Source organism: Cavia porcellus, unplaced genomic scaffold (assembly GCF_034190915.1).
Source record: "Cavia porcellus strain 051 isolate PalLab524CR breed Dunkin Hartley unplaced genomic scaffold, mCavPor4.1 scaffold_9, whole genome shotgun sequence".
In the NCBI taxonomy this organism is placed as follows: Eukaryota; Metazoa; Chordata; class Mammalia; order Rodentia; family Caviidae; genus Cavia; species Cavia porcellus.
The window spans coordinates 69554534-69623975 of NW_026947492.1; the positions used below are offsets into that span (position 1 = coordinate 69554534).

Below are 69442 nucleotides of genomic sequence, written 5' to 3' on the forward strand. Positions count from 1 at the left end.
TTCAGTAGAATTGGCTATATCATCAGATTTTTTATAATTGAATATAGCAGTATATAACAGTATTAATAAAAACACAACTTTGTAGATAGTGTAAAACTTCACAAACAGGTGATAATCAAACCAGAATGGGATCATAGTGAATCTTGTTATCTTCAGTGCAGTTGTCTATACTCTCAGACTTGATACTATCAGTCATAATAGTTTTGAATAAAATCTGTTGATACGAAACAGCAATCAAAAAAAAAAAACAGATTTAACTAAGATCAGTCATGATAAAGCAGTATAAGTTATACAGGGCCCCAGATTAAGTTAATAGGAAATTAAAGATGACTACTGTACTATATCCTGTTATTTTTGGGAAAGTTGTCTGTGCCCTCAGACCTAGTGTAAGTAGACAAACTGGGACAGAATAAAATCTATCTAAGCAGAGTAATGTGGATTTTAAATTCTGATACACTATTAACAATATCCTCTTCTGTCTTTTTTTAAAAACTATTCATCCCCTTTCACTCCCCCAGGGTGCACTATGCATTTTTTTGTCTCAACCAACACCTTCAGGTTTTTTGGGAGGGTAACCTACTATTTACCTAAGTGATTCTGAACCATCTCCCTCCAGGATTTGATCTCATTTTTTGTTCCTTTACCTATTAAAGCCTGTATTTCCAACCTATCTACAAATACTGATAGAGTTGCCCCTATTACTCTCTGGTTTCCTTTTCTCATACTTGATTTTCGGTCCATAAACCCTTTTTCAGGTTAATTGTATTTCCTAGAAAGAGCATCTTGGTGGACCCTACCTTCTGATCTACTCTGCCTGTGTTTCTCTTTATTTCTTTTTTTAAGGTGTATCAAGAACATCTATATTAAAGATTATAGCCAACCTTCTCTGACTCATTTCTGTTGTGTTCTTTTTCTGCCGTTAGTTGTCATTTTCCTTCTTCATTCTACTTTCTCTCTATTCACTGAGGGTTCTCTGTCACTGTTCCTGGAATCCTGGTTCTTTTCTCTCTCTCTCTAGAATGTCCTTCAGTATTCTCTGTAGAGTTGGAATTCCCACAGTTCCTCTTTGTCTCGGAAGCATCTTGTTTCTCCATTAATTTCTAGAGACAGCTTTTCAGGGTACATCAATCTGGGCTGGAAGTTATTTTCTTTCAGGGCTTGGGATGTTTCACTCCAAGCTCTTCTTGATTTGATGGTCTGTGTGGAGAAGTCTGTCAAGATTTTGATAGGTTTTCTTTATAGATGATGTGTTTCTTATCTCTGATGGCTTTTAATATTCTGTTCACATATTGATTATTATATGTATATCTCTGGGATCTTGATTATTATATGTATAGCTCTGTTTCGGTTGTAAGTAACTGGAGTTCTGCATGCCTCATACATCTGAATCTCATTTCCTTTTCCTATCTTGGGAAGTTTTCCTTAATTATTACTGCAAATAACCTTTGTAGTTCCTTGTTTGAACTCCTGGTTCTTCATTCACATTCTTTATTCTCAAATTATAGATCCCATTTTTCTCTTCTAGCTTTTATATTGTTACTGACTATTTCCGGGTTTCTTCTAAGAAATTTTTCCTTTCATAATCACACATTGCAAATCTGTCTTCCATTTGGATAATCTATCCTTAGTTTCTTTAAAGCCATTTTGCCAGCTTCAAAGGAGATTTTAATTTCCTGGTAATCTCTTTGAACATGTTTCATGTATTCTATGCTTTCTTTGAATTCTTAAAGAAACACTTGTCTCCTTCTTTTTGTGTTACTCCATTCTTCTTTCAGTGTCATCTTGAGCGGTGCTTAGCATTGCTTTTATTAATCTAGTTATATCTTCCTTCACTTGGTTGTTAAATATATCACTTTTGAACTCATATATGAGGTCCCAAAGATATCTCTTTACGTACACTGATGCCATTTCTGATATTTCATGCTTGCTGTGCTCAGTCTTTGTTGTATTTACCTCTCCTAGATCATCCTTCTCAGCATTAGGGGCTGGGGATTTTTTCTTGTTGCTTTGTCTTCTTATGCTTTTGGTTTCTTCCATACATGCATATATAGGAGGTCCCAGGCCCTTTCCCTGTTGGTCATGGGTCTTCTGAAGGGTGCTAGCTAGGTAACCTGGCACACTTCAGTATGCTATTGAGGTGCAAACAGGGGTGGTGTAGGCGGGCTCCTCCCCTCATCTTCAGTCAACCTGCTGAGGCCTGCACTGCATTAGTGTGCACAGCGTATAAGGAATTGGTTTGGGACAACTTATTGAGTCTCAGCTAGGGGTGTGATCCAGGTCAAGCATACCCCATCAATCTCATATGGGAAAGAAAACAACTGACTGAAGTCGCTGCTGTTCCTTGTTCTTGCCAGTCCTGCCTGATTCCAAAATGTCATCCCATTGGTGCCCCTTTCCCTGGGAAGTGTTTGGTTCCCAGCACTCACCACAGGTCAATGCAGTTCCCTTGCTGACTCCATTCTCTGTTGGGCTTGCCACCCCTGACTTCAGTGCCACTGCACTTCCATTGCAACTGTGGTTCCAGTGAGTCAAAGTGGCAAGAATTTGGGCTGCAAGAACACAGAATCTTGGCTGCCCATGACTGGGTGTTTGACTGGTTCTTCTTTTAGTTTCTTCCTGGTTAAATGTATCCATCTCCTTGTTTTGGGACTCCCCACAATGTGTAATTCTACATCTGAGTTGTCTGTCTCAGGGAAGCTCTGTATTCTGCTCTTATCTATCTGCCATCTTTACCAGAAGCCAGAAATCTTCCATTGTCTCAACAATTTCTTCTTATGAAGCTAGAAAGTATAACTGCCAGTTCATTATCACAAGAAGTCATAAGCAAATTCATATTCCAATATAGAGGTTGAGATATTTTATGTATAGAATATTCACATAGAAGTGGTGTTGTGGTGTTTTAATCTATACACATAACTGTTAGTAGAGTATTCTTTAAACTGGTGGTCAACTTTGCAATTTAAACAGTGGAATCAGAAAACAGTAAAACCATAGTTTTGAAGAGCTGAGAAAAAAATTCAGCTTAGATTTTTATACATAACTAAAAAAATCCTTCAAAAAAGAAGATGAAATAAACCTTTACGCATAAAACAGAGAAAATACTAAAGTATGGTATTCAGAATATAAATGAGTAATGTAAGCAAAGAACTGCAGAAATAATGAAATCACTTCCAAGAAAAAAAGTATAATTATGAGCAAAGATTTACTCTTAGAAATGGAAAATAAGATCATGTAATATTAAAATATGGGTAGAAGTAAAATATATGACAATAATCACAAAATATCAGGAGAGGATTTAATGGAGTTAAAACCTTCTAGGTTTCTTCAAGAAATAAATGAAGTGTTTTAAGTGGACTTCAATAGATAAAAAATGTATATTGCATTGTTCATGTTCACGATTGTAACAAAACGAAATACTAAATAACAATTGAGTTGGAGAAAAATACCATAATAATAACACCTATTTTATATTTATGAAAAGTAGAAAAAAGACAGGATGAGTTTTCAGAAAGTGTAGAAAAATTTTGGATCTGTCAATAGTTATAGTAATACAATGTGACTAAGCAACAAATGGAAGGAAAATTATCCTGTTAAAATTTTTAAAATATATATTTTGTTTTTATGAACACAAAAAAGCTTGTGTTATTGCAGACAAAACAGGTTTTAATGCTGGAAATATTAAGGCAGATAAGTGGAAAATTTCAGAATGATTGCACGCTGAGCAACTATTACAATCAATACCCTTAGCAAGGTAACAGAATAAAAGATATGCATTTAATAATCAACTTTTGGAGATTTTGTCTTTCTGAAATGGTTTCTAGTTCAGGGTGGCCTTGAACTCACACTGTAGCCCACACTGGCCTCAAACTCACAACAATCCTCCAGTCTCAGCCTTCCCAGTGCTGGGGTTACAAGCATGTACCACCATGCCCAGGTCAGTTGTGTTTCCAATCAACAAGCAAACCATATAGTCTTCATTATAGCAGAAGAAAATATAAAATGCTTGGTTATAAATTAATATTGTTAATATTACAATATTTCAAAATAATGCTGAGGGAAAGTATGGTAATTTAAAAAAATAGAAAATCTTGTTTATGAATTAGAAGCTCTAGATTTAAAGTTTTAATATGCTCAATTATTCAAAGGTTTATCTATAGGTATAAGGAAACCCAAAAAAAATCTCAGTAAGCATCATCAGAAGGTTAAGAGCCAGTAGTGTAATATAATCAAAAATACAAAGTATTGAAACAGCACCAATATCTGGAAAAAAGTTATTCAAGCTGGAACACTTGGAACATCATAAATAAAAACTTAATGAAGATATGATAATTCAAATAATGTATATTAGAATGCAAATAGATATATGGATCATGTAACTTATATATTTCCCATACTAGAGGCATGTACATATAGGAAATTATTTGTGGCACTTGTGTGAAAACAACTCAATATAGAAAAGCAGTCTTTTTTATAAATATGATGAAAATTACTTGATATTCATACAGAAAACATGGACTTTACTACTTAACACAGTGCAAAAGTTAAAGTGAATGTGTCAAAGAACAAAATGAAATCCAGTGAAACATACACATGCAGTTTACTACCACATGAAGACATAGGTCCTAATGGCAAAAACTGTAACTTAAGTGGCAAGAAGCTCACATTGCACCAGTTACAGCATGGTTCAAAAAGGAAAATGGAGACAATATTCTGACCATTTTCCTGGTTGGTTTTTTTCTTCTTAAGTAAATTTCCAGATGACATGAATAGGATACAGCTGAGAGTTAATTGCTTTGCTATGCTTCTGGGATTTGCTGTCCTAAGGATTCAGTATTCTCGGTGGGTCTTTCTTTCCTCACACAGCTCAGGGAAGCCTACTTTTCTTAGCTCACTGAAATGCTTGAAACTCTCTAAAAATTCCTGAAGTTCATAATCTGTTTGTTGTATCTCCTCTGAGAACACATCATGTTCTAAAGCTAAAGCTACTTTCTCAAAATGTTCTGGGTGTGCCTCGGAGGAAACTCCTACTGCAAACGTTTCAGACTGAAAGTGTCTGTTCATAACAAGCACAGTAAGTTGTAAAATTTTGTCAAAGGTTGTATTGGCTAAATCTCACAGTCAGAATGCTACCTCATTCTCAAGTTAGTATTACATTGGCAAATCCTACTGAAGACAATGACTCTTTCTCTGCTTAAGCAATATACAGATAAGTTAAAGCCTTTGCCAAAAATGTTAAGGGTAAAGTAAAAAAAAAAAAAAAAAAAAAAAAAACTAGTCTCATGTGGTAATTGAGAAGATATTTTTCTTTAAATAAAACTTCTGTGTTAGCCATCGTATTATCATGCTAACTGCTTTTTAGAAATAGACAGACACATTTTTATTTCACGTTAGAATCTAATAATTAAAATAGCAAAAACAGTTCTTTTTCTGTAAGCTGAAACTTACTTTCTCCTAACTGTCCATATGCTATAAATTGAAATATCAATGGAGGAAAAATATTTAAAAAATAGAAAAAACTATGTATAAAATTGTCATATGATTCAGTAAACTCACTTCTGGGTATTTACAAAAAGTTTTGAAATTAGCATACCAGAGAGATATCTGAGCACTAGTGTTTATTACTGTTCATTGTAAAATTGTTTTTAATAGTCAGCTTCTGAAATCAATGTAATGATCCATTACCAGATGAATGGACAAAGAAACTGTGAAGCCTACACACACATACAAACATGCACACACACACACACACACACACACACACACACACAGAGAGAGAGAGAGAGAGAGAGATGCACACTGAGATTTTATTTAGCCTAAAAAGGCAAAAAAAATCTACATTTTATGATAATATGAACGAAATTAGAAAATATTTTAAGTGAAATAGACTAAACACAGAAAAATAAATATTATATGATGTTACATATAACATCTAAGATAATTGGAATCTAAGATAATTGAAGCATAGACACAGAGTAGAATGATGGTTATAAGAGTGTGGAAAATTGGAAAAATGAAGAGGTTATAATCTAAAGAAATAAAGCCTAAGAAGAGTAACAGCAATGACTCAAAGATTGTTATGGCTATGTTTAGATAAATTTATGCTTTCCAAATTTATCCTTCATAAATAAAAGATGATTTATTCCATCAAGGATTTATCTGTTTATTCAAACATGGGTATTGTAGGCAGTATTGGAAATGAATGCATTTAGTTGTAAAGTATCGTTGGTGAGCCACAGGAAGATTTTATTTTATTTCTGCTGTTCCTATGTAACTATAAAAAGAATAAATTGTAAGTGTTTTAATCCAATTGCTTATATAATCATTTAAGAACTGGAATATGATTTTTCATTCTGTATTCACTTCTGAATTCAAATGGCTATTCTGTCATGATGCTAAAATTTTCAGTTAAAAGTCTTGCAAAGTCAATAATTTCCATAAAAAACAAATATTCAGAATATAATGAGATATTCTGTGCATTTTTAGTACAGGATACAATTGAATTAAAGCCAAAAGAACATACTTAGTTGGGCTAGAATCATAACCATGAATCAAAAATTCTGAGACTGGGACTTCATTCAAATCAAAGCAATTAGATGAAACATTCTAAAAGGGCAAACTAATTTTAGAAAGATCACACCATGAAAAAAAGAAAAAGTATGAAGAAATTAAAAACAAAAACAAGCACAGAGAACCAGGTTTTGAAAACAGTAATACTGAACAGAAGGTACACAGATGAGTGAAATTACTAAGATAAGGAAAAGAGTTGTCTGTGAACAGGGAAGACTGACTTGATATTCCAGGTTTAGCTGGTAGGACTACTATAGTGATTAAAAAAATACATGAAAGCAGATGAATATCAGACAAGATATTGAATCTAATTTTGAACATGATAATGGGCATTTGATGAAAGTTCTTTCAATATTATGGGTAGTAAATTCTTATGTACTAAATAGAACAAAATTGGTGTTCAGTGGCCATAGAGTTTCAGTTATACAGGATAAACTCTACAGATATGCTATATAATATTGTACATGCTATTGAAAATATTATCCTGTACAGGTACAAATTTTGTGGAGAGTAGATCTCATGTTAAGTATTTCTTTCCACACTAATTTTAAAAAGCATCTTATTAATTACTCCTAAATCTATCTTCGTAGGTCCTCTAGGATTCAACTAGGAAAAAAATCAAAAGATGTGTCTTCATGGCATGATCCCTTAGGCTGAAAAATTCAACCATATTGCTTAAATTCTTAAGATACTCTTTCACATACTTCTTCCATGTATACATTTACTAGACCATCAAAGAAAATATGTTTATCTTTCAATTTGCAGTATAGTTTATTTCTGGAACTCTTTCAAACTTCATGATAAAACAAACTGACACTATATCTAAAACCTTAATGAACATGGATTTCAACTTAGAAAAAAAGGTTTATGTATACATTTATAATTCTGTAGTCAAAGCATCTAATCATTTCTAGTTACAAACTGTCTGGATCAACCCTTTGAGTAACATACGAAGAAACCTTGTATATCCACTTGATTGCAGAAAATTTCTGAAAAGATGAACAAAGGATTGTAAGCAGGCTAACCAAATTCATGTCATAGTTCAAACCCTGTATAAATGCAGATCCTAAAAATAATGAGTTGATATTTATGCTAAATTCTCCTGGTTTGTCAACAATGTTGAGTATGATCCATTCTCTCCCTTCTCTCTCTCCATCCCTGTCCCTGTCCCATCTTTCTGCTCTCCTTGTCCCTCTCCTGTACTCTTCTCCCTCACCTTCTCTCCTTTTCTCCCTCTGTTTTATTGACTACAGTGTTGGAGATCAACTCTAGGTACCAGGTACAACCCAGGTAAAGCTGTACCACTAAGCTTCATCCCAAAAGAGATAATTGTGACTTTACTTTTACTTTCTGCTTATTACTAATGCAGAACTGTCTGACCCATCTTTAAATACTATAGGGGGTGGAATACAGAATCTATTTTATTTTACCTTCAAAATGTACTATATAAAGGCACTTTTAAATAATGTTTCATGAAGATTATACTCAGATAAACATTTTTGAAAACATTTTTTCTCATGTGAAAATATGCCTGCATCTCTGAAAGTTTCCAATAGCTCCAAATCCCAGGTGTCTGAGTTCATTCTGCTGGGCTTCCTAGGCATCCACAGCTGGTAGCACTGGCTTTCTGTTCCACTGGCTCTGCTCTGTCTCTCAGCAATTGGTGAGAACATCCTCATCCTCATCACCATCTTCCAGGGCCCTTCTCTGAAGCAGCCCATGTACCTTTTCCTGGGTATCCTTTCTGTAGTGGACATGGGGCTGGCCACTACCATCATGCCAAAGATCCTGGCCATTTTCTGGTTCAATGCCAAGGTCATTAGCCTCCTTGAGTGTTTTGCTCAGATTTAGGCCATTAACTGTTTTGTTGGAATGGAATCTGGTATCTTCCTCTGCATGGCTTTTGACAGATATGTAGCTATTTGTCACCCTCTTCGCTATGTAGCAATTATATCCAACTCCTTCATCTTTAAAGCCACCTTGTTTACGGTGCTTAGAAATGGTTTCTTTGTCATTCCAGTACCTGTGCTTGTAGCCCAGAGTAATTGTTCCAGGAATGAAACTGAACATTGCTTGTGTTCTAACCTTGGGGTCACCAGCCTGGCCTGTGATGATAGGAGAGCAAATAGCATTTGCCAATTGGTTTTGGCATGGGTTGGAATGGGGAGTGATCTGGGTCTTTATTATGTTGTCATATGCCTTGATTCTGCACTCTGTACTTAGATTGAACTCAGTTGAAGCTGCATCCAAGTCTCTGAGTACTTGTAGCTCCCATCTTATCCTCATTTTCTTCTTCAACACGGTTGTCGTACTTTCAATAACCCATGTCTCAGAGACAAAGGCTTCACTGATTCCAATTCTGTTCAACATGCTGCACACCATCATCCCTCCATCCCTCAACCCTATGGTTTATGCACTTAGGACCAAAGAGCTTCAGGAAGCTTTATGGAGGCTGTTTTGCTTGGGTTTGCAAAAGAAATAAAATATAACACAAACCTTAATCATGAGGCAAATGAAATTCAGCCACTTTCATTCTATGTAGAATTCCACAAAGAAGAGGGAAAAGTGAACACCTATGATTTTGCCTTTTTATATATGTATATAGATAGCAGCTAAAGTATTAAAAATGAAGAAAATAGTACTAAAACCTTCACTGATATTACAAAATTGAGAAGAGTTAAATATAAAAATAGTTGCAAGCATATGGAAGGATAATGTAGCAACTCAAGCAAATTGGATAGAAAATAGCAGTGGTTATCCACTTACACTTCCATCTTTCTGTTACCCGAGGGAAAAGGAGTTAAGGTTTTCTAACATTAGTCTCTGGGTACCTAAAATCCATTTTGGTTTTATTAATCTTACTTACTACTCAAGAGCAACTTAATAGTAAATTGATTAAATTCTGTTCAAAATTCTACTTGCGTGTTTCTTGAGCCCCTGACAGACTAGTTTGCTTCTGCTGTAAATCTCCATCACCTCTGCTGTAACTCTGCCTCTGTTACTGCTAGCACAGCCTGTAGTGGTGCAAGCAGCTTGAGCAGTTCAGACTCTATTTAGAGGAACAGAGACCGAGATGCTTATATGTAAAGGTAGTGCAAACAGTACAAAGCATAGCTTATTTTTTTCAGTTAAAGCTATTGGTCTGTCTTTTTTAAAGACATCAAAAAAAAAAAAAAAAAAAAAAAAAAAAAAAAAGAAGAGAACAAATGCAAGGCACACAGGACCTCAAAACAAAACAGGAAATCAGCCATAATGTCTATTGCTTTCTTCAAAATAGTTGTCCATACCGTCACACACAATAAATTGTTCTGTTTTTGAACATGCTTTGAGCAAGCCTTAAAATATTTGAGACATTAATAGGATGTTGTTACTAGTTCTCACTGGTAAAGTTTGCTTGTAATTAGGACAACCTGAAGAAGAGACACAGAATCATGGAAATGTTTGAATGTGTCTTTATTTTCCATTGCTTGGCTCAGTCAGATGCACTCGTGTGGCAGTCCCCAGGCTTCTGGCCTGCTCATTTTGCAGCAGGCCTGGACTGTAAGTCTTCCTCCAGACCTCATGGCACTCTACATTCATATCAAAATATATAATAGTGACCATATGCCAGAATATGTATTAATTTAGAATGCAGAAGGGATCAGCCTCCCCGTGTGTCTGGAGGACTGTGGATATCTCAGCAAGCAGGGAAGGACTGCAGGTTCCAGAGGCACCACGGGCTGTGGTGAGTGCTTAGCGCACTCTACCCAAAACCCAGACTGTTTGGGACCCTCCAGGCTTTCGGGTGCAGTGAAGTGGAGAAGTGGGTTTGAGGCCTCTACATCTGCCTCCCAATCCCAGCTGCACTTGGAGAACTGCTGAGCTTCCAATGGTGGGCAGGCCCACGCTATCACTGGAGCCCAGCCTGTTTGGGACTCCCGCACCTAACCATAGGTGTGCAGAGGAGGGGCTGGGCAGATCTGGGGCGCCTGCATCAGACTCCCAGTGTGTCTGGAGGACTGTGGATGTCTCAGCAGGCAGTGGAGCATCACAGGTTCCAGAGGCCCTGCAGCCTGTGGTGAGTGCTCAGCGCACTCTGCCCAAAGCCCAGACTTTTCAGGTCCCTCCAGGCTTCCCAGTGCAGTGAAGTGGAGAGGTGGGTTTGAGGCGTCTACATCCGCCTCCACTTACCGGCTGTGATTGGAGAGCTGTGGAGCTTCCATCGGGCAGGTGGGCGCACAGTGTCCCTGAGGCCCAGCTTATCTGGAACTGCAGAGTTCTGACCAGGCAGAGGAGGGCCATTGGTTCTGCAGGCCCAGTGGCTTGGGGCAACGTGGTGCCAGAGTCTCAGTAGCTGCAAACATAGAAGGGGATTTCCAACAGATCCTGAGGAAGCTTTCAAATAACACTTGAAACACAGAAATATAGGTAAATGACAAAATGAAAGACTAAATTACAACCTCAAACCTCCAGCCCATCTCAAGAAACCCTAGGAGCAATGTATATAGAACAAAATATATGCCATTCACCTCAAATATTGGACACAATAGTTACTGAAATTAACAAGCAACTCCAGGAAACTTTAAAGAAATTCAAACTCGAAATAATCTCCCAGGTAAAAACAGAAGAAATGATAAAAGAAATGAAAGAGATTCTGAATATATCTAAAGCAAACACAGATAAAAAATTGGAGGAACTAAACAAAAAGATAGAATCCCTAGACAAGCAATATAAGAAACAAACAGAATACATAATGCAGATGCACAGAGATATACAGGAAATAAAAAACCCCACTGAAAGTTGTAAAATCTGCCTTAATGAAAGTGAAGATAGAATTTCAGACCTTGAAGACATGATTGCAGCTAGTGAAGAGGAAAGGAAAGATCTTAAAATCTAACAAGGAATCAGGAAACAACAATTCAACAACTGCAAGACGATGCAAAGAAAAATAACATAAGAATGATAGGGAGTAATGAAAAAGAAGGAGATAACATAAAGGATGTCAACAGGATATTTAGAGAAGTAATAGCTGAAAATTTCCCAAGCATGAAATCAGAAACTGACATCAGGATCAGTGAAGCATATAGAACTCCAAATAGTCATAACCAAAATAAAACTACACCCAGACATATAATAATCACCATCCCTGAAATCCAACACAAGAATAGATTATTAAAAGCTGAGAGAGAGAAAAGACAGATCACTTATAAAGGAAAACCCTATCAGAATCACAGCAGACTTCTCAGCACAAACAATAAAGTCAAGAAGACCATGGAGTGAAGTATTCCAGATCCTAAAGCAAAATGGTTTCCAACCTAGACTGATGTATCCTGCAAAACTATCATTCACAATTGATGGTGAAATACGATACTAACATGACAAAGAACAGCTGAAGAACTTCATGAACACCAAACCAACCCTGAAAAAAATATAGAAAGACAGTTTAGATATACAAAGGAAAAAAACACTAAGTAAAGCAAATAATTAAACAGAACAGAAAGATAAAGATGCAAGAGCAGAGAGATAACATGTCAACAATAAACCAGCATTTAACAGTAATAACCATTAATGTGTATGGTCTCAATGCATCAATCATAAGAAACAGACTAGCATAATGGATCAAGAAACAAAATCCAACCTTATGCTGTTTACAGGAAACCCATCTAACGCAGAAGGATACTCACAGACTGAAAGTCAAAGGATGGAAAACAATACTTCATGCAGCAGGAATCCAAAAAAAGGCAGGAGTAGCCATTCTGTTTGCAGACAACGTCAACTTTAAACCAACAATGACCATAAAGGACAAAGAAGGTCACTACATACTCGTAAGGGGAAAACTCCAAGAGGAAGAGATAACTATCTTAAATATATATGCACCAAACTCCAGAGCACCCAGTTATATAAAACAACTATTAACAGAAATGAAAACTCAAATTATCAGTAACACAATTGTAACAGGAGACCTTAATATGCCATTGACACCAAGGGACAGATCAACCAGACAGAAAATGAGCAAAGAAATAACAGAACTGAATCACACGTGCACACAAATGGATTTGATAGACATATACAGAATGTTCCACCCAACAACATCAGAATACACATTCTTCTCAGCAGTACATGGATCATTCTCTAAAATAGACCACATATTAGCTCACAGAACATATTTTTTAAAATGCAAAAGAGATGAAATCATACCTTGCATGTTATCGGATCATAGTGCTCTGAAATTAGAAATTAATGATAAAGACACTGCAAAAATCCCGCAAACACATGGAAACTGAATAACACACTCTTGAGTAATCAGTGGGTCACAGAAGAAATTAAACAATACCTAAAAGAAAATGAAAATGCAGATACAACTTACCGGAATTTGTGGGATGCAATGAAAGCCGTCCTCAGAGGAAAAATTTTTGCACTGAGTTCCCACATCAGGAAAACAGAACGAATACAAATAAACAACTTGATGCCACACCTCAAACAGCTAGAAAAAGAAGAGCAAGTCAAGCCCAAAGCCAAAAGAAGAGAGGAAATTATAAAAATTGGAGCAGAAATCAATGCAATAGAGACTAAGAAAACAATCCAAAGAATCAACGAATTAAAGAGTTGGTTCTTTGAAAGAATAAATAAAATCGATAAACCCCTAGCCAACCTTATTTAAAAAAGGGAAGAAAAAGCTCAAATTAATGCAATAAGAAATGAAAAAGGTGAAATCACTACAGACCCAATAGAAATACAGAAGATCATCAACACCTATTTCAAAAACCTCTACTCTCAAAAGTTTGATAACACATAAGAAAAAGACAGATTCTTAGAAACATGAAGTACCAAAGCTAGATCAAGAGGATGTAAAACTGTTGAATAACCCAATCTCTGTTAATGAAATTGAAAATGTAATTAAGTCCTTACCTACAAAGAAGAGCCCAGGCCCAGATGGATTCACTGCAGAATTCTACAAGAAATACAAAGAAGACCTAATGCTGACACTCCTCAAACTATTCAATGAAATTGAAAGGGAAGCAATCCTTCCTAAGTCATTCCTGGAAGCAAATATTACTCTAGTACCAAAACTGAGAAAGACCCAACTAAAATACAGAACTATAGACCGATCTCCCTAATGAACACAGATGCAATAATCCTCAATAAAATATTGGCAAATAGGATGCGGCAAGTCATCAAGAAGATTATACACCATGACCAAGTGGGATTCATCCCATGAATGCAAGGATGGTTCAACATATGTAAATCAATAAATGTAATCCACCATATCAATAAAGCCAAAAATAAGAATCACATGATCATTTCTATAGATGCAGAAAAAGCTTTTGATAAGGTCCAAAATTTATTCATGATAAGAACTTCACAGAAAATTGGAATAGATGGTCTTTACCTCAACATAATAAAGGCCATTTATGACAAACCAACAGCCAGCATCATACTAAATGGCCAAAAATTGAAAGCCTTTACATTAAAATCAGGCACAAGAAAAGGAGGTCGTTTACCACCACTCCTATTTAATATAGTACTGGAAGTACTAGCCAGAGCAATTAGGCAAGAGAGAGAAGAAGTTAAATTATCATTGTTTTCAGATGACATGATACTCTACATAGAAGACCCCCTAAACTCCATTGAAAGACTCTTAGATACAATAAATAAATTCAGTAATGTGGCTGGATACAAAATCAATACACAGAAATAAATAGCATTCCTATACACGAACAACAAAATCACAGAAAGGGAAATAAAGAAACTACACTTTTCACATTACCAAGCAAAAAAAAAATGAAATATTTAGGAATTACTCTTATGAAAGAAGTGAAAGAATTGTACAGTGAAAATTATAATACACTGAAAAAAGACATTGAAGACGATCTCAGAAAATGGAAAGACATCCCCTGCTCATCGATAGGAAGAATAAACATTGTGAAAATGGCCATTCTCCCAAAACTGTTATACAGATTCAATGCAATCGCAATAAAAAATACCATCAACATACCTTATAGATCTAGAGAAATCAATCCTAAATTTCATCTGGAACCAGAAGAGACCTAGAATCGCAAAGGCAATTCTAAGCAGCAAAGACAAAGCAGGAGGCATCACAATCCCTGACTTGAAGTTATACTACAAAGCAACAGTAGTAAAATCAACATGGTATTGGACTCAAAACAGAGCCGAAGATCAATGGAATAGATTAGAAGATACAACCACAACTACAAACACACTCAACCACCTTATCTTTGATAAAGGAGCCTAGAAAGTTCACTGGAAGAGCGACAGTCTCTTTAATAAATGGTGCTGGAAAAACTGGCTCTCCATTTGCCGAAAACTAAAGCTAGACCCATGTCTATCATCATGTACTACATTAAAATCTAAATGGGTCAAAGATCTGAATATTAAAACAGAAACACTAAATCTATTGGAAGACAAATTGGGTAGAAACCTTGAAGACATAGGAGTAGGTAGAGAATTCATGAACAGGACTCAAACCACACAGGAAATACTTCCCAGAATCAATAACTGGGACCACTTCTTATTAAAAAGTTTCTGCACATCAAAAGAAATCTCCAGCATAGTGAAAAGAAAACCCACAAACTGGGAAAAGATTTTAGTGAACTCTCTCTCTCAGACAAGGGACTCTTGTCTAAAACATATAAAGAATTAAAAAAACTCAGACCTCCAAAATTCAAAGATCCAATCCAAAAATGGGCATCTGAGATGAATACGCACTTCTCAGATGAAGAAATGCAAATAGCAAATAAATACATGAAAAAATGTTCATCATCATTGGTCATTAGAGAAATGCAAATTAAAACCACACTGAGATCCCATCTCACTTCTGAAAGAATGGCCCGGATCAAGAAAACCAACAACAACAAATGCTGTAGAGGCTGTGGGGAAAAAGGAACTCTCCTACACTGTTGGTGGGAGTGTAGAATGGTGCAGCCTTTGTGGAGGTCAGTCTGGAGATTTCTCAAAAAGCTGGGATTGGAAGTCCCATTTATTCCAGCTATTCCACTTCTAGGAATATTCCCAGAAGAACTGAAAGCATCATACCACAGTGATATATGTGCAGCTATGTTTATAGCAGCACAATTTGTAATTGCCAGATCTTGGAAACAACCCAAGTATCCATCAACTGAGGAATGGATAAAAAAGTTGTGGTATTTCTATACAGTGGAGTATTATTCAGCTATAAAGAAGGATCACATTGAGATATTTATCAATAAATGGGCAGAGCTTGAGACCATACTCATAAGTGAAACAAATCAATCTCGCATGTGTGAATACCGAATACTTTCCCTAATGTATGTAATGATTCAAATATATAAAAGTATGTGGTAATCATTATTCCACAATGTGTGGCCTTGAAACCTTGTAAAGTTTTCACTTATTAATTGGAAAGGCTTTTCTGGGCTTCTTGATATGGAAATATTTGAAGCTATAGTATATGAAGTTTTATTCAAATATTTCAAAGAAAAAACAGACACTATGGTAACTACTATTAAATCAGGTTATTTGGTGGTGAAGCACTAAGTTGCTGAAACAGTCATGCTTTGACCTGTATTGTTATGTTGTTATGTCCTGTTTTATCTCAATCTCTCCCTTATTCAGTAAAAAAATTTAGTTATTTTTATGGTTTTTTTAATTAAGGGGAAAATTAAAAATTTAGCAGGATATATTATAGTAACATTTTTTGTTTTCCTAATAACTTGTTTTGAAGTCCTGTAACACTCCCACTATCTTGTTTTGACTGATTAGCCTCTGTTCCACTCTGTATGATAGTATCAAGTTTGGGGGTAATACGCAACTACTTTGAAGGCAATAAGATTCACTAATATGCCCATTCTGGTTTGACTATTATTTCCTTTGGAAGTCCTGTAATGTTTACAATGTTTAAGTTTTATTGGTCTTGTTCTCTACTGTTTTGTTCAACTTTATAATACCTAAAAGATAGACAATTCTTTTTAAGGAAACAAGAGGCATTATGGTAACCATTGTTGATAACCTTGTACTCTGTTTTAACATCATGTACTATGTCTATCCTTGGTTTTGACTGACAGCTTTGTTTTGCCATATTTGAATTTATTCTCTTCAAAAAAAAAACTAATAATAACTACGGAGTAATAAACCCCAAAATGTGTAAATTTTGTTGTAAAAAAAGAGGGAAAAAATGCTCCAAAGGATACAATTGCAAGTGTGTTTAAGAGTATTAAATAGCTGACCATATTGATGTTTTTGGTTGGATCATTGAACACAACTGTTTGCAGTCTCTCTGTTTGAATGTTCACTTTGTATGCTTTGATACTGTGACTTGAGCAACTATCACTAAGATGATAATGTGTAATCTTTTAACTGGTGATTTCTTACTGTTTTTTTTTTTTTTTTTTTTTTTTTTTTTGTAGCTCTGTATTACTTGTACCCTTACACTGCTTTGTTTTGTTTTGTTTTTTCTCTTTTTCCTTTTAAAAAAAATTTTTTAAAAGAAACATTACGTAACAAAAACTGAATTGGAAAAAAATTAGCATCAAAATAATACTTATTTTATTTGTATGAAAAGTGAAAAAACAAAAGAAAAATTTTATTTGTATGAAAAGTGAAAAAAACAAAAGACAGGACTAGTTTTAAACAAATATAGAAAAATTGTAGACCTGTCAGTAATTACATTAATGCAAGCTGACTAAGCAACCAATGGAAAGAAAATTATCCTCAGTTAAAAATTTTAAAAATATATTTTGTTTTTGCAAATACAAGAAAGTTTGTATGATTATTGCAGACAAAACAGGTTTTAATGGTGGAAGTATAGGGACAATAAATGGAAGATTTCAGAATGATTGCATGCTAAGCAGCTATTAGAAACATTACCCTTTACCAAGGTAACACAATTAAGATATGCATTTAACAATCCATTGTATTTCTTTTTGTCTTTTTGAGGCAGTTTTACTATGAATTTCAGGTTGGCCCTGAAATCACTTTGTAGCCCATCGTGGTCTTGAAATCACAGCAATCCTGCTATCTCAGCTTTCCTACTGCTGGGGTTACAGGCATGTGCCACCAGGCCCAGTTCAACTGTATTTGTAATCAACAAGTGAAATATATTTTCTTAATTATAACATCAGAAAATATAAAATGCTTGGATATAAATTAACATAGTTTATATTATAATATTTCAAGATACTGCTGAGGTACAGTATGATAATTTAAGAAGGTAGAAAATCATGTTTATAGATTTGAAGTTCTAGGTTTGAGGTTTTAATATGCTCAGTTCTTCAAAGGTTTACCTATATGTACAATGAAGCCAAACAAAATCTCAGTAAGCATCATCAGAAGGTTAAGAGCCACTGGTATAACACACTCAAAAATACAAAGTATTGAAAACAGCACCAATATCTGGAAAAAAATGATTCAAACTGGAAAATTTGGAGCATCATAAATAAAAGTGAAAATATAATCATACAAATAATGTATATTACTGTGCAAATAGATATATGAATCATGCGGCATACATATTACCCATTCCAGAGGTATGCACATGGAGGCAATTATTTATGGCACTTGTGTGAAGACAACTCAATAGGGAAAAGAAATCTTTTCAACAAATATCATGAAAATTCCTTGATATCCATACAGAAAACATGGACTTCACTACTTAACACAATGCAAAAGTTAAAGTGAATGTGTCAAAAGACAAAATGAAATGTAGTCAGACAAACACATGCAGTTTACTATCACATGAATATATAGGTCATAATTGCAAAAACTGTAACCTAACTGGCAAGAAGCTCACATTGCACCACTTACAGCAGGGTTCAAAAAGGAAAATGGAAGATATGTTTTGACCATTTTCCTGTTTTTATTTTCAGATGACATGAATAGGATACATCTCAGAGTTAATCGCTTTGCTATACTTCTGGGATTTACCATCCTAGGGACTCAGCAAAGAAAGACTCTGTGGATCTTTCTTTCCTCACGCAGCTCAGGGAAGCCTGTTTTTCTTAGCTCACTGAAATGCTTGAAACTCTCTATAAATTCCTGAAGTTCATAATCTGTCTGTCATAACTCTGCTGAGATCATATCATCTTCTAAACCTAAAGCTGCTTTCTCAAAATGTACTGGGTGTTCCCCCAGAGGAAACTCCTGCTGCAAACATATCAGACGGAATGAATCTCTTCATAACAAGCACAGTAAGTTCTAAAGTTTTGTCAAGGTTGTATTGGTTAAGTCTCACAGTCAGAGTGCTACCTCATTCTAAAATTAGTATCACATTGGCAAATCCTACCGAAGAGAATGACTCTTTCTCTGCTGAAGCAAGATACAGATATATTAAAGACTTTGCCAAAGATGTTAAGAGTAAATTCTAAAAATGTTAAGCTCATGCAATAATTGAGAAGTTGTTTGCCTTTTAAAGAAACTTCTGTGTTAGCTACAATATTAATATGTTAACTACTTTTTAATAGAAAACATTTTTCTTTCATGCTAGAATCTAATATTTAAAACAGCAAAAATAATTCTTTTTCTGTAAGCTAAAACAAACTTTATCCTAATTATATCACAGGAATGTCAATTGAGGAAAAATATTAAAAAGAAATGATAAAACTAAACTTGAATTTGCCATATGATGCCGCAATCTCACTTCTGAGAATTTATGAAATGTTTGGAAATCAGCACATCAGAGAGATGTCTGAGCATTCGTGTTCATTGTAACATTATTTATAATAGCCAACTTATGAAATCAGCCTAAAGATCCATCACTAGAAAAATGGACAAAGAAAATGTAAAGCCTACACACACACACACACACACACACACACACACACACGCACGCACACGCACACGCACACACAAGAGACAGACACACATAGGCACACTGAGATGTCATTCAGCCTTAAAAAGTAAAAAAAAATGCCTTTTATGATAACATGAATGAAATTTAAAATTCTTAATCTAACTGAATGTGCTAAACACAAAAAGACAAATATTTCATGTTCTTACATATATGTGGAATCTAAGACAATTGAACCATAGACACAGACTAGAACGATGGTTAACAGAGTGTGCAAAATTAGAAAAATGAAAAGGTTATAGCCCAAAGAAAGAAAGCCTAAGAAGAGTCAGGAGAATAAGTCAAAGTTTGTTAAGATAAATCACACAGATTCCTGATTATAGCTAATAACTGCAAGCTATCCATGTCATTTCATTAAGGAAATAAATTTCTGATACTCTAATCACAAAAAGTGTTAAATATTTGGGGTGATGGTGCATTAATTAATCAAATGTAATTATTTGACTTTGTTTTCAAAATCTGTAGTATCACTTTATACCCACAAATGCTGTATACATAACTATTATTTGCCAATATAAAATAAATAAATAAAAAGTATAGCTTAAAAAGGAAGAACAGAGCAAGCTCAAAGAGAAAGGGCTATGCGATGCTATGCCGTAAAGTAAGAAACTGAGTTTTCATAGAAATACCAGGGCAATACTATCAAATGACTTGCATGGTTTCAAGCCCCTAAGATGGAGATATTTCACTTAACTCTTTGGAACTCTATCTGAGAGCCCAGAGTGACCCTAGCTTTATCTTCAAGCCCTTTTATGACTTTAAATTATTAAAGTATGTTATGGCTATGTTTAGATAATTTTATGCTTTTCAAGGCCAAATTAGATTCATCACAAGCAAAAGATGATTTATTGCATCATAAGGAGGTATATGTTTACTTAAGCATGGACATGGTAAGGATTATCTGAAAAGAAATACACTTACTTGTAAATGAGTTTACATTGTTGGTATTACTACAGGAAAATTTTATTTTCTTTCAGCTTTTCTTACATTTAATGTTAACAATAACAAGAATAAATTATAACATATAATTTGATTGCTTACACCTTACTTTATGTAACATTTAAAAACTAGAATATGATTTGTCATTTTGTATTCCCTCTTGGTTTCTAATAGGTATTCTGCCATGTTGTTAAAATATGAAGAGTGAAAGTCTTGCAAAGTAAGTAATTTCTGTGAAAAGCAAATATTCAGAATATAATAAGATGTTCTGTACATTTATAGCACAGAATACACTTCCAAAAGCCAAAAGAAAATACTAAGTTGGACTCTCATGAATTAACAATTCAGAGACTGTGACTTTATTCAAATCAAAGTATTTAGATACAACTTATTTGAAACAAGGCAAACTAATTTTAGAAAGATCACATCGTGGAAAAAAAGAAAAAATATGAAGACACGCAAAATGAAAATAAGCACAGAGAAACACACTACCAAAACAGTAGTACTGAACAGAAGGTGTACAGATGAGTGACATTACTAAGATAAGGAAAAGGGTTGCCTATAGACAGAGCAGACTGATTTGATAGTTCCAGTTTTGGCTGGTAGGACTACTACAGCAAATAAAAAAGTACATGAAAAGCAGCAAAGCATAATGAAAAATACTGTCTAATTTTCAACATGACAATGGGGATTCCATGAAAGTTCCTTCAATATTATGGGTAGTAAATTCTAATTTATTAAATAGAATAAAATTGCTGTTCACTGATCATAGGGTTTCAGTTATACAGTATAAGTTTTACAGATATGCTATAAAATATTGTACATACTATTAAAAATACTATCCTGTGTAGGTATGAATTTTGTGGAGAGTACATCTCATGTTAAATATTCTTACCATGCTAATTTTAAAAATCATCTTATTACTTACTCCTAAATCCTGTCTTTGTAGATCCTCTAGGATTCAACTAGGAAAAAAAAATCAAAAGATGTGTCTGCATGGCTTAACCATATTGCTTAAATTCTTGTTAAGATATTCTTTCACATCATTTCTCAAAGTGCACATTTAGGAGAATATCAAAGAAAATATGTCTATCCCTCAATCTACAGTATAGTTTATTCCTGAAAATCTTTCAAAGTTCATGATAAAAATGTTTGGCAGTGTACGTATACCATTAATGGACATGTAAAATAACTTTGAAAAATGTTTATCTATGCAGTTGAATTTCTCATAATTCTGTAGTCAAAGTATCTAATTCTTTCTAGTTAATAACTGTTGCATCAACCAAAATTGAGAAATATATGAAGAAGCTCCTTGCATATCCACTTGATTCCAGAGAATTTCTGTAAAGATGAAGAGAATATTGGAAACAGGTCAACCATATTTGTGTCATAATTCAAACCTGGCATAACTGCACATTTAAAAATAATGATCTAATATTCACTCCTGGTTTATCAACAGTGTTGAATATGATCCATCTCTCTTCTCCCTCTCCATTCCTGTCCCTATCCCAAACTTTTTCCTCACCCTTTCCCTTTCTGGTTCTGGCTCTCCTCTCTGTCTCTTCTACTATCCCCCTTTGTTGTTTTGGCTACAGTGCTGGGGACCAACTCCAGGAGCCTGGTACACTGTAGGCAAATCTGTACCACTAAGCTTCATCCCAGAAGAGATGATTGTGACTTTAGTTTTACTTTCTGCTTGCTACTACTCCAGAACTACCTGAATCATCTTTAAAAACTATGACGGGGCGTGGGGGTACAGAATCCATTTTATTGTACCTTCAAAATGTACTATCTAAAGACACTTTTTAAATAATGTTTCATGAAGATTATACTCAGATAAACATCTTTGAAAACATTTTCCTCATGTGAAAATATGCCTGCATCTCTGAAAGTTTCCAATAGCTCAAAATTCCAGGTGTCTGAGTTCATTCTGCTGGGATTCCCAGGCATCCACAGCTGGCAGCACTGGCTTTCTGTTCCACTGGCTCTGCTCTATCTCTCAGCAATTGGTGCGAACATCCTCATCCTCATCACCATCTTCCAGGACCCTTCTCTGAAGCAGCCAATGTACCTTTTCCTGGGTATCCTTTCCATAGTGGACATGGGGCTGGCCACTACCATCATGCCAAAGATCCTGGCCATTTTCTGGTTCAATGCCAAGGTCATTAGTATCCTTGAGTGTTTTGCTCAAATTTATGCCATTAACTGTTTTATTGGAATGGAATCTGGTATCTTTCTCTGCATGGCTTTTGACAGATATGTAGCTATTTGTCACCCTCTTCGCTATGCATCAATTGTATCCAACTCCTTCATCTTAAAAGCCACCTTGTTTATGGTGCTTAGAAATGGTTTGCTTGTCATTCCAATGCCTGTGCTTGCAGCCCAGCGTAATTATTGTTCCAGGAATGAAATTGAACATTGCCTGTGTTCTAACCTTGGGGTCACCAGCCTGGCCTGTGATGATAGGAGAGCAAATAGCATTTGCCAATTGGTTTTGGCATGGGTTGGAATGGGGAGTGATCTGGGTCTTATTATGTTGTCATATGCCTTGATTCTGCGCTCTGTACTTAGATTGAACTCGCCTGAAGCTGTATCCAAGGCTCTGAGCACTTGTAGCTCCCATCTTATCCTCATTCTCTTCTTCTACACTGCTGTTGTAGTACTTTCAATAACTCACCTCTCAGAGACAAAGGTTGCATTGATTCCAGTTCTGCTCAACGTACTGCACAACATCATCCCTCCTTCCCTCAATCCTATGGTTTATGCACTTAGAACCAAAGAACTGAGGGAAGCTTTCTGGAGGTTGTTTTGCTTGGGTTTGAAAAAGAAATAATATAAAAGAAACACTGACTGTGAGGCACATGAATTTCTGCTTCTTTCATCTATGTAGAATTCCACAAAGAGAAGAGAGATAAGTGAATACCTTTGACTTTGCCTTTTATATTTATATATAGGCAGCTGTTAGAGTTTTCAAAATGAATAAAAAATATTCACATCTCACTTACTACAAAATTGGCAAGAGTTAAATATACAAATAGTTGCAAGCCTATGGAAGGATTGTGTAGCAACTCAAGCAAAAGGCTTAGAAAATAGCAGCAGCCATCCACTGACACTTCCATCTTTCCGTTACCCGAGGGAAAAGGGGTTAATTTTCCGATGTTAGTCTCTGGCTACCTAAAATACATTTCTGTTTTATTAATCCTACTGACTACTCAGTTAACAGCAAGTTAATATTAAATTGAGTAAATCTCTTCAGAATTCTACTTGCATGTTTCTTGAGTCCCTGACTGACTTGTGTGCTTCCGTTGTAAATATCTATCACCTCTGCTAAAACTATGTCCCTGCTGCTGCTAGCACAGCCTGCAGTGGTGCAAGAGCTTGAGCAGTTTATATTCTGCTTAGAGGAACAGAGACAAAGATACCTATGTGTAAAGGTAGCACAAACAGCATAAGACATAACATATTTTTCAGTCAAAGCTATTGGTCTGTCTTTTTAAAACCGAATAAAACAAAACAAAACAGAGTAGAACAATGCAAGCTACACAGGACTTCACAATAAGACAACAGAAAATCAATAGTGGCTACCATAAGGTCTATTCCTTTCTTCAAAATAGTTGTCCTTACATTGTAGTAGCTGCTCTTATATCGGGTGGTCTTGTGGTGAAATACTGCATTGCTTAAATTGTTCTGTTCTGATCTGCTTTGATATATCCTCTTTTATCTTAATCTCTTTAAAATAAAAAAGTTTAAAAATTGTCTTATGTTCACACACAAAAAAATCAATCTGTTTTTAATATGCTTTGAGTAAGCTCTAAAATATTTGAGGCATTTATAGGATATTGTCAATAGCTCTTACTGGAGAAGTTTGCTTGGGATTAGGGTGACCTAAAGAAGAGACAAAGAATCGTGGAAATGTTTGATTGCATCTCTATTTTCAGTTGCGTGGCTCAGTCACGCACATCTCTGTAGCAGTCCCCAGGCTCCTGGCCTGCTCATTTTGCAGCAGGCCTGGACTGCCTGGTCTTCCCCAAGACCTCATGATAGTCTACATTCATATCAAAGTTTACAATAGTGGCTGTGTGAAAGAATGTGTAATAATTTAGAATGAATATAGAACACACTATAGAGGATGATAATTTGTAGATATGACAGAATACTGAAAAAATTATGCAGCATTTAAAATAATTTACTATCTGGAAATTTATGTGCAATACCGGTTAAAATAAGTTTGCATTGAACACTGCAACTATGAAAAAAGAAATTCTGTATATTCTTTACAGAGAGATTGATGGAATACTTACATTTTCGGTCACTAACTATATGATTTTCTCTGTCTTTTAATATGTACATATGTATATGCATTTGTGAAATTTTTTCAACTAATTGAAAATAAATTATGGGCATCATGTTTGTTCACACTTAAATATTTCAGTGTGAATTTTCTGAGGAAAAAGGAAAATGATTTACATTACTGTAAAATAGTCCACAAATTTAAAGAAATTGCACTGACACTTTAGAATAATCTAAACTTTACTACATATTTAGATCTATTTATTAACTCTGTAATATCCTTTGTGGGAATTATTTCCAGGTTTCAGATTCATTTATTTAAAATAATTATCCTGTCTTTATATACAATGTAGTATTTCTGATATTACTTTGATTTTTTTTAGTTTAAAGTTTGACATAATTGCCAACTGCATTTATTTAAGATATAAAATATGTTGCTTTTATATATGACTGCATTTTGAAATGATCACCAAAATCATTCCAAGTACAATATATGTCACCGAAGCAAAGAGTATTCACCTTTATCCAGATATGTCAATTATTATTAAACCAAATCATATTCTTATTAATGAAGACACATACAGTATCAATAAGTTCCCACAGGAGAAATAATATAAGCAACTTCCTTCACAGTGTATCATGACTAGTAATAGAAAATTACTAAATAGCGTCCTTGGTAAATATGCAACATCACAGTTAAATGATAATTACATATACATTATTAAATTGTCAAATAGTTATTTGCATGAAGTAAGGGAGATTCTAGCACATAAGTAAGAATGTATTTTGAGGAGGTAATCAGTTCAGAAACGTCAAGCAAGTTTAACACCCAGTGTAAATGTTAATATTAATTGTGTCGATTTGATTAAGAAATATCCATGGCATTAACAATGTGCACCACTGTGTGTGTCTGGGTGGGCCATGAAAGCATGACCTTATGGGCTGTATATGACTCTGTTTCCTTTCTTCTTGGAAGCGGTCCCCTGCTCTGCCTCCTGTCCTCCATGAAGTGAACTCCTTTGCTCCACCACATCTCTCTGTCATGTTATTTTTCTCGTGGAGTTAGAGAAAGGAATTTTTCAATCCATGCACTGAATCCCCTTTTTTTGAGGGGTGGTTGGAGGTAGAGTGATTTTGTTCTGCATGTTATGAAAACCACTGAGATCTGTGTTGCTTTGTTTGCAACAATATCATGAAACACACATCAAAGGCAAAGTACTTTAAGTTTGTTTAAGTTTAACCTTGGTGGCAATCAAAATATTTTCCACACACTTCAACATCTGCAAGGAATTTAAGGTAATTTCTTACTGTGCAAAACAATAACCTCTCTGGCTCCTGCTCAGTAAATGTCAAGAGGGAAAATTCTCTTTTTCATCTCTGAATCAAATCAGATAAATATAATATATATTCTTCTGGTGTACTTGTTTCTTTAAAACTATGGACTGAATTATTAGAATATAGTATCTTGCGTGTTGGGCATGTTTAAATGTAGAGGATGTACTCTGTAACTTTTTCATACAGAATTTTGCATCTGTGTTAGTCTTCTATTGCTGCCATTAAAAAGTGCCAAAACCTCACTAATATAGCACACACTGATTCTCTTGCAAGTGTGAGGGTCAAAAATCTAGAAAAAGTATCAGTAGAGCAAATCCAGATGTTGGTAGGGCTATGCATCTTTTGGAGCATGTAAAGGGGAAACTGTTTCCTTGACTTATAGCAAATTCTGAATATGTAATATTCAGAATATAACAAAAATCTGTATTTAACTGTGGCATAGCATACCATACAATCTTCTTCATATGCTACAGTTTTTTTTTCTGTTTCACATTTGATAACTTCATGATTCTCAAAAATAGTGTTGTAAAGATATTTTTGGTTTTATTTTTGTTTTGTTTGTTTTGCTTTTTGTCTGTTTTTTGGTACTGGGAATCTAACTCAGGAATTTGCACTTGCCAGGCAGGTGCTGTGCCACTGAGCTATATCCCTGGCCCTAAGGACATTTTTATACCCTTTGTATACGCTTAGGTTATCTGCCATGATGCATGTTTTGTGGCAATAAATGGATTAGACGTGTGCCAAGCTACGAATCTCCGCAGGCTTCATGGCAGCTGGGAGTGAGCACCATTATAGAAGCCGAGTGTCCAAATATGAAGATCCTTTATATCTTACACCAGAGCTTAGCCCACAAATTTGACATTCTGCACACCAGTCTTCTACGCCTATCCCACCAGCCAAGGGTCATCTTCTCCTCAGCAGTCCCTTGACAGAAGACCTTCAATATCTGCAGTGTCCATATCTGACCTTTGTTTACAACCATAATCCAACCTCCTTTTGTATCTTTTTTCATTGCTTTGGGAATTGCCCATTCCTCTATTTTGCCATATTGTTCTGACCAATATTTACCTCCTCTTGCTCCCTACTTTGAACCCTGTTATCTACTGGGTGAGAACCAAGCACTTAGAAGACTATGCCACAATTATCCTTTTAGGTGCTAATGACATAAAACCTCACAATCTATAAGTAAATATTTGCCATTGAAGAGAAGAAAATAAATAATTAAAACTGTCTTTTTAGGCAAAAATTACTACAATCCTTCTGGAAGCATTGCACATAGAAAAATAATGGAACTTGCTGATTGCTGTGTTCCTAACAAATATGTCAAGAATTCAACATCACTGGCAGGACCTCCAAACTTACTGTGTGTTTCTCAGCTTCCTCTGTAAAAATCTAATCTAATACAATATATGAATGCTCTTTAACAAAACCTAATGAACAGTGAATAAAGTAGAAGTCATAATAAGTCTCAAGTGTTTTCAAGTAGTTGAAATCTCAGATAAACTGTCAATTGTTACTTTCCTGCATTAATATGTGTCATATGTTTGTCATTATTACCAAGATACTTCTTTCTTCAGTTAACTTCCTACTGAGGACATAGATAGAATGTATCCCATAATATCACTTATGTGAAGAAGTGTAACCTTTAAAATCTCATTGAAATTATATTAGGTTCAATAGAATTCTGGTAGGCAGGTCATACACATAATTATTTCGCATCAGAATACTTGCATATTCAGTTTCTTTCTGTCACTCAACCTGCAGGACCATCTGACAATAATTTGTGTTTGTGTGTGTGTGTGCATGTGAGTTGGGAGTGTGAGTGGGTGTATTTTTTTAAAATCTTCCTTTGGAAGATTCCTTATGAGTTCTGCACTTACCTCCTTTTGGCCAAGGAAAGCTGCCAGAATCAACTTGCTCAGAATTCCTGATACTAATCAAAAGCTTTTATGAATTAGGGGAATCCTGATTCAAAGAAAAAAAAACTCAATCTCTTGAAAAAAGATTTGTAACATCTTTCAATAGTGTGGTAAAATTCACATAATATAAAATTTGCCATAGTTACCTTTTATTTTATTTTTTATAAATTTTATTTTCAAGGTAGTAAAATACAACAAAACAAGACAGAACAAAGCCATTTGACACAATGCAGGGAAATTGGTACAGAACTTCACAGCAGGATACTGTGATAACAGTAATAGGTACCATAGCATATCTTGTTATCTTCACAGTTGTACGTTCAATCAGTTGTAGCAAAATAAAAACATAACATTATAAAACCTATCAAAATACAACTGCAAGTGTGTTTAGGGGTGTTAAATAGATGACTATATTAATGTATTTGGTTGGACCATTGAACACAACTGTTTGCAGTCTCACTGAATGTCCACTTTGTATGCTTTGATACTGTGACTTGAGCAACTATCTCTAAGATGATAATGTTTAATCTATTAACTGGTGATTTCTTACCATTTTTTATAGTTCTGTATTACTTGTACCCTTACACCACTTTGTTTTGTTTTATTTTTTCTATTTTTCCTTTTAAATAAAATTTTTAAATAATTTATCAAAACAGAATATTGAATAGAGCAAAACAACTAATCAGAGCAAAGCAAAAGAGTGTAAACAATATTTGCCTTCAAAAAGATGGTAGAATGAAATCCCTCATATTTGCATAGGGTCAACCTCCCAAGAGTTTCTCACACCTTAGGTTCCCAGTTGCTAATGGGGCAGGGAGAGGGGTAGGATGGGATGATATCTGATTCTCAGCTCTGCACACTGGTAGGCTCAGGGGAGATCCTGACTGGTTCTCTTCCTGGCTCATCTATCACTCACTTCACCCACACCTTTTAAAATATTATGTCACAATTGTTTTCAATTTCTTTAGTTATGCACCTGTAAGGGAAACTCATAAGTCGCATAATTATATTTGTGTAGTTTTCAAGGAACTTCCAAACTATTTTATATAGCAGCTGCAACATTTTTATAATTTACCAGCAAGCAATGTATGAAATTTTCAGTTACTCCACATTATCTTTAATTTTTCTGAATTATAGAACTCTTACTAGATGTGACATGTAGTCTCACTGTAGATTTTAGTTGCATTTCCCTGGTGAGTAATGATGTTGAATGTCTTTACTGTAGTCAAAAAATTTACAACAGATGAGGAGTTTACTCATTAATTTATATACCTACCCGTATTTCAACCCTATACCCTTTTCATATTATTAAAATTTAGAAACTAGAAAGTTGATTGTGCAATTTTGTTCTTTATGAAATTCTTTTATTTATTTTGGATTATTTGACATTTTATTTATTTATTTTAAAAATATTAATATAAAAGTGGACATAACAAAACAGTTCAAAACAGAACAGTTTAAGCAACATAGTGTTTCTCCACAAGATCATCCAACATAACAGTTGCTACCATAGTGTCTCTTTCCTTGAGTATCCATTCATATACTACAGTATCAAACATAAAATTTGTAAAACCATTCAAGAGAATGAAAGTATTACAGGGTATTCAGCATCAACTAACAGAAAACAAATAGAGTACCATATTATCTCCTTATCTACAAAATTATGTTTATACTATCACATATAATATACTCCAATAAGATACAACATGGTAAAACCAATGGAGACAGAAGAACAAAAGCTTGGTAGGACTTCAAAACAAGATCATATTGAATCATCACTAGCTATTATAATGTCTTGTTTTCTTCAAATTAGCTGTTCATATCATCATAAGACAATAAAAGCAAACAACCCAGAATAAAACCATTCCAATTAATGAATGAAAACATTATAAGGCTTCAAACCAATGTAATGGGGAACCATGATTATCACATACTTTTATGTATTCTTACCATTTCTTAAACTAGGGAAACTATTTGGTATTTATACATCTGAGTTTGATTTATTTTGCTTAGGATTATGGTCTCAACCTCCACCCATTTATTTATAAGTATCTCAATGTGATCATTCTGTATAGCTGAGTAGTTCTCCATTGTATAAAAATACCACATCATTTTTATCCATTCCTCAATTGATGGACCCTTAGGTGGTTTCCAAGATCTGACTATTACAAATTGTGCTGCTATAAACATGGGTGCACATATATCACTGTGGTATGATGTCTTCAGTTCTTCTGGGAATATGCCTAGAAGTGGGATAGCTGGAAAAAATGGAACCTCCAATCTCAACTTTCTGAGAAATCTCCAGACTGACCTCCCCAATGGTTGCACCAGTCTACACTCCCACCAACAGTGCAGGAGAGTTCCTTTTTCCCCACAGCCTCTTCAGCCTCTGTAGTTGGTAGTTTTCTTGATCCTGACAATTATTTCAGGAGTGAGATGGCATCTCAGTATGGTTTTAATTTGCTTTTCTCTAATAAGTAATGATGATGAACATTTTTGCATGTATTTATCTTCCATTTCTATTTCTTTATCTGAGAATTGTGTATTCATCTTGGGTGCCCATTTTTGCATTTGATCCTTAAATTTTGGGGGTCTGATTTTTTTGTAATTTCTTATATGCTTCAGACAGAAGTCCTTTGTCTGAGGCAGAGTTCACTAAGATTTTTTCCCAGTTTGTCGGGTTTTTTTAATGCTAGAGATTTCTTTTGATGTGAAAAACTTTTTAATAAGATATGATCCCAATTGTTGATTCTTGGAAGTACTTCTCATGCGGTTTGATTCCTGTTCATGAACTCTCCTCCTACCCCAATGCCCTCAAGGGATTTACCCAACTTGTCTTCCAATGGATGTAGTGGTTTTGTTTTAATATTCAGATATATGATATATTTAGATTTTAACTTTGTACATGGTGATAACATTGGTCTAGTATTAATTCTCAGCATATGGAGAGCCAGTTTTTCCAACACCACTTATTAAAGAGACTGTCGTTCTTCCAGTGTACATGGTTGGCCCCTTTATCAAAGATAAGGTAGTTGAGTGTGTTTGCAGTTTTGGTTGTATCTTTTAGTCTATTCCATTGATCTTCAGCTCTGTTTTGATTCCAGTACCATGTTGATTTTACTACAATTTCTTTGTAGTAAAACTTCAAGTCAGGGATTGTGATGCCTCCTGTCTTGCCTTTGCTGCTTAGAATTTTCTTCACTATTCTAGGTCTCTTGTGGTTCTAGATGAATTTTACAAGTGATTTCTCTAGATTTTTGAGTTATGTTGATGGTATTTTGATTGGGATTGCTGTGTATGGCCATACCACCCTGAACACACCTGATCTCATCTGATTGGAATTGCATAGAATCTGTATAACAATTTTGGAAGGATGGCCATTTTCACAATATTTATTCTTCCTATCCATGAGCAAACAATGTCTTTCCACCGTCTGAGACCCTCTTAAATTTTTTTTCAGTGCATCATAATTTTCCCTTTATAGATTTTTCACTTTTTTCATGAGGATTATTCCAAAATATTTCATTTTTTTGGTTGGTAGTGTGAAGAGTGTGGCTTCTCTTATTTCTTTGTCTGTGATCTTATTTTTAGTGTATAGAAATGCTATTGATTTTTGAGTATTGATTTTGGATCCAGCTACATTGAGAATGTATTTAGTATGTCTAGGAGTCTTTCAATTGAGTTTTGGAGTCTTGTATGTATAGTGTCATGTCATCTGCAAACAATGATAATTTAACTTTTTTTCCCTAACTTTCTCCCTTTTATTTCTCTCTCTTGTCTAATTACTCTGGCTAGTACTTCCAGTACTATATTAAATAGGAACGGAGATAAGGGACATCCTTGTCTTTTGCCTGATTTCTAAGAAAAGGCTTTCAGTTTTTGGCCATTTAGTATGGCTGTTTGTTTGCCATAGATGGCCTTTATCATATTGAGGTAAAGACCATCTATTCCAATTTTCTGTAAGGTTTTTATCATGAATGAGTGCTGGATGTTATCAAAAGCATTTTTCTGCATCTGTAGAATGATCATGTGATTCTTACTTTTGGCTTTATTGATGTGGTGGATTACCTTTATTGATTTACATACGGTGAGCCATCCCTGAATGCTGGGATGAATCCCACTTAGTCATGATATATAATCTTCTTGAAGATTTGCTGCATCATATTTGCTAACACTTTATTGAGGACTTTTGTATCTGTGTTCATTAGGGAGATTTGCCTGTAGTTCTCTTTTTTGTTGGGACTTTCTCAGGTTTTGGTACTAGACTAATATTTGCTTCCAGGAATGATTTAGGAAGGATTGCTTCCCTTTTGATTTCATTGAAGAGTCTGAGGAGTGTCGGCACTAAGTCTTTTTTATATTTCTTATACAATTCTGCAGTGAATCCGACTGGGCCTGGGCTCTTTTTTGTAGGTAAGGACTTAATTACATTTTGAATTTTATTAATAGAAATTGGGTTATTCAGCAGTTTTAAATCTTCCTGACCTATCTTGGGTACTTCATATATTTCTAGGAATCTGTCAATCTCTTCTGTATTATAAAACCTATGAGAGTATAGGTTTTTGAAATAGGTGTTAATGATCTTCTGTATTTCTACAGAGTCTGTAGTGATTTCACCTTTTTAATTTCTGATGCTTGAATCTGAGCTTTTTCTTCCCTTATTTAAATAAGGTTGGCTAGGGGCTTATCAATTTATGTATTCTTTTAAAGAACAAACTCTTTGATTCATTGATTCTTTGGATTGTTTTATTCATCTCTATTGCTTTAATTTCTGCTATAATTTTTATAATTTCTTCCCTTCCTTTGGCTTTGGCCTTGACTTGCTCTTCTTTTTATAGATGTTTGAGGTGTAGCATTAGGTTATTTATTTGTATTTGTTCTGTTTTCCTGATGTGGGAACCCAGTTCAATAAATTTTCCTCTGATCACAGTTTTCATTGCATCCCACAAATTCTGCTAAGTTGTAGTTGTATTTTCATTTGTGTGTAGGTATTGTTTAATTTTTTAATTTCCCCGGTGACCCAATGTTTACTCAAGAGTGTGTTATTCAGTTTCCATGTGTTTGTGAGAATTTTGCAGTATCTTTTATTAGTAATTTCTAATTTCATGGAACATTGATCAGATAACATGCATGGGATAATTTCAATTATTTTGAATTTATTTAAATATGTTCTCTAGCTAGTATATGGTCTATTTCAGAGTATGTCCAATGTACTGCTGAGAAGAATGTGTATTATGATATTGTTGGATGGAACAGTCTGTATATGTCTATCAAATTCATTTGTTCACAGGTGTGATTCAGTTGTGTTATTTCTTTGCTAATTTCCTGTCTAGTTGATCTGTCCCTTGGTGTCAGTGGTGTGTTAAGGTCTCTTGTTATAACTGTGTTATCGCTAATTTGGTTTTTGATTTCTCTTAATACTTGCTTCATATAACTGAACCCTGGAATTTGGTGCATATATATTTAAGATTGTTATTTCTTCCTCTTGAATTTTTCTCATAACCAGTATGTAATGACCTTCTTTATCTCTTCTGATCGTTCTTGGTTTGAAGTTCACATTGTCTGAAAACATAATAGCTACCCTCACTTTGGTGAGGGGTTCCTGTTGCATGAAGTATTGTTTTCTCCATCCTTTGACCTTCTATCTGTGAGTATCCTTTTGGGTTACATGGGTTTCTTGTAACAGAATATGGTTGGATGTTGTTTCTTGATCCATTCTGCCAATCTGTTTCTTTTAATTGATGCATTGAGACCATTTACATTAATGTTTATAACTGTTATATATTGGTTTATTGTTGACATGTTATCTCTCTGCTGTTGCATCTTTAAGTTTCCATTCTGTTTAGTTGTTTGCTTTGCTTAGTGATTTTTTCCTGAGTGTATCTAAACTGTCTTTCAGTATTCTTTGCATGCTGGCGTGGTGCTCGTGAAGTTCTTCAGCTGTTCTTCGTCATGGAAGTATCTTATTTCTCCATTAATTTTGAAGGACAGTTTTCAGGGTACATCAGTCTAGGTTGGAAATCATTTTCCTTTAGGATCTGAAATACTTTACTCCATGCTCTTCTTGACTTTATGTGCTGAGAAGTCTGCTGTGATTCTGATAAGTTTTTCCTTTATAGGTGATCTGTCTTTTCTCTCTGACAGCTTTTAATATTCTATTCTTATGTTGGATTTCGGGATGGTGATTATTATATGTCTGGGTGTAGTTTTACTTTGGATATGGCTATTTGGAAATCTGTATGATTCACTAATCCTGATTTCAGTTTTCGTTCTTATGGTTGTTAAATTTTCAACTATTACTTCTGTAAATATCCTCTTTATATCTTTTACTTTGACTCCTTGTTTTTTATTTATCCCTATCAATCTTATGTGGTTTTTCTTTGCATCACCTTGCAGTTGCTGAATTGTTATTTCCTGATTCCTTGTTATTTTTAAAAGATCTTGCCTTTTCTCTTCACTAGCTGCAATCTTGTCTTCGCGCTCTGAAATTCTGTCTTCAATTTCATTGAGGCAGATTTTACACCTTTCAATGGAATTTTTGATTTCCTGTATATTTCTTTAAATCTGCTTCATGTATTCTGTTTGTTTCTTATATTGTTCATCCAGGGATTCTACCCTTTCATTTAGTTCCTCCGATTTTTTACCTGTGTCTTTTTAGATATGTTCAGCATCTCTTTCATTTGTTTTATCATTTCTTCTTTTACCTGGGAGATTATTTCTAATTTGAATTCCTTTAAAGCTCCCTGGAGTTTCTTCTTTATTTCAGTTGCTATTATTTCAGGTATTTCAGGAATACAGCATATGTTTTCTTCTATGTACATGGCTCCTAAGGATTTTTGGGATGGGCTGGAAGCTTGAGATGGTACTGTGGTCTTTTGTTTTGTAATTTTCCTATATTTCCATGTGTCAAGTATTATTTCAAGGCTTCTCCTGGGCCTATTGGAAATCCTCTTCTATGCTCTCAGTTTCTGGGTCTCTGGCCAGCCAGAGAGGGTCACTGGGGATGGGGCAAGCAGCACCAAGCCCTGCTGTGTCACTTCAGTATGGCAGGAAACCTGAAAATTAGTGCAGGCTAATCCAAGACCTCAACTGGTTCAGTGCAGTAGGAAGCCATAAAGTTGCCTTGCTGGTGCCAGCTAAGATCTTATACTCCCTTCCAAGGACTTAGGATGGTATGGGGACACTCACCACAGCCTCCCCAGTCCAGAGTTCATGGTGCAGGCAGACACACCCAATTACCCAGAGGTTGCTGAGCACCCCAGGAAACTAGAAATTTGGTGCAGTCCAATCCACGCCCTGCTGAGGTGGTTCAGTGTGCCAGGAAGCCATAAAGTTCCTTTGCTGGCACTAGCTAAGATCTTAAACTCTCTCCCAGGGGCTTGGCATGTTGGGGGGACACTCACCCTGGGCCACCCAGTCTAGAGTTCAGGGCCACAGAAACACAAGCCCAATTCCCGGAATCTGGTCGAACATTGCAGGAATATGGAAAATTCTGATTCTGTATTTTTTTTATTATTCTCTGAAGTGGTGTTTTCAGAGGCAGATTCTCTGGGCTTCATCTGTGGTAGTGGCTCTTTTGGGCTCTGGCTGTGCGGGCCTGGCGGTGATGAAGACACACTCACCTGCCAGGGGACCTCAGGGCGCTCTGGGAGTGGGAGGGCCCGCTCAGCACAGGCGCCACAGTCTCTCGTCCTCACAAAAGCAGCGAGGGCGAAGACCGTGATGCATCCCAGCAGGTCCAGTCTGTGCCCTAAAAATCGCCTTGCGCCCTCCTCCTGGCGCCCTCCAACACAGTCAGGATCTGGGGAGGTGGCAGAGGCTGTGGTGGCGGCGGGGGCAATAGCAGTGGTGGTAGCAGCGGTGGCAGGGGCAGGGGCAGCTGGAGAGCGCCAAGTCACTCTGCTACCTCAGCCTCCAGCAAGCCTGCAGCGACAGACTCAGATGCCCCTGCAGGAGTGTGGGGTGGCGCGGCCGGCAGGGACTGCATGTTTGATTGGTTATTCTCACCTTAGTTTCTTCTTGAGATGAGAAATTCCTCTCCCTCTGTTCGGGCTTACCAAGCTGTATTATGTTGAATTCTAAGTTGACTATTTCAGGGAGCCTCTGTAGTAGGCTGTTATCTATCCACCATCTTTCTTGACATTTTATTTAAAGTTGAGTTTTAGTATTTTCTTTTCTGACAAACAAGTTGTTAAACCTGATAATCTTTGCTTTGAATCTGTCAGTAACTTGGAGCAACATATTCACTGGAAAAATATGATATCCTCCAATCCTTGAATATGAATTGACTTTCAGCATATTTTGATTTCCTTTAATTTCTTTCAATAATGTGCACTGGTTATAGTGGACAGGTGTTTCACAGTCTTTGATGAATCTATTTCCATATATTCCATTGATGCTGTTTTAAGTGAAATTACTTTTTTATTTCTTTTTATAGAATGCTTATTGGTAGTATATGGGGATAAAATTGATTTTTATGAGTTGATCTTATACAATAAAATTTTCTAAATATGTTTATAACTTATAATAACATTACATTTGATTCTTTAGAGTTTTCTATATATAGGATATTGCATTAGTGATCAGAGATAATTCCAGGCTTTTGTTTCTTATTTGAATGAATGTATACTACTACATTTCCTCTTAATTAATTGGTTGGATGACACTTTTCACAAATGGGTGAATAGAACTGGCTCAACCAAACGTGTCAAAAATTGTTTTAGCTTTTAGCTTGGGAACTTTAATCCATTTGTTTTAGTTTTTATTACTCAGAAGCATGGATCCAGTTCTATCAATTTTCTATCTGAGCTCTAATGTGCCATTTGTTTCTAAATGGAAAAAAGGTCTGAAATACATATTTTCCCTAACGGAGTTACACAGTGACCAACAAGTTCATGAAAATGTGCTTGATGTTATTAACTATTTGGGAAATTAAACTCAAAATCATAATAGTATCCACTAGGTTCTCATTAGTTGGACAACAATAAAAAGAAGAAAAAACCCAGCAAACTTCAAGAGTTTGTAGAGTTGCTAAAGGTGTACATTGCTGAAGGGAATGTATAATTACACAGTATTGTGTAAGAAATTACAGAAATTCAAAAAAATAAATAGAAAAATACCATGTCACTCAGTAACCCAAACACTGTTGCTATGCCAAGTAGAAGAGAAAAGAGGTCTTCCAACACAAGTCACTCACAATTGCTCATGACATTATTCCAAAACAAACAACTCTATGAGCATCTACTTCTGAAAACACAAACAAACACAAGTATCTATTAAATGAATTATTAATCCATGTGTGGTGCCTCATCCCTGTAATCCCAGCACTTAGGAGGTTGAGGCGGGAGAATCATTGTGAATTTGAGACCAACCTGGACTCAAGACCAGCCTGAACTGCATAGAATCCGGTCTCAAAAAGACTACATAAATAAATAAATAAATATCCAGCCATAAAAAGAAAAACTAATACATAATAGAACATGAATAAGTCTTGAAACATACTAATCTAAACAAACCAGGCACAAAGGAGAACATATTGTGCAACTCTGTTTATGCAAAATGTCCATATGAAATGTGTCCATGGAGTGGAAAGCAATTTAGTATTTGTCAGGGTTGGAGACTGGTCATAGTAGGAAATAAAATGGAGTTTATATATGAAATGGTAGGAATATTTTGAAATTATGATGATAGTTTCATACCATTGTGAATGTAGTAGAAGTCACTGAATTTCTTACATTTAGTTAAGATCCTTAATGTGGCGCTATTTAACAGAAACACCACCCACAAAATTAGAAATAAAATGTCTCTGCATGCACATTTCATTGTTACTTGTAAAATAAAGAGACACCACAGGGAAATAATATTCATCTTTCAATAAAATATGATTCTGGCTTATGTTAAAAACTACCTAATGAATATATATTCAGTAACTTGATAGATTGGCAGATGATAAATAGGTAATAGATAATGAGAAACCAGAAAGAAATATATATGCTTACTTCTACACTATAGTTTTTTTGTCTTTTTCTTTTGTTTTTTAACCAGTACCAGGGATCGAATTCAAGACTGCGTGATTGCAAGGCAGGTGCTTATGCCACTGAGCTAAATCCCCAGCCCCGCTACATTACAGATTTAAATGTATTTTTATTTACTCACTCCTTATCATTGTCATTATTATTACAAAGGTTAACATCTATTTCTTCATAGCTTGATATGTAACTGTCATGGATTTCGTGTGTGTGTGTGTTGTGTGTGTGTGTGTGTTACTTTAGTACTGGGGACCAACCCCAGGGAGCTTACCACCACCCCTAACCATTTTTACATTGAGAAAAAAATCTGGCTAGCATTTTCAGATTGCACTTCAACTCAATCTTCCTGTATCATCATAGCAGCTGGAATCCCAGCATGCTCCACTGGGCATGGTATGTTGATATTTTAAGGAACTTCTACATAGGTGTAAGTGTCATTGTCAATCTCACTGAGAATCAAACTGACAAAGATCAGAGCTCACATGATTTGATCCTTTGTTAAGAGTTCCTAGCCCAGCTTAGGAGGGACAAGGAATGCAGAAATGTAATTTAAACTAAACATGTGAAAAAGTGAATAAAGGAACAAATGCAGATGTCTTTTTGAGTGATTGAAGCACACACTTAAGGAACTCTCCACTTGCATGCTCCTGGGCTCTACACAGAACAAAACACAACTGCAGTAATTGTGCAAATCACAAATTTTCAATGAAAAGTTAGTATTTATTCTTGTCCCTCTTATGCTCTTATACCTATGCACAACATATGATGTGAAATATTCATTTATGCATCTTCACTCTTTTTTCTCATCTCATAATGTTGACTCCTATACCAGCAACTTTTTCTGTTGTTCTGAAGCATTCCCTTGAGATATACAACACAAATTTTCCTTTAAATGCTCAGGTCGAAAGAAGTTATTATGTTATTCAGACATTGAGGGTCATGCACGTACAAAAATTGTAGTTTTCCTTCGAGGGAGACGCTGAACATCTGACCCAGACTACTTTCATCTCAGTGTTTTGCATTCTAGAAAGTAGGCATTAAAAGACATACAAATGAGAGAGTCATGGCAATTGTTTTTTAAGTTGCAAAAGGAGAGAGTCTGCTATTGCATATGAATAGCTGTGGTTGTCTCAGAGATAGGAATGTGATTCCGCTCACCATGTTTGAAAGCATAAATGTTACAAAAGATTAAGTTTTCTTAAAAAAATTTTTAAAATCAATTCTCAGAGGAAGGATCAATTTGTCTTTTCTAGCACTTTGAATATTTCTGTCACTTTCCTATACATATTGAAATCATCAATACTGTTTTGATGAAAGTTAGCTGAAAATCGCACCTGAGAAGAAGATTTAGGGGTTGCATGGTCACTCAAGAGTACCCCAGTCTATTGCCTGCCCTTTTTTTATTCCTCAGAATGCCCGAAGTCTTTCTTGGTTCATCTGGAGAAAAACTAAAGTGTTAATGTGTTTCATTCATTTTGGATAACAGCACCAACTTGAAGGAACCCACTGTCACATTTGGAGAAGAAAACGGATCTTAAAGACTTTCAGTGAATTTTATGAAGGAAAAAAGACACCGGATTATATCTGCTATACTATATAAATTATATTCATGAACTAATGTTAGTATTTGAATATCTGTCTATGACATAGGAAACTTAAGAGTTCATTATCATTGCACTAACAATTAAATTATGATATACTGAAATCATTTCAAATTGACTTTGTGCAGAAAAATCTAACTTTATTTTGTAGCTGATACTGTATTATTTTGGAATAAGTGTGAATTTCTTATTGAAAGATTTAAAAGTATTCAACATGAAGTGTTATATAAGTCATTGTATTATAGCTATAATTACAGAAACACAGGAGATCTAAACAGCGTATAGTGTTTGTCTTATATTTAGGAAATGAATTCTTTAGCATATAACACATGAAACCTCAGAAATACATTTTCTAGTTCTGCTATGCAGATTCTTATACTTTCCCTAATTTCCCCATTTACTTCTATCATATAGCTACATTATTCAAGACTGATTATTTAAATGTATTAAGGCAAAAATGAACAGTAATTGCTTTTGCTCAGTGACTTATGACAATGTATTTGATACTAGCAAAACATTTATCAAAAAAAGTTTCAAACTTTATTGTCCAGTAACTAATCATATATAAATATTCATGTATTAGGTACATGTGTACTTATACACATGTGTATGGATATATATGAATGGTTATACTTTGTGTTTTTAAAATAATATCTGAATATAGTTTTGTGTACAAATCTGAAGTACAGGTTTCTATTCCTGATCAAAAAAACTGATGTCACTGATTCATGCAAACACAGTTATTGTGTAATATAGTTCTGTTTTTTCAAAACATAGTATTTCAAGGATTTGGTTTGCTTTAACATTATTTAAGAACAACCAATGATTTTAGAGAAGAAACTGAACATCAGCTAGGAAGCTATTTATATGATTTAAGTGATCAATTCATTTAAAAAACTTCCCAGTATTAAGGAGAAGATGCAGTTTTCTCTTTTTGAGACTTGTGTAGAAACTTTACCAAACCTAGAGATAAAATGATATTCTACATTATTAAACTGCACTATACTAAAGGTTTTATTATTTCCAAGGGACCTTGATTTGACATATTTTTTGCCTTTATTTCTGCAATATCTGAAATTATTGTCTGAATAGATTTAGTAATTTTTTGTTTTATAATGTTTCCTATCTATCCAGAAAATCTTTGTGGATATTTTAAGATGATTTGTTTTCTTCTACATCTCTTTTTAATTGCATTATATTTCCTTAAATATCACTCTGAATTATTGCTGTTGTGAAGTAGTTCAAATAACTTACTTCTCCTTCAAAAATATGAATCATCTGCTATGCTATTTTGTCCTATTTTTTGGTAATTCCCCTTACTTGCTAAGACTGATTATGCATTTTAGAAAATTGCTGATTTTTGAAGCAGATGTTGTGGGTTTTTTATCTTCTGGTGGTTCCTTTTATGTATTTAAAATAATAATATGAGGTTACATTGTAATAATACTTGCATCAAGAATTAATGTGGCTATCAACTCAATACATCTAATGTGTCAAGTTAATTGACATATTATATGCATTGACTATAAATATAAAAGGAAATCTATTTTAATGTTAAGAGTTTTTAAAATTTAAGTTTTTCCAGGAAACCACGACATTTTACACTACCAGAATGTTAAAAGAGATTGACTGCATCTAGTTTGTTTGTTAAGAATACCTCTGGTTGTCTTTTAACTATAATATTAATGTTGCTTGGAGACTGGCTGTCTGTTGCTGCCTAAGACGTCCCTGATACATCTTGATGTGGATAAGACCCTAAGTAATTTTGGGGACAAAATGAGCAGTAAAGGAGATAAGATTGCAAAATTGCACAGCCAAACATACTAGTATGCTATGAATAGGTAAGAGGACAGTAAGAAGACATAATTTGCCTCTATCCATTTTGACCTGGCAGAATTGTAATCTTCCTTTAGTCTGAATAACAATGGTGCATTACTCTTACACACTTTTCCTGGTTTGCTTCATTTTTTTCTTATTGAAAACCAACATATATGAAATAACTTTATATACATGATAAATACAAATATAAAGCAATATCAATAACCGAAGAAGATATTTTTGAAGTGTACTATTCTGAACATAACAAAAACAATTGCCTTCTTCAATAAAAACTCTGTGGTCCTTCAGTACAACCCATAAATTTAAAATAAAGATGTAGGTAGAAAATCTGAATGGAGAACAACTTGATCTTTCTGATCCATCCATCAACCTAAAAAAGTTAAATAACCTCTTATAACGGTTGGAATTTATTTTGGGTAAGAACTTTATCAACTGTTTTTAATAAATGCATGTTCTGTATGACATAGTTTAATGGCAATGCAGCCAAAAACCGAAAAATTGAATCCAATATTCATAATTAAGTGTCACATCTTTGTACTATGTAATTATTGACAGCAAGCGGGTTGTAGCATGTTTCAGGATGCATACTGATGATTTTCTTTCTTTCTTTCTTTCTTTCTTTCTTTCTTTCTTTTGTCTTTTTCCTTTTTATTGGTACTGGGGATCGAACTCATGACTGTCTGCTTGCAAGGAAGGCACTTATGCCATTGAGCTAAATCCCCAGGCCCTACTGATGATTTCTTTCTGGAAAAATTCAAGGTCCTAAGCAAAGATCTCTTTCTGGAAAATTTCAAGTTCCTCAGCAAAGATCTATGAAAAATGAAATAAAAAATATCTCCAATGAAGTGATAGTCCTACTTAAGCGCTGTAAGCGATGATATGAATCAATGCAATACTTTCTTCAATGAAAGTTTCCAAACAGTTTTCCACAGCCTCTCGGGTATGAATTAATAATCAAGCACTACACTATATTTAGAAATGTTTTTAAGAGTTCATTCAAAATATAATACAGAAAAGTAAGCAATAAAATAAATAACTGAAAGTTAGAAGCTATGGGGATAATTGACCTATGACCTACTAATTGTGAGTAATGAGGAAAACATTATATAACCAATATATTTAGTTGTTGCTCTACTCACAGTATTCAGAGAAAAATATATTAAAAATGTGATATATATATATATATATATATATATATATATATGAAAAATATCTCAAAGATAGGGTTGAGGAGCTTTTTAAGAAAATGTATCACAAAGTGATGCAACAGAAATTTTTTTCTTAAAAAAGAACAATTTAAGTGTATAATGTATAAAGTCAGAACAAAAGGAGTTGGAAAAAATGACAAAAAGATGATTAAGAAACTTTTGATGTTAATGGAAACTTTGCAAAACCAAGGGTTTCCAGATTCAAAAATTATTTGTAGATAGATGTCTTTCTCTTCAACATCACCATTAAGTTCAAAGACATAAACACATGAAGGAAAAAAAAAAACTAAGTAAATGAAGAAAAGCAAAGGAAGAATAATTCACATAAAAAGGATCAAAATTCTTATGTGTACTAGATGCAGGGAGATCAACAGACAAATGATTTTAAAAATAATAAGGGAAAAGAACATCTATCTTAGAATTTAAAATAGTCAAATTGTGAAGAGAATAAACTATATATAAATCTAATACTATATTTGAGAAATATGCACAAAACCTAGGAAATTTCAGATAGGTAGGTGTGCAGAAATCTTCTTCCAACTATTAATGATGGGAGCAAAGAAAAAATTGACAGGTTGTTATAACTATAAGGAAAATGATATTTATAATGTTTTACAATTCTGACAATGAGTTTAACCATCTTGAGAATCTAGATCAAGTTCTATTTAGGATAGGTATAAAATGTAATAACTATATTAATATAAATGTAAGCATTAAATGGCAATTATAAAAATAATTTCAAAAAGTAAAAAGGTATGCTGTTCAGAAATGCAAAGTTTCGGGAAAATAGTTAAAACTATGCAAACTGAATGAATGAAAGAATGGGAAATAACAGAATGACAGAATTGGATTTTTTATTATGGCTCTATATTTTTACAAATTCATTTTAAAATGTTTTATATGTATTTGTTTGCAGTACATAGTTGGTACAAGTGCACAACACATCTTAATCTCATTTTTCATCCTATTTTCTTCCTCTTCTTTTTCCCTCTTTCATCTCTATCTATTTTCAATTTATGAAAGGCCCATCTCCCTGCTTATTACTATCTTTTATTTTGCACTTTATCATTTGGATTTTTCTCATATAAGAAACCATCCTATATTTAAGATTCAGTGCTTGCCTTATTTCACTTAACATTATACTCTTATTTGCCACCAAATGACTGAAATTTATCTTTCTTTATGTGAGATCATATTCCACTGTGTGTAAATATATTTTTTTGGTCTGTTCATTGGTTGATGGACATTTAGGCTCCTTCCAAGATTTATTATGAATTGTGGTGCTATAAACCACTGTGCCCCTGTAATATAGTATATTTAAGTCTTCTGGGAAGATACCTAGAAGGAGAGTGCTGGGTCAAAGGGAATTTCTAGTTTTGGTTTTTTGAGAGATCTCCATAGTGATTTCCATAATGGCTGTACTAGTTTACATTTATACCAACAATGAAGAAAGGTTACTTTTCCCCTGCAGGCTCTCCAGAATTTGTTGTTATTTGATTTCTTGATGACGGCCATTTTTTTCTATGGTAAGATGTAACCCCACTGTCGTTTTAAGTTGCATTTCTTTAGTGGCCATTTGCCATTGAACATTTTAGGTATTTGTTAGCCATTTGCAACTCTTTTGAGCAATTTTAAAGAAGTTTTAAACATTGATGTTCAGACACAAAGAAGCCTCAGATACCAAGTACTTCCATGTACTTAATTATAAAGTGAAGACATAAAAATATTTCTGAATTTTAGTGAATATTAAACTGACCTTCATATTTAATTTTTAAAATAATACTTGCTGCTCAGTAAGTATAAATATGACTTACTTATAAAGAAAAAGAACAAAAATAAATGGATCCAAATCATATCAGCTATTTTATTTAAAGATGTTCCATGAGCTTATTTTTAAGAAGATACCTAAAAAAGAGTGTGCTGAATTCTGAACATTTATATAAGACATAATGAACATACTGAGATCATAACATAATTATACTTGCATATATATTTCCAAATTTGCATCTACACATTTCTTGTGTTTAAAAATAACAGCAATACAGATTAGTGCGTGCCAGCTGCTAAATATGTGTGCAGCACATTGAAAGAATTGATAAATTAATGAACAAAAAATGTTCAAATTAAATGAATTTTAAGAAAATACTAGCTGTCGTTTTAAATTTGGTTGGTATTAAAGAGTTCTGTTTTATCAAACAAAAGAGACAGAAAAAGACCATAATTGTAAATTTCCTTTTTCTGTTTTCCTTAAACTTAGAAGATCAAAAACCAAAGCAAAACAAAAGTAAAATACCACAAGCAACTGAAAGACTATTTTGAGCTTCTCATGCTGCTGCTGAATGAAACAAGTCTGACCCCAGCTTCCCTGATTCTTAATGGGATCCCAGGGCTGGAGGACATGCACATCTGGATTTCCTTCCCATTCTGCTCCATGTATGTGGTGGCCATGGTTGGGAACTGTGGACTCCTCTACCTCATCAGCTTTGAGGACTCCCTGCACATGTCAATGTATTACTTCTTAGCCATGCTGTCCTTCACTGACCTTGTCATGTGCATCACAAGCATCCCCAAAGCCCTCTGCATATTTTGGTTCCACCTAAAGGAAATTAGCTTTCATGAATGTCTGGTCCAGATGTTCTTCATTCACGCCTTCACAGTGATGGAGTCTGGAGTGCTCATGCTTATGGCCCTGGACCGCTACGTGGCCATCTGCTACCCTTTGCACTACTCAACCATTCTCACCAACCCTGTCATTATAAGGTCTGGGCTTGTTACTTTATTGAGAGCAGTGCTACTCATAGTTCCCTTGATTTTCATCATCAAGCAACTGCCCTATTGCAGAGGCCACATAATACACCATACTTACTGTGACCAGATATCTGTAGCTAAGTTATCCTGTGGAAATATCAAGGTCAATATTATCTATGGTCTCATGATTGCCCTACTGACTGGAGGCTTTGACATTCTGTGCATCACAGTCTCCTACACCATGATCCTGCGGGCAGTGGTCAGCCTCTCCTCAGCAGATGCTCGGCAGACGGCCTTCAGCACCTGCACTACCCATATCTGTGCCATTGTTTTCTCCTACACTCCAGCTTTTTCTGTTTCTTTTTCAATCGCTTTGGGAGCAATGTCATCCCCCCATCTTGCCACATCCTTGTGGCCAACCTCTACCTGCTCTTGCCCCCCACTATGAACCCTATTGTCTATGGGGTGAAAACCAAGCAGATACGAGACTGTGTTGTAAGGATCCTTTCAAGTTGCAAGGATACAAAACCACGTTTAGGGGTGTTAAATAGATGACTATATCAATGTTTTTGGATCATTGAACACAGCTGTTTGCAGTCTCCCTGTTTGAATGTCCACCTTGTATTCTTTGATACTGTGATTTGAGCAACTATTTTCAAGATGATAATATGTAATCTACTAACAGGTGATTTCTTACTGTTATGTTTTTTTTTGTTTTGTTTTGTAGTTCTGTATTACGTGTACCCTTACACCGCTTTGTTTTGTTTTGTGTTTTTCTCTTTTTCCTCTTAAAAAAAAACCACACAGCATATAAAAAAGCACATTTTACAGGAAAGGAGAAGAAATGTAAGATTAGTAAAATGAAGAAAATGAAAAGATAAGATAATACAGGAGATGGGAATATGTATACAATGTTTTCTCTTAGCTTTTTAGTTTCTGACAATACCTTGCTCTAGATCCTGTTTTACCATAATAAGAAATGATGTGAAGTGATGTATTTCCAAGGTCTGTACTCAGAATTCCAATGTCACTCATGTGTGCTTTCTTTAATTTTGCCATATTCCCCAGCTGTTGTCAGTCGTTATCCAATTTTCTATCAACAGCATGAAAGTGGAGTGAGTTATCCAAAGAAACAAAGTAGATGGAGGTCCTATAACCTGATGCTAATTTTTTTCTATTTTCAATTAGTGACTGAAAAGTCCAATATATTCCCTTTTTCTGGATAATATATACCAGCGTCACTAAATTTATTCTGTTTAATTACGCTGTCTTTCTGACGATAAACTATAGATTATTCATGAGTTCATAATATGAAATTTAAATTTTCATATTTTTAATTTGGAAATGGTTACCTAATCATGTCTTCTTTATCCTGATGGATACAAAATGTTTCTCAGATTAATGAGATACACATTTCTCCAGATAGTCTTCAAAATCAAATAAGATGGAAAAATACATGTTATTTATCTACATTAAGAAAAATAATAGTAGGTATTATTTTGTTGGCACAGAATAAGGAGAGAACCAAATACTTAACTTGCTTTGCACTTATTTGTGAAAGTAAAGAAATAAACTACACTTTCTTAAGTTTTTAAGTTTGTAACCTTTTAGTATTTAGAAAAGATAGTGAAAAAATAGTGATTTAATAGTATTAACATAGCAATAATGTTAAATGTGGATGCACAGTAAATTTCAATATTTAATCCCCCAGGAGCAAATAATGAGAAATCCTCTCCCCTTAGCCTGGTTCAATGTATGTGTACCCAAAATTTTCGACTGTTTCATCTCCTTCTACTGTCCTGGCTTTAAAATCCTACAAAGTAGCCTCATCCACCCCAAAATACTTTCCGGTATCATCCCTTTCTCTAAACAATTTAAAGGAAACTTGTACAACAAATAGTCAACACTAGCTTCCTCTGCACAAAGTGCCACTTCCTGAAGTTTGCCTAAAGACCCTTTATCATGAACAGCTTTTGTCATTTTCTCCGGTACCTGTGTGTTAAATGACTAGGTCACTCTATACTTTCATCTAACAGAACCTCTCTGATATACTGGAGGTAGTTCATTCAGTCCTACTCCCTCCAAATATAATTTTGATTTCAGCAACAATACTAATTTAATTTATCTTCTCCTTTGGTGAAGACAACACACTATTATATGATGATACTGAATATCTTTTCTTTGCTTTTGCAGTTTCACGATCTAGTGTAAACAGTATGAGTATGAAGTATGTTCTTTTTCTATATGCATAAATTTTATTCAGCTAAAATGTTTTTTACTGTTTTACTTTTAAATCATTGTAGAACTCTGTGAATAGTTTTCAAAAATTTAAATACATATTGAAACAATTGTCAGGGTCTTTTTTGTAAAGATAAAAAATAGTTGATCAGACAGATCATGTATGTATCATTATCATAAATATACTTTAATGTTTATCTCAGTTTAGTACAGTTCTGTTAGCTAAATCATCTATGATTTATAGTCTTTATAAATTCATGAAGATCTTGTGAAAAATTTTGGTTTTTTTCTTTCTGTAGAGAATCTATCTTTGAAATTAACAGTTTATGTTTTTGGAAATATAAACTGAGCACCTTTTCCTATTTTATCAAGTTCTGAAATACTTTATACAATTCAAGAATGATATTGAGCCAAGTGTGGTGGTGCACACCTGTAATTCCAGCACTCAGGAGGCTGAGGCACAAGGATGTTCACAAGGCTCGGCTACATAGTGAGCTCAGGGTCAGCTTGAATTGAGTAACAAGAACTTGACCCAGACAATAAATAAAAAAGAATGATATTGAAATTCATCTTCCTATAAGGGCATTTACATAGGTTATTGACTTTAAAGAATGGATCATACAAGTTTGGATATGTTGTTAAGTATGTAAAAATTTTTTCTGTTTAGTTTTTCACTATTGTGTCAAATTTGTCTTTATTTATATATAATTTATGGGGTATTCTGAAGTGAATTCAAGCTTATTCATTGCAAATTGTTTTTGAAGGGTTTGCATTTGGCTTATTTTTATGTTGTTTACTTTTGTTTTCTTCTTTACCAATTTACCAGAAGTATATTTACCTTAATTTTTCAAAAAGTTAGGCTTTCTTTGCAGTAGTCTATTTTATATCTTATACTTGATTTTTGATACATTAATTCTCATTCTTTTGAAAAAATTAACAAATGTTTATTATATAAATTAAAATTTCAATGTAATATTCTCACACATGAAAGTATCAAGTTGTGTTCAGGTCCAGCCTCCCTCCTCCTGTTGGTTTCCTTCCCCTTCTTTTCCTTATTTTCTATCAATTCTTTCTGTGTTTATCATAAAATACAACAAGAAAATACCTATACCTAACATAATTGAATTCCTCCCATCCTATTTTAAATATATCATTTTAAAACTTGGTACTTAATTTTCTGAATATTTTTCTTTTTCATGAAGCATCAATAACTTTCAACATAAAACAATTTTGAGCACTGAGGAAAACATTTTGCAGGAACTCAAAAGTTAAGTGGAAAACTACCATGTAACTCAATGATTCCAATACTGGATGTCTACCATATAGAACTGAAAAGTGGCCTCCCAACTACACATGTATGGATTCATTCATGACAGCATTATTGGTCAAAAAGTGAAAGTAGCTGAATGCTCATCATGAGTTGAAATTATAAGGTGAGACATACTCATCATATGCATATACTAAGCCAGAACAAATGAAGTACTAACACATGAACAAGATGGATGGGCCTTGAAACACTTTGCTAAACTGAAGAAGTATTAGGTGGTGAATACCATATTGTACAGTTATATTGACATGGAAGGTCCATGTTAGATATATCCATGGATTAAAAAGAAAAAAACGTTTACCAAGGTTGAAAAAGAAGTAACAAGAAATGTCTGCTTAGTGGGTATGGATGCTGTATTTAAAAATCCCAAAAATATTTTGAAATTATAAACTTATTAAAAGTCAGTAAAATTTTTAAAGTGGTTATTGAGGTGCTATTGTTCATGAGAATTACTTCACTAAAAATTGCAAATTAAATTTATGCTAATAAATTCCTATGCGCAAATATTGCACAATTCTTCAAAATAAAACAATTATACAAAGAAATAGCAGCATTTGTTTTAGTAGAAAATAATCCTGTCTTTTTTCTAAAATTATATATATATATATATATATATATATATATATATATATATAGCATGTACATTCAGACACTTTATAAATAGGAAAATGATAGGAAAGGTAAATAGATGCCACATTAGAAATGTATTTTATTTCTACAGAATATTATTGCCAGGTGATATTTATCTCCTTAAAAATCATCTTTATTTTTGAAATTAATAAAATATATAGGCATAACTAATATTAGCTAAGGAAATACTGTTAAAGAATAATATAACTTTATTAAAGAAACAAACTTTAAATATTTTAATATTCCTATTCTCATCATGACTGTTATCCGAAGGCTGAGCATCTATTTATTCACCGTTTAATATATATGCATAAGGCTAAGGTTTTTTTCTTTTTACTGAGGATTGGTACATTTTTTACATATATAGTGATCACATTCATCATGGGGAATTTGTGCCTATACATAACCTATCTTAATTTTTCCCCCTATCTCTTTCCCTTCCCTTTAAGACTTCTATTCCTAACCATTTACAGAACTTTGTCTTTCTTTCTTTCTTTATAATTTTTTAAAAATCCATATGCTTTTCTTTTCTTTACTCCTTCTCCTTCCTTGTTCCCTTTCAATCTGAACATTTTTTTCCTACTTCCCAATATCAGTCCTGTATTTTTGTTCTTGTTTATTTCTTGTGTTTCTCACATAGGAGAAACAAGGGGATATCTTAACATGTATGTTTGATTTATTTCACTTAAGTAGTGAAAATGACCGTACTTCCAAAACTATTATACAGATTTAATGCAATTCCCATCAAAATACCAATAGCATACTTCACACAATGAGAGAAAAAAAACCTTTGAATTTTCAACCAGAAAATATCTAGAACTGCAAAAGTAATTCTCAGCAACAAAGGTAAGGAAGGACACAACATTTGAAAGTACGCTACAAAGCTGTCAAGATAAAAACAGCATGGTATTAGGGGGGGAAAGATCTGAGGCTCTACTGAACAGAACAGAAAATTCAGAAATAACTATAAGCAAGTTCAATCACCTTCTCTTTGACAAAGAGATCAAAACCTCCATAGGAAAAAAGATAATTTCCTTAATAAATGTTCCAGGGAAAACTCACTTTCCATATGCTGGAGATTAAACTTAGATCTTTGTCTCTCACCATAAACTAAATTAAAATCAAAGTGGATCAAAGATAGAAATACAAAAGCAGAAACATTTAATATTCTAGAAGATAGAATAAGTAGAACTCTGGAAAACATAGATATAGGCAAAAAGATTATAAATGAAGTCCTAATTACACTGGAAATATTTGAAAGAATCAGTAGTTGTGTCTCATCATAGAAAAAAGCTTTTGCCCAGAAAAAGAATCTACTAACAGAGAGAGGAGACAGTGCACACTGTGGGCAAAATTTTATCAGCTAGTGCTTACACAAAGGAATAATATGTAGAATATGCAAAGAATTAAATAAAAATCAACTCTCTGATTTAAAGATCCAATCCAAAATGGTCATCTGAAAGTGATACTTGTTGGATGAAGAGGTACTAGCAGCGAATAAATACATGAAAAAGTGCTGAACTCTCTATTCATATGAGAAATGTCAATTAAAACATCTTACTTGACATCCGTCTTACTTGACAAAGAATGATTATTACCAGGAAATGCTGGTGAGGCTGTGTGAGAAAAAAGCTTTTATCCATTACTCGTGAGAATATAAACTGGTAGAGCCACTGTGGCAATCAGTATAGAAATTTTTCAAAATCTAAAATTAGAGGTTCCATTTAACCCAGCTATTCCACTTCTTGGTATCTTCCCAAAAGAATTAAAAGCACTATATCACAGTGATCTATGAACACTCATGTTTATAGCAGCACATCTTGTAATAGCTATATCTTGGAAACACTGAATTCATTGGCAAAATTATTACAATTTTATTTTTTATTTATGTTTTAACATGCTTTTAGCAAGTAATGATTACATTCATTAGTCTGGATATATGTATAAAAATAGATCTTAATTTTTTATATCTACTTTCTTCTGCCAGCTCCAGAAGAAGCAGGTTGTTACCACAGTGTCCCTGAGAATGCTCACAAAGCCAGCAAATGACCTGCCCATCCTCCTTACAGAATAGCAGGAGTTTTTCCTCATGGAGGTCACAGTGATCTGCCTTTGGGGTCAGTGTCAACTCCCTGAGCCTCTCTACTCTGTTGGCCATAAGGCGAGTGGGCCTCAGGATTTCAAACTGATAAGGGACTTGGCACACAGGACAATGGCTCACTCCTTGTTCATGTTCTGTGGACTCATAATTGGAAGTGATGCATGGTTTTCAGAAACTAGACCATGAGCTCTAGGTGGATGTGGCAGGTCACCTCCTCCTTGATATTCTCCAGAATGGTTCCTTGTTCCTGTCTGTCCTGACTCTGAGGTTTTCCTCTTCTGAATCCTGAAGTTGGAAAAATTAACATGGGACAGAGTAAGAAAGGTAGGAATAGAATGAAAAGTGAGTAGGCAAAAATCATATAGGCATCAAGACCAAACTGTTGAAAGTCAAAAAAGAAAAAGAAGTGAAACAACGGAAGGAGTTACTGACATCTTACTAATTATGTCATAATAATTTCAGGTACTTTACTCTCAGTTCATCATATGATCAAATTTATATTCAGAGTCATTTTTAAATGTTCCTTCCTTTACTAGACAAGAGACATGGAGTCATTTTCAACCAAAATCCTTGCACAATCCTTTTTCTTTCCCTCACCAAAATCACAGGCTCAGTGTTAAAACCACCAAAATTCTTAGATCCCAGGACACCTGTCATACCTTTGTTATCAACATGTTCTGATTCTTATACTTCCTGTACAAGGCATCTTCTCCAACACAGCTGCTGGAACTCCCTCCTCTACACAATTTCACCACTTGCTATTCATATGCAGTATTTTATTTTTAATGAGAAAAAAAAATTAGCTAATCCTTTTGTAAACATATAAATGCATCAGTAAGCGAGTTCAAAGAGAGGAGTGTGGAACCTTTGTCCTTGAACTTGAATCTCTAAATCATGCTGGTTGCAAACTGAATTGGAGAAAAGAATCAAGTTCAGTTATACAGAATCTCGATTTAGTTCTTGCCTGGATTTTATTTTATCACAGTGACAGAGCAGCTGTCTTGCAAGTGTGAGGTTGGAAGTTTGAGTCCCAGTACAAAAATACGCACCGACACACACACCCGACAAGGCTAATTTAATTCTTGTCTGGTTCAGCATTTTACAACCTGAATCCTGGAGAAAACTGAGTTTTTTTTTTTTAATTTTATTTAAGAGGAAAAAGAGAAAAACACAAAACAAAACAAAGCGGTGTAAGGTTACACATAATACAGAACTACCAAAAAAAAAAAAAAAAAAAAAACTAACAGTAAGAAATCACCTGTTAATAGATTACATATTATCATCTTGGAAATAGTTGCTCAAATCACAGTATCAAAGAATACAAAGTGGACATTCAAACAGAGAGACTGCAAACAGCTGTGTTCAATGACCCAAAAACATTAATATAGTCAGCTGTTTAACACCCCTAAACACACTTGTTGTTATATCCGTTAGAGCTCTTTTTTTTTCCTCCCTCTCTTTTTTACAACAAAATTTACACATTTTGGATTTTATTACTCCTTAGTTCTTATTACTTTTTTGGGGGGGAGGGAGAGAATAAAGTCAAATATGGCAAAACAAAGCTGTCAGTCAAAACCAAGGATAGACATAGCACTTGATGTAGAACAGAGTACATCAATCTGGGTTAGAAGCTGTTTTCATTCACAACTTGAACATTTCATTGCATGCTCTTCTTGCATTGATGGTTTGTGTTGAGAAGTCTGCTGTGGTTCTGAGGGGTTTTCCTTTATAGGTGATTGATTTTCTCTAGCAGCCTTCAATATTCTGTTTTTGTGCTGAATTTCTGGGATGTTTTTAAAATTTTGAGATCTTGATTATTATATCTCTCAACAAGATTTGTTTTGGTTATGTCTAGTTGGAGTTTTTTTGCCTCTCTTATCAGTATGCAAGATACATTTTCCGTAATTGGAAAGTTTTGTGATAGAACTTCTGTAAATACGCTTTTTATATCATTCCTACTAATCCTTGCTTTTTCACTGACCCCTATGATTCCAAAACTATTTTTTGCATTACCTTATAGCTGTTAAACAGTTATTTCCTGGTTTCTTGTTATTTTTAAATGATCTTTACTTTCATAATCACTGGCTGCAAGCATGTCTTCAAGGTCTCAATGTCTATCTTCAGTTTTTTACAGATGGTTTTGCCTGGTTTCAGTGGAGTTTTTAATTTCAGGGATATCTCTTTGAATCTGTTCCATGCATTGTAATTCCTTTCCATATTATTCTTTCAAGGTTATTCTAATTTTCCTATGCTTTTTTTTTGTACCCGGGATCAAACTCATGACTTCACACTTGCCAGGCAGGTGCTTGGGTCACTGAGCTAAATCCCTGGCATTGCTCCTCTTTTTCTTATTTGTCTTTATTTTAGCTCTACTCAGCAATTCTTATTTTATGTTTGTGATTTCTTCTTTTACTTTAGACATTATTTCTGATCTGAATACTTCTACAGTCTCTTAAAGTTGTTCTTTTGTGTCAGTTGCTATACATTCAGAAATTTTGTGTGTGACTTATATTTTCTTCCATAGCTATATCTCATAGACTTGTTCTGTGTGGGTTTGAGGCCTGATATTACCTTTTTCTCTTTCATCTTGGCATTCTCCCAGGATCATCTGGACAAGCTAATTGTGGGATCCCAGGTAATTCCCATGTCGACTGACTCTGTGGTGTATGCAAATGTGCCAGGCAGTTGGGTTTCTCTGAACCCAGGTTCCTGGAGAGGCAGTGGGATGTGGGGTTGGCTTCTCCAGACTCATGCATCTACACCAAGGTTTTCCTGATGATTGTGGGTGTTTGGTGGTGTGGTTGCTTTTTCTCCCGGGCTGCATGACTACATTGAAATTCCCATGATGGCAGCATTCATGCAGGGGTATGTGTGGCTGTTTCTCCGGGCCCACACTAGCTGTCTTCAGTAAACAATACCAACAGGCAACCAGATTTCATGCACAGCTTTCCACTCTCCAGGTGCTAAGAAGTTTATAGCTTGTTTGTGGTGTGATTCTTTTCTCACAGGAGAAGCTGTGTGAAACACTGGGAAAGTTGATGAAGGATAAGAAAGAATCTGAGAAGTGGAAACCTTACATCTAAGAAGAAAGAACTTCCTGGAAGGCAGGAAAAAACACTTTCTGAGGATGTTAGCTGACAGGATCTTGGGGAGAAGGTCTCTTTTTCTTTATCTTTGGCCACATGTTGTGTCCAGAAGTCATTTGATGAATTCTGTGTACACTTTTACTTTTTTGAGTATGGTCTGGAGAGTGATTATTACTATTGAATATGGCTGTTTAGAGGGAGTAGTTCACAGTGAGGGGTGTTTGGGGAGGTGTCTAGTGAACACAGTTCTATATGACTGTTGGTTTTTGAAACTTACATTAGACATTGGGTCATGATTTTGTCTTCTACATTGAATTTTTGGCAGGTAGTGCACAAGTGTGATGAGAAGTAAATCAGCAATATGGGAGATCCTGATCAGCTGCAAGGTGTGGGCGTCCTGTTTGGGGGCAGAGTGAGCCTTGATAATTTTGACTTATTTAATGGCAAGAAGGGAAATTCACAGGAACCCTATGTTTCCTTAAGAACTTCTCTTGGGCCAGAGATATAGCTTAGTGGCACAGTGCCTGCTGGGCAAGTACAAGGTCCTGAGTTTGATTTCTGATATCAAAAAGAAAAAAATCTTCTTCCTACCTCCCTTTCCCTGAGAATTTCCCAATGATAGGAGTTATTCTGTTTTGCATCTCATGTGACTGAGTGACTCTCTCTTTCTCATCCCTGAAGAATCAAATGCAGGAGGAGATAGAAAGTGTCAAGGATGCATTTTTAAAAAAATAGAGCCACCCTGGAATCTGAGGAGGAGAAGAATCTGCAAAAACTGAAGACAGAGGAGAAAGGTACTCTGAATGACCTGGCAGAGTCTGAGAGGGAGCTGACCCAGCAGAGCCAGCTGGTGAGAGAGCTCACCTCAGATGTGCAGCATCCGCTGCAGGGGTCGGTGATGGCGATGCTGCAGGTAAGACTTGACAGGAAGTTCCAGTTTCTGAGGTTCAGGACAGATGGAAGCATTTCCTTCTCTTTTCTGTTGCTGTACTTTCAAGCGATGATAAAAAAGTTCTTTGGACCAATTAATACCTCACTGAAATGAATCAGTTTCAGAGCTTATGGGAATAATTGCATGCATATATAAAAAGGGAGAATCCCATTTTGGTTTTCACAAAGTACGGTGCAAAATCTGAATATAGGAGGGAAGATCCATTGTATGCAGTGACATTTTCTAATTCATTCATTTCTATGATCCAGTTGTAAGCTTTTATGAAACATCCTTTCATGATTCAAGATGGTCACTTGTAACAAAGGAACTTCAGGTCGAAAGTTATGCTGTATTTTCACTTGCAGAATCAATGGAGACATTTTCCATTATTGTCCCAAAAAATTGTGACCAGCCATTATTTTTTTTCATTAAATATTCAGTAAAATTCAGCATAGAAATTGTTTCAGTATTTTTTGATGGTTATGTTTTTGTTTTTGATTTTTGTGGAAATATAAATTTTTAAGTAGTTTTTCTTATCTAAGCGTCACTTAGATAATCTGTACAGGGTCTCACATGCTGTTCAGGTTGGCTTTGAGCTCACTTTGTTAGCCCAGGCTAGTATCCAACTGGTCAACAATCCACCTGCCTCAGACTCCTGAGTGCTATGATTACAGGAGTGTGCCACCATGCCCAGGTTATGATTTCTTTTTTCTGTTTCTATAAAGAATGTTGGAATTTTAATATGACTGCATTGAACCTATATGTAAACATTTACCAATGTTAAACCTTCCATATGTTTCCATTTATTTATGTCTTTTCCATTTCTGTCATCCATGTATTAGAGTTTGTACCATCTATTAGAGTTTGCAGTGGTCAGATCTTTGAAATTTTTGTTCGGTTTATTCTTAAACGTTTTATTTTATTGTACTTATTGTAAGTGGATTGTTGTATTTCTTAAGACAGCTTTTTGTTAGCATATAAAATGTTAGTAATATTTATATGCTGATTTTTTATCCTACTTAATGAATGAGTTCTAAAAGTTGTCCTGATGGAATCTTCAGTGTTTTTCCCTGCCCTAAGATCATCCTATGTGAGAGAAAGGACATTTCACTTCTCTCCTTCCATACTGGATAGCCCTTATTTTTCATCTCCCTGATGCTTAGGCACTTCCTCTGCTGAGAAGTGCTCAGAATGGGGCTTTGTCCAGTTTAAAAAATTAAATTGTAAAGCTCTTCCTCCAAGAAAAACCTAATATTTTTTCAGGAAAATATCTTTTTTTCTTTATTTAAAATAATGCTTTTATCTTTATATGACATTCAAAGTTGACCGATTCCTTCTTTTCTTGGTTTACCTCAGTGTCATTCTTTCTGTCCTCTCCTATGTCCAATGAGGGTTGAGCCATTAACCTATGGATGGCTTTTCTTTTTTGAAAGTTGTTTGTTGTCTTGCAGCTTTATAATATTATTATAGTATCCTTCCTTTCTCTCTCTCTCTCTCTCTCTCTCTCTCTCTCTCTCTCTCTCTCTCTCTCTCTCTCTTTTTGTACTGTGGATAAAATGTGTAACCTCATGCTTGCCAGGCAAGAGCATATGCTGCTGACCTAAATCTATGGCCTTTGGTTTTTTGACAGTTTGTTTTTATTTTTATTTATTTATTTTTTTCTTTTTGAGACAGGGTCTTGCTATATAGTACAGGCTTGCTTGAGGCTCACTTTGTATCCCAAACTGATCTTAAGTTTGCAATGATCCTCCTGCCTCGGCCTCTCAAGTGCTGGGATTATAGGCCTGGGTTGCTTTGTTTAGTCTTACAGTATTGGTGATTGATCCTCAGGGCTTCCTACATGCTAAGAACGTGCCCTAGCACTAAGAACGTTTCCCTCTGTTTTTTTCCCAAGAATTCTCCATTGGGATAATTCCTTCACACAGTACTTAAATTTTTCTTCTGAAAAAGGTAGAGATCACATCCAAAAACCTGAGTTGAGTCTGTGAAACAGAATTTTGGCCCAAGTGTAAACAAATGAAGTACCTTACTCACATTGAGAGAGAATTTGGGAAGGTCTCATCCAGCTGGCTATAATTGCACACCTGCCTGGCAACATCTGGGAATTTAAATCAGGAAGAGTTTGGCATTCATTTGTTGAATACTCACAATTTTTCCCAGAAAGGTGAAAAAAACTTGAAACCTCAGATGGTATCTAATGACATTTTTGTTGGTAAAGCACATTGGAATTCTTGGGCTCTCCACGTGGGTTTCTTACCCTCATACCCACAGACCACTAAGAGCCAAATGTTGCAAATGTCCTTAGTGACCACTTTCGCAGAAACCCATATTCATGGCAGGACTTCTTCCATACACTTTTCTGGTCTTTAATTTTAGCTAGAACTTTTGTTTTAAATCTTTCAGAATGGAAAACTCTGCTTCTAACTGATTAAGATCTCAAAGATGACATATATTGGTTGAGAGGATACATATGTCCCTTATGACTTCAGGATCAGAAATTTGCTTTGCCCCTTCCCAGGACACCCAGGAAGGGCAGTTGTGAAAATGAGACAAAATGACAAATGTGAGTGGTGTTTGAAAGACACAGGTGTGAGTAGTGGTTCATTATTTTTATTCCCTAGGAGTAAGGCAGCGACTAGGAAAAAGCCACGAACTTTTCCCAAGAGACAAAGGATCCTGTTCCAAGCACCTAACCTGAGATGTTTTCTAGGAACATGTCAAGGTGAGTAGAGCTAAGTGAGTGAGCTAAGTGAGCTATGATCAATGTCTGCCTGTAAGTCTAACTTCTCAGGAGGCTGAGATAAGAAGATTGCAACTCAGCAAGTTAGGGAGACTATCTTAAAGCAAAATTCACAAAGGGTTGGAGATGTGCTTGGGGCAGAGCACTTACCTACCATGCAGTAGATACTGGGCTCAATCACTAAAACCATCCAAATTTCAGGAGGCTGAAGTGAGGAAGGGGAGGTTGTATGTGTGGTTATGGTATTCTAGACAAGGCAGAAAGTAACGGGGAAGAGAGAGCAGGGTCTAATGTGAATGTAGGAGACAAACAAACATATTATCTGGTGGGGCAGTGGTCATATTGGGGAATGACCATCCTTGTGGATGTGGTTTTTGGATGTGATCTCTACAGTTCCCTTGCCTTCCGATACATAGGAGAGGAAATCGATATTGATTTGACTCCTTTGGCTTAGGAATTAATACTATGAATTCTTGACATTCAAAGCTAATGAATGTCGAATACTACTGGGTAAAGACAAATCAGAGTATCACAAGCCTCCTTCTCTTTGATGTATTTTATACCTTATCTCACACTTTGAGATCCATATTCTCTTTTCCACGCATTCATGCTCAGTATGTTTCTGCAAATGTACTGTGTCTCAGGACAACACCTGAATGATGTTCCTCCCAGTTCTTCTTTAGGATCTTCCCAAGACTCCTCTCATAACATCACACTTGGCATTATATCATGTCCCTCACCAGCTTTGTGGCTTTTCTACAGCTCATGTGACCCGGGATCCAAGGGAGAAGCTAAATTTCGTCCTTTCTCCAGTTACACCACAAACATATATGTTCCATAGTTTCTATGGATTCTTTGTGTGAATCCCGGCTGTGGAGTCTTCACAGCTTTCTCATCAGGATGTCGTGAGTTGGAGGATATCTGGGACTGGGATTTCAAGAATGAAGATTATTGAAAACCTCCTGTAACTTCAGTGTTTCAAGTTATCACTCTCAGTGTGGCTCCTGGATCATAGTGCTGCAGGACATAGTTAAGTACCATGATTTTTCAGTGTCTGAGAACTCTAATCCCTGGACTGTGACCCTTTCTCGAACAGTTCCTCCAAGTAAGGTCGGAGCTTTTCCAGGCTTACACTCTCTAAATCTACAGTGTGACCGACCACAGGTTTCACATCTATAAATCCTCTTGGTGTTCCTTTCCTGTGAATGGTTTTCTATTTTTAAGACCTGGGGGATATTCAGAGCCAGTGACAGTATGTGGACCAAATGTGAACTTTCTTAAACCCTCTCCCTCTTCCCTGCCGTGCCTCTGGCCAATGTGTGTATCTCCTGTCTCTGAGTGGCCTGCTGGGTCCTGGTGTTCTATTTCTATGTCCTTTATTCACTGTGAGATCTGAGCATTCTCTGGCGCTGTTTTCTTCTCAATGTCTCATTTGCCCAGGAGAAAATCTTACTGTATTACTTCCCATACTCCCAAAGAAATGACTGAGTCCTCTTAAGAAAGATCACTACTGAAGCAACTGCTGGGCCCAATCTTTACAGCCTCATTCTCTGACATTCTCTGAGAAAAGATGGAGGAAAGGGTTCATTTAACTTTCTGTACACTGAAGACTATGCATTGGAATGTTCTCACTAAAGAATGAACCCTTAGCCTTAGAGTAGGTCACTTTAACCACGATGGTTCTTTTTCATCCAGGCGTGAAAAACAAAATCTGGGCATGGTGGCTCATGCCTTTTTTCCTAGCACTCAGGAGTCTGAGTCATGAGGATCCCTTGTGAGTGTGAGTCCAGCATGGGCTACAAAGTGAGACCAAGGCATGCCGAAACCACATAGAGAGACCCTGTCTCAAAAAGACCAAATAAAATAAAACCCCCAAAACCAAACAAAAATTCCCCCCAGAGTTTCATCATAGAAAATAGGCACATAAATACTTTCCAAATGGGACAGGGAATAAGAGATAAAGGTGGAGGAGGGAGAAGTAGTGGACATCACAAAACTATAATGTGTTATGTACGTGTACCATTTCCCTATGATGGATCTAACACTGTGTACTGCAAACATGTACTAATAAAAGTAAAACTGTTTAAAGAAAAAAAAATATCATCCATGATCTATAATCCAGAACAGAGATTTTTTGTTCACAGTATGATATCCATGTTCAAATCCTATTTCTGCATATCTAAGCAGTGTAATTTTGCATAATTTGTTTCAATGCCTCGTGTTTTCTTCTTCTTGAGTTTTGTGTAAACACTGTACCTGAGAAACTTGATCACTATGACAGAATAAATTGGGTATTAAGTACCTATTGAAGTGTCTCCATAAATATTTCTTCTAGTAATAACTGAAAATCAACACACAAAACAAGTAATTCCAGCAATCAGGAGACTGAGGGAAGAATCATTGAGAGATCTAGGCCAGCCTGTTCTACATAGTGAGCTCAAGGCCAACCTGAGCTATTCAGTGAAACCCCGTCTCAGGAAAAGAGAAAAGACATAGGCAGTAACATTCCATGAAAAAGATTACCGATAGAGGAACTACAGTTGACTCTAGAGAAGCCTCATGTTTCCGTCCCATTATCAACACTACTGCCATTTTGCCACATGCATTTCTTCCTCCCAATTTCAGAGCGTTGTGTGTGAGTATAATTCTGGTATTAACTGCATGTTGGGCCCCACATATTGGTCTGATTCTGTGGAATCAGATTACTGTTTGTAAAAAATACATAATAAATAGTAATAGTGTAATTTTTCTCATATAGCATTATGAAACCAAACAATACACAGACTTTTTAGTGCTTGGCACACAAGCTATAATCCAGCTTGGTGTCTAAAATTTTAACTAAATTAATTTGACTAAAATAAGTGATTTGAAAGCATATGTAATAGTTAACTTCTAGAAACATTACATGTACACTTGTATTTCTAAAAAATAGAATACAGTTAAACATCACAGATTTAGGGCCTGGGATATAGCTCAGTGGCACAGCATCTGCTAGCAAGTGTGAGGTCCTGAACTCAATTCCCAGTGCAAAACAAACAAACAAACAAAAATGCAACTTTTTTTTTTATTATCGAGTTGTATGTTTTTGTTTACTAAATGAGTGTTTCTAACTTCCTAGGTATTTAGTCACTTTTCATAATTCCACAAAATTCCCTTTCCTTGGAAGCCCTTTTGTGTATTTTTAAGTAAAAATATTATTTTATTTTTTCAGTGTTGGGAATTGAGCCTAGGTCCTGCACACTGAGCTCCACCCTGCTACATCCCCAACTGATTTTCATTTTTTGTTCTGTGGCATTCATTCTTTATGTTCCCTGGACTGAGCTGGAACTTGTTATCCTACTGGCTCAGCCTCGCAGAGTATTAAGATTACAGGCATGTACCGAGGTGGCAAGCTGAATATGTATTTATTATTCATGACTGTACAGATAATAGCAAGCCCACTTGGAGTAAGTCTGAATAATGATGGGCTGAGTATTCTGTTCACCTCACTTAGTTTTAGTCATTTCATCGAAGTAGAAGGCTGTAGTATTTCAACTGAATGAAGGAAAATGCCTGTTCTCCTCATTCAGTGAAACAGAGGAACTGTGCAGTGAATATGGTGTTTGGTGAGAACCTCCTGCGTTTTTACATTTGGATCTCAGTCTCCTCCTCAGTTGATGCTGAGGTGAATGGCAGCCTAAGAAATAGAGACCGCTGAGCAGACAAAGGGGTTGCCTGGCCTGGGCCAGAGTGAGGATCCCAAACTCCCTGGGCTTGGAGGATGGTGCAGGGACACTCACAGGCCACACATCCTCTGGACCTGGGGGTGCTGGCAGGCCAGAGCCCCAGAGACTGCCAAGCATGGCAGGGAGCAGTTTGGTTGGCGCAGACAGGCTCAAGACCCGCTGAGCAGGTCCAGTGCATCAGAAAGCCACAAAGTTCCCTGTCCGGGGGTGGAGAGTGGATCCCCTGGTTGTATGATTTTCTTACTGTTATTTTCTTGCTATTAAATTAAAATGTATATGTGACATAAGATAATTGATACAAACATTTTATCACTTTTAGTGGAAACTTTACTTAATATTTCAATTCCTTTGCTCTCTTTTCACTTTTAAATGTTATTACCTTGAGTATCAGGTGGTGTTATATTTTTTGGTTTAATTATTGTTTATGATATAAAAAACTCATGAGGAGAATATATTTATATTGTTGCTTATTCCTTTGATGTTTAGTGCTTCTTGATGTACAAAAATATTTCATATTGTGACAAATGCATGTAACTGGGAAGGACACACCTTTCAATAATGAGAATATTTTCATCAAAGAAGTTTGTCTACTTTTTTCATTCCAAAGTGACTACTTTTGATTTCTATTACTACATACTAACTTTTGTCTGGTGTAGATCTGAATTCTTTCACCTGACATAGGGTTCTTGAAATTAGTTTGTATTGTCACATGTTTAGTAATTCATTTTAAGTACCAAATAATATAAGGATATGTTAAAATTTGTTTAATCTCAATTTGATGTATATTTGGTTCATTTGTGACTTTTGGCTACTATAAATAAAGCTACTATAATATTTGTATTGAAAGATTTTGTGGACCTATTTCTCCTAAGAGAAAAAACAGTAGCAATAGCAATCCTATTCCTAAGAGTACAATTTCTGTGTCGATGTCTTTATACTCATTTTTCTTTTATTGGATTTTTACTAATTTCTTTTTTAAAGTTAATTTTATTGGTACCCATTTGATATAATGATCACACTAATCACAGGGAATTTGGGCCTGTATGTAACATATATTTATGCTTCTTTTTTGCCCCACTCCTCTGCTCATTCAACCCTTCTTATCCTCCTTATTTATGAAAGTTTGTTTCAAATTTTCCTTCTGTTTTTTCCCCTCTCCAATGTTACTCTTCTCATTTCAACCTTTTTTCCTACTTCCCAATATGTATTATGCATTTTGGTCCTTATTTACCCTTTGGTTTCTCACACAGGAGGAACAGTGTGACATTTAAATGTGTGTGTCCAATTTGATTCACTTAAAAGTATGTTCTCAAGATATATGCATTTACCTAAAAATGTCTCAAGTTAATGCTTCTCTATTGCAAAGTAACACTCCATTGTATATGAAAATCACCTTTTATTTATCCATTCATTCTTTGATGGGTATTTAGGCTGTTTTTAAGGTTTAGCTATTACAAATTATGCCACTATAAACATGTGTGTGCATATATTGCTGTGGTATGATGCTTTCAATTTTGGGGAAGATACCAAGTAGGGAAATAGTTGGGTCAAGTGAAGCCTCTAATTTAAATTTTTTTTGAAGAATCTGCATACTGATTTCCATATTGGTTGCAATTGGAGTGTTCCCCATTCCTACCAACAGTAGAGAAAGGTCCCTTTTTCACCAACAATCTTGCTGGCATTTGTTATTGGTTTATTTATTGATAACAGCCATTCTTTCTAGAATGAGAAGGAATCTCAGTGTCTTAGTTACATTTTACCAGTCGCTGAGACAAAATACCTGAAGCTCAAAGCTGGGAAAGGAAAGGTTTATTTCTTACAGTTTTTGGAGGTTTCAGTCCACACTCAGTTGGCTTCAAGGCAGGGGGCATGCCTGGGCCGCAGTTCATGGTGGCTGCAAACAGCAAACAGGAACCCACAAAGAGCACAGCTTTTTCCTGTCATTACATCACATCCTGGCTCCACCCCTAAGTGGGTGTAGCACTAACACCATCAATCCAAGCACTATACTATGAACTATCACAAATGAATAATGCCAAATCATGAGGCCTGGGAGCCACAGACATAAACCATGACATTCCACCCCTAGCCCCCAGGCCTTATGTACATCCTTTATACAAAAGATATTTAGTCCACCTCCAAGAATTGCCAAAGTCCTAACAGCTTCAGCATTGCTGAAAAATCCAAGTCCCAAGTCTCCTCCCAAGATCTATGGCAAACTCTTAACCTGTAACCCCCTGTACAAATGAAACAAGTTTAAACATTTCTGAAATGCAAAGACACAAGATAATCATTACCATTCCAAAAGTTACAAACAGGGGAATATAAAGTATTGGAAAGAAGCAAGTCCAACATCCAGAAGGGCAAACATTAAGTCCCAGAGTTCCACACTCAGCATCTGAGGCACTCTGGTTGCAAGCTCCAAAAGGCTTGCGTGAATCCACCTGCAGGGCACTTCCAGCGATTTTAACTCCCACAGCTTTTCTCTTAAATCTTCCCTGCTCTCTTTTTGCAGCTTCTCTTGGATCATCCACATTCCTGGCTTTTCTAAATTTCTGGGATCTTCACTGCACCTTTGGCTTCACACTTACATGTTCAGAAATCGCCCTCTCAGGGGCACACTGCTTGGCCAACCAGGCCTTTTGCAATCGAGGTGGAAGCTGTCTTACCCTCAGAATTTGTTCATTTTCCTTGCACCTAAAATCAGCACCTTGTGGATGCCACCAACTTTTGCTGCTAGCTGAGGGAGTAGCCAGGCTTTTCTCTTTCTTGGCTGTAGGGGTCAGTTGCCTGCATCACAGGGCTCTGTTTACCTGACTGTGAGAAAAAGCTTCTCTATGTTGCCGCCATTCTGGAACCTCATGTGACCTCCGTCGCCATTCTGGAGCCTCAGGTGGCCTCTGTTGCCATTCTGGAGCATGGCACTCTGCAGCCTTTTCCTCTGAACAAATTCTTCCACCTTTACAGTGAGACTGCACAGGGTGGGGACCCACTTCCTGGAATGCCCTGAGGCCATCTTTCTTAACTCTCTGTGACCCATCAACAATCAAAATCTCAACTCTGTCTTTACAATCCACAGCCTTCCTGGAATTTTCCTTCTGGCCAAATTCATAGCATTTTAAATTATCCTGCTGGGCTCTTTGCTCTTGATTTGAAACATACAGCTGGCTAAAAGCCCCCAACAATAACCATGCCACGGCCTCAAGGTTCGATTGCTTTTTAATTCCTTTTTCATGATTAATCAGTCCATTGTCCTTTGTCTCAGTCTCAGGCAAAGTCTCTGGATAGGAACAAAATGCAGACAAACTTTCTGCCAACCCATAACAAACATCATGTGGACTCCAACAACCAATGCAGTCCTTCTTCCCAGCAGAAATCTCCCAAGCCTGGTCTTTACCATCAGGCTTTCTATCAGCCTTCTGGTCTCCTGAGCTCTGACCAGTATCTCCTCTACAGAACAGCCTAAGTTGTTCCAGCTCTATGCATCAAGCGGACTTGTCCAAACCTTTCCTAACTCCACCCACAAGCCATTTCCAAAGCCTTTTGAAAAACATGACCAGGTATAGTCACAGCAAACAACCCCATTCCATGTTACCAAATTGTCTTAGTTACTTTTTACTGGTTGCTGAGACAAAATACCTGAAACCCAAAGCTGGGAAAGGAAAGGTTTATTTCTTACAGGTTTTGGAGGTTTCAGTCCACACTCTGTTGGCTTCAAGGCAGATGGGCATGGCTGGGCTGCAGTTCATGGCGGCTGCAAACAGCAAACAGGAACCAGCAAAGAGCAAGACACAGCTTCTTCCTGCCATTACATCACATCCTGGCACCACCCCTAAGTGGGTGTAGCACTAACACCATCAATCCAAGCACTATATAATGAACTATCACAAATCAAAAATGCCCACTCATGAGGCCTGGGGGGGTCACAGACATAACCCATTGACACTCAGTGTTGCTTTAACTAGCATCTCTTGAATGATCAGAGATGTTGAACATTTTTTATATATTTATTTGCTGTTTGTACTTCTTCATCTGAGAATAATCTATTCATTTCAGATGCTCCTTTTTGGATTGGGTCTTCCAATTGAGCAGGAGGTTCTGATTTCTTTCTTTATACATTCTAAATATTAGTTCTTTGGGAAATAGCTGTTTAATTTGTTCCCATTCTGTGAGTTGTCTCTTCACTCTGTTGGTGGTTTCTTTTGCCTTGCAAAAACTTTTTAATCTGAGACAATTTGCTACTGTTGAATCTTTGTAACATTTCCTAGGAAATCATGTTTTTTTTTTTTTTTTCAGAACATCTTTCGAGGTGGTAGGTCTGGGTGAGACTCGATCTCAGTCTACTTATCTTCTTTAGGTTCTTCTTTTATTCCTTTTTCTTTTCTTTCCTGCAGGGAAAGGAGTTTCCTTTGGTCATATTTGGGTGAAGAGTCAGGTGTTAATATGGCTAAACATTAAGTAAGGTATTTTGTTTACTGCAGGAAATGTAATTAAAAGATGGCCACACAGTTAAACAATAATAAAATAGCATTATATTTTCTTAGCATTTTATATGAATCAACTCATTTAACCTTCACAGTTGTCTCCTGAAATTTAATGTCTTACAATGAAGAAACAGAGGCATGCAGGTGTACAGTGACTTGTCAAAATCACTGGGTCAGTCAGGAATGAACAGAGCAATGAGCACAAGATTCAAGACGTTCTCTCCCATTCACTGTGGCTCCTGTCCCTTCTCCACCATGCTGGTTTTCCTTCTGTCACTCTACACAATTCTCTTAAAGCCCCGGAAGGTACTTTCTGTGAGACTTTGGATACCTCTTTGTACCTGCATTTCCTTTCTTCTCACCCTGACTTTTTCCTTCAAGAGCCTAGAACCCTCGGAAGGTGTCTGACAGAGAAGCAGCAAGGCTGAGAGAGGGGCGTCAGCATGAACGGGCTGAGTGAAATGGACGAACCTGAATGGACCTCCATTTACAGCTGCACAGGGTCCATGCCTCATCCCCATGCTGGCCTTTGGTATCTCTCTGTTGGGGTGCTCTGACATCATCAAAATTGTAAGAAAAGAGCAGAAATTGTTTTCATAAGGACTTACATTAGGTTTCTTACTGTTTTACTGAGAGGAGATATGTTAATAACTAGTAATATTCAGAGATGCAGTGAGAAAGTAAGTGTCCAATAGGTTTCTCTCAAAGAAAAATTAATTTATGTTCTGGCAGGGATTCTGCTTATACACAATTTGAGGTCAGTGCTTTAAACAACAGGCGTAGGATGTTTCCAGTGCTCTTCTTCTCTGTGATTCTCCCAGCACAGTTTAGCTTCTCCTATGTAAAACTTGAGTCCATATTTACATGTAAGCCAGGGATAACACTGGCTTGGAAGAGGTCAGTGATTAGCTTGCTTGGGGTCTTGTTGGAATCTGGCCCCTTTCCCATTCTTGTACCACGTGGGGTCCCATTGTTCTCTCTGTACCCCCATCATGCTCTGAGAAAGTGCGTTCATCTAGAGGCTACAGAAGTTGAGGATTTGATTCCTTTGCATGGCTTCTTCCTTGGTGATCTCTGAATACCTTTAACAGAAGACCAAACTTCTATGTTGGATGCCTTTATACTCCTGATTCTCTCACTATGCTTTCCCCCCAACCCCACATTATTTATTTTGAGACAGGATCTCACTGGGTATTCTAGGCTGACCTTGACCTTACTAAGTAATCCAGGTTGCTCTGGAATTTGAGAAAACCTTTACTGCCTCAGCCTCCCAAGTACCAGGAATATAGGTGTGCCACCACCATACTGAGCTCTCCATGGTCTCTTTTCCTCATATATCCTTCTAGATTCTTAATTAATAATCCTTTCTCTATTTCTAATAAACAGACAGATTATTAACTCACAAACAAACAATTATTATATGAGCAGTAGGGAAGCTAAGATAAGGAAGTCCTGTAATGTTTACAATGCTTAAGTTTTATTGGTTTTGTTCTCTACTGTTTTGTTCAACTTTATAATATCTAATGAGATGGACAATTCTTTTTAAGGAAACAAGAGACATTGTTGATACCCTTGTACTCTGTTTTACATCATGTGCTGTGTCTATCCTTGGTTTTGACTGACAGCTCTGTTTTGCCATATTTGACTTTATTCTGTCCCCCCCAAAAAAGTAATAAGAACTAAGGAGTAAAAAAACCCAAAATGTGCAAATTTTGTTGTAAAAAAGAGAGGGAAAAAAAGAACTCTAAAGGATACAACAGCAAGTGTGTTTAGGAGTGTTAAATAGCTGACCATATTAATGTTTTTGGTTGGATCATTGAACACAACTGTTTGCAGTCTCACTATTTGAATGTCCACTTTGTATGCTTTGATACTATGATTTGAGCAACTATCTCTAAGATGATAATGTGTAATCTATTAACTGGTGATTTCTTACTGTTTTGTTTTGTTTTGTTGTAGTTCTGTATTTCTTGTACCCTCACACCGCTTTGTTTTGTTTTGTGTTTTTCTCTTTTTCCTTTTAAATAAAATTTAAAAAAAAAGAAGATAAGGAAGTCAATATGTTTAAAATTTTTTTGCAGCAAAGGAAACTGCGTCTTTTTGAGGCTTGGGGAACAAATGGTGCATAAAGGTTAGGATTGTGAGTGTGTGGGACATAGGGTATGTGTGTACTGTGTTACTGGAGCCATGAGAGAACAGGCAGCCAGAATCTATTGATTTCCTTTACTCAGAACAGTTTGTCTGGAGGTTTCAGGGCTTCCATGGATGAACAGCATGGTGAGAGAAGGAGGGTAACAATGATCCAGGGGCAACGTGCTTATTACCAATTCCTCCAGATGAATGCAATTATTATGCACCACGGACACAAACTAGTTACAAAGAAGATCTGAACACAATCCAGAACCACTTGTATGAAATTGGAAAAGAGAATAGGAAACTTTTGATAATCGTCCCTTCAGATTTCACTTGCTGCCCTAGTGCTCACTGGCTTTAGAGAAGATGTGCATCTGGGTCGGAATCGTAAACACAAACCTTAGGCTCCTTCTGAAGTTCCACATGGGAATCTACTTCCATGCACAGGAAACCGTAAGTGCAAGTGTCCTGTGGAATGTTTAAGGCTTTGTGTTTGAAGTGATCTTCCTGCTTCTGACTATTAATGGCTAGATTTTACATGTCCTCTGCCATGCCTGGTTTAAGGAGGTATTTTAAGGTTAAAATTTGGGGAGACAGAAGTGGAAAGGGAGGGAAATTCAGATGGAGTAGAATCTTGGGGAAAGACAAGTGTAAGATGGGTACAGGGCAAATAAGACTCATGTGGAAATGGTAGAATGATGACAGAAATCAGTGTGGGGGCAAACTCAGGGGACACAGTGAGTGCAGGTGTGT

The 69442-nt window shown here is 35.6% G+C and overlaps 1 protein-coding gene and 2 pseudogenes across 1 annotated transcript; all 3 read left to right on the top strand.

Moving 5' to 3' along the window:
• The first annotated feature begins 8094 nt into the window (after window positions 1–8094).
• Window positions 8095–9049, top strand: LOC100715668 (olfactory receptor 56B1-like; annotated as a pseudogene).
• Window positions 9050–22199: 13150 nt separating this feature from the next.
• LOC100715389 (olfactory receptor 56B1-like) lies at window positions 22200–23159 on the top strand. Its single transcript, XM_003465261.1, has one exon. The coding sequence runs from the start codon at window positions 22200–22202 to the stop codon at window positions 23157–23159; it is 960 nt and encodes a 319-aa protein (XP_003465309.1).
• A 21713-nt stretch (window positions 23160–44872) lies between these two features.
• On the top strand, window positions 44873–45849 carry LOC100727757 (olfactory receptor 52N4-like; annotated as a pseudogene).
• Window positions 45850–69442: the final 23593 nt, after the last annotated feature.

Coding starts and splice junctions, on each gene's coding strand:
- LOC100715389 (XM_003465261.1), top strand. CDS start 22,200: ATGCCTGCATCTCTGAAAGTTTCCAATAGCTCAAAATTCCAGGTGTCT.